General features: G+C 37.9%; 1 protein-coding gene and 2 long non-coding RNA genes across 4 annotated transcripts; all 3 read right to left on the reverse strand.

Moving 5' to 3' along the window:
* Window positions 1-28,902: 28,902 nt before the first annotated feature.
* Window positions 28,903-30,162, reverse strand: LOC122000433. The gene is made up of 2 exons (XR_006117128.1): window positions 29,995-30,162; window positions 28,903-29,118 (listed from the first exon to the last, which is right to left on the reverse strand). It is a non-coding gene; the product is annotated as an uncharacterized LOC122000433 (long non-coding RNA).
* Window positions 30,163-32,006: 1,844 nt separating this feature from the next.
* Window positions 32,007-33,279, reverse strand: LOC122000434. Its single transcript, XR_006117129.1, has 3 exons — window positions 33,194-33,279; window positions 32,595-32,763; window positions 32,007-32,488 (listed from the first exon to the last, which is right to left on the reverse strand). It is a non-coding gene; the product is annotated as an uncharacterized LOC122000434 (long non-coding RNA).
* A 9,793-nt stretch (window positions 33,280-43,072) lies between these two features.
* LOC122002248 (probable linoleate 9S-lipoxygenase 5) lies at window positions 43,073-46,352 on the reverse strand. 2 transcript variants are annotated; one of them, XM_042557353.1, is made up of 6 exons: window positions 46,045-46,352; window positions 45,673-45,965; window positions 44,946-45,534; window positions 44,381-44,879; window positions 44,029-44,292; window positions 43,073-43,958 (listed from the first exon to the last, which is right to left on the reverse strand). In XM_042557353.1, the coding sequence occupies exons 1-6, from the start codon at window positions 46,226-46,228 to the stop codon at window positions 43,211-43,213; spliced, it is 2,577 nt and encodes an 858-aa protein (XP_042413287.1). In that variant the 5' UTR covers window positions 46,229-46,352; the 3' UTR covers window positions 43,073-43,210. The 2 variants fall into 2 exon arrangements, with proteins under 2 accessions (XP_042413287.1, XP_042413288.1); XM_042557354.1 differs by having other exon boundaries at window positions 45,673-45,962; window positions 46,045-46,351.
* Between the last annotated feature and the right edge of the window lie 25,737 nt (window positions 46,353-72,089).

The raw sequence follows: 72,089 nt of genomic DNA on the forward strand, positions 1-72,089 counted from the left end.
GGAAAGAGTGAAAAGGTCGTATCACAGCGACATCTCTAGTGGTGAGTGGCAAGATGCACTTCACCAGGATCCGATAGAGAATGTAATGTTGAACACTAAATGTGACTGATCTAATGGTGATAGTCGGTACCCTCTCACCTCCAAAAAATATGAATAGATCGTATCTAAAGTGATGTGGGAGTAGAGATCATCAAATGATAAATCCTTAGGAGGGTAACAAACAAAGAGAACAACTGAGGGTCGCAGACCTAGGAAGTCTCTTGTAACGACCCACCTTTCTACACTACTACTATTCTCTAAAGGTGACCGTTACTTGACTACTAACTCTACTTAACCGGTACGCTACTTAACTTCGAGAAATCCCTACCAAAAAATTTCGGCAGAGTCTCCCCTGTACCGGTGACCCCAAACTGGGATACAAACACTATATACACAGCCACAGGCGGCTGGAACATATTTTTCACAACCACGCAGAAATAATAACACGACACTAAAAAGAAACTATTCTAGCAATAGAAAACTATATAGCTCCATCAATAGGAAATAACTCAACTAACAATGCGGAATAGACTCAATTAATCAACATAGACAAAGGAAACAACTAATACAATCTCTATCAACTTAATAACTGAAAGAAAACTCAAAAGGAGTCTTGACAGTTTCCTTAGCAAATTCATGATCTCTCCATAGTCCTGGCATCACACACCGTCACAGCATCTCCTTGTCGCCTTCCTTTCATACTTTAGCTTTTCCTTTATCTGCAGTAGAAGGAAATGCAGTCTATAAGCATAAAGCTTAATGAGCGCTATCTACTATATGAATAAAAACATGCTAAAACTGGATGCTAACAGGTAAAGCCACTCATGCTCATAAATAGCAAAGAAATCGACTAACAGAAAAGCCATCACGTATAGCTACTCATGCTAACTGAAATACTAAACATGTATAGCTAATCATAGAACTATCATGTATATCAATAGAAAACTGAACTGATACATTAGCTGATCTAATTAATGCTAAACTGAGTCTAACTTGTATTCACATAACTAATTTGTGAAGTTTTGAAAACTATTTACATAATAGATCAAAATAATAATCATGCTGCTGATGGGCCCGGCAACTGTACTTGCTGTGCGCGCATCCCTAACTAAACCCGGGATTGCAAGTTCCGAGTCTAGTAGGGTTTACTAGGTTATCTAAACCTAGGGACGACTGTGGGAGCCCAACCCAATGGATATCTAATCCAGTACAGTGCCACTGCTGAAAATAAAATACTGATTTCATAGCTAATTTTCTTACCTTGCTTTAACTAGGTTATCTGAACCTAGAACTAGGTTATCTGAACCTAGAGGCGACTGTGGGAGCCCACCCATTGGACCGTAGTCCCATATAAGCTGAAGCAAGACTAAATAAGTTATTTTAAATGCTTCTACTGCATTTACTGAGCTATTAAAATGCCTACTGTAGCATTATATTGAGCTAAGCATTTTATCAAGCACTTGGGATGCACTAGAACACACTCTACGTACTGAAAATCTGTATATAAAGCTTAACATAAATCTGCATGTAAAGCTTAATAAAAATCTGCATACTAAGTTTATCAAAATCTGCATACTAAGCTTATCTAAAATCTGCATGCAATACTTATGAAAATATGCTTATTAAAAATCTGCATACTTTACTTATAAAAAATCTGCATGCTATAAAAATAGAACTGCTCATGTTATTCCAATAGCAAATAGGAAACTAGAACAACTTAAGCATGCTGTGAAAGTAAAACAACTTAAGCATACAAAGAGATCTAACTATACTAAAATTCTGCACTATACTACTAAATTCTGCATACTATAAGCTTAACAGAATTCTGCTCTATAAGCTCTAAGATTGCCTCGGCAATTAAACAGTGAGCTAAAGTGTATAGTAGCTCCAAAGGTTGTTCACACTTAGTAATTTAACACAAAACTAAAGCTAGTTAAGGTCACAAACAACCTAAAAAACTGAAAGTATTTCATACTTTAGGAACCTAAAGATTTAGACTAATTGTTCATAACACATGCACCCAAACTAAATCTGAAACCTAATACATAAAACCGAATCTGATATGAAATTCAGTCTACTAATTTTATAATAGCAGAACCTCAATTCAAATCATCTTTAGTCTCAATTCAAAGGATTCGGTGCATGATTAACATCTAGAACTTGTAATACAAAACCGTATGCTTACAGGATAAGGAATCAATTCACATAACAGTCATCAACAAAAAAAGTAGACAACTCAATTTCCTTGGCAGTTTTCAACTTTCCAAAAACCATCTCAAGCTAAACCTGCTGGGATTTTCATACCTATGTAAAGCTTGGAATTTCTCTTAAACTTCTAACACTTCAATACTAAGGTAAAGATTAACAGAACGTGGCTGATAATATTTATGGAATTCCTTCTAATATGAATAGCAATTCATAAACAGATGCAAGCTAATATAGCATGGCAATTGATACTGAAAGAAATACCATTCTAAGGAACTAAAACTCCATTACCCGAAGCTAACATAACATTGCAGCTTGATATTAAATGAAATCTTCTACTGTAATAAAATCCAACACTAAAATAATCATCAAACTAATCTCATTAACAGTAGCTTGACAGTTCATTCACAATTTCTAACCATACTTGTGCTGTTTTGAATCACATCTCAACTTCAACATAAGCATATCATTCCTCATATTAGGGATTTACCAATCACCTCTAACACCTTTGGCTGTCTTTTCCCATGCAAAACATACAAACCATCCCCTGCCTATTGTAGACACAAAAGAACACTAGAAGCTTTAAGAGAATTTGCACTGTTTCAATTGTTGCTCACGCCTACCACAACACTAAGAAGCTAGAAGATAAATGAGAAATCCAACTATCTGCTTGAAATAAAAAGGCAATTCGGGTTTGTACAGCAGCAAAAGAAAACGAAAGGAAAAATATAAGCATAAATTCTGAATTCTGCTACAACATGCTTCGAAATTCAAAGGAACGAAAATCCGAAAGCCATGAAAACAAATCGAAGCTCGGAACAACTCCTACTGCAGGTGAGAAGCAACTCACCTCGCTGTTCTTGGACTTACAACCGAGAAGAAGGAGGCTTCTAGGCTTCGGATATATGCTTCCTCGACGATCTCTTGGTATCTTCTTGCTCTCCTCGACGAGAGGATCACAAAGGTATGAAGAACTCACGGAGAAGGGTGCTCGCCGGCCGCCGGAGACGAAGCCCTAGCTTCGTCTCTGTTTTCGCCCGAGAGGAGAAGCGCCGTCACGAGAGGAGGAGAGGAGAAGATTTTGTCACCGGGGAAAACCTAAGTTCTCTTCTTATAACTTTAATATTCTGTTAACTAACTATTGCTTAAATACAACTTGATTCGGGTTTTATTAACAAACCCGCGGCTGGTCTATTGGTTGGCTGCATTCTGCTTCGGGCGCGACTCGCGGGTTCGAATCCCAGCTGCAACCATTTTATTTCCTATTATTCTCTGTTTCCTAACTACTGCTTAAATAGAATTTTTCTCCTTCTATAATAACAAATGACTGCTAGCACACTTGGTTAACCCAGTTTTAACCAAATCCCAGGTCGTAGCTTCGATTCCTCATCCGCGCACTTTTATTTTCAATTTATTTAAACATTCCTAAATACTGCTTATATATATTTCGCTCCATATAAGGTTATCAAAAATCGTGTAGCTCAGCTGGTTGGCTGCATCTGATTAGAACCTGGTTCGGGTCCGAGGTCTTGGGTTCAAAACCCGGCTTTAACATATATATTTTTTATTATTTTTTTTTAAACTTCTTTCTCTTGGTAAAAATACCGAACGAACTCCAAAAATTCCATAAAAATACTCTAAAAATTTTTAAAAATCTCTAGAATTTTTCTAAAATATTTCTAAATTTTAATAAGGTCTTTTAGAACTCTAAATCATGAAATTTAGGGTGTTACATCTCTAAGGGTGGTAGGAGATAATGTGACCTCTGTAGTGGCGACCCTAGAGGTATATGTAAAATCATCGACTTTGACTAAGTTATTGAACAATTCGGCACACAAACTGGAGTTAACCGAACTAGAACAATAATCTAGTCTATGTAGCTAATAATACTCAATAACTTCTATACTAGGAATACATGAATGCTGAAAGAAAGTCCTACATAAATATTGACTAGGTAAGAGCACATAAGAAATGAATAAAAATCTAGCCCTATGTTCTTCAGTGGGAAACCTAAGATCATTGCTAGGGGTCCTATAATATCAGTTATTTTCTTCCTACTCAATGATACAATAATAAAAATGAAAAACTAAATAATTATTAAAATATTAAAACAAAAAGTTTAAATTCTGAATATTACCGAGGCATTCTGAATATTTATAAAAGAAATAACGACCCCAGTTAATGCTCAACAATACGGCTTAAGAAATATATATATATACTCTTAGAGGTTCTTCACTGAACTTGGGCAAAGACAAAGAGATTGGGTGAGATAAAGGAGTGCCCCAGGGGTCCCTTATATAAACATCATTGGGCGCCCGAATAGTTTAAATGTTTGTATTGAACTAGATTTTCCATGTTTAAATTGCACATACTATGTTCAATTTGATTAATGCTCACAATGTGTTCGATCAAATTCTTCAACCAATAGTTATGTTTAATTTGACGCATTTTAGTTTGTTTAATTCTTACTTTGTCTTGTACTTTCAATTTCATTAAGTTCTAACTTTGATTTAATGCAATTAGGATAGATTAGTTTAGGCTTTCATTACATGCTTTAGGCTTTATTACATTCTTAGTTTCGTTAATGCTTTACTTCATGTTATGCCCATTGATAGATAATCTTGTATCGTAGTGTGACAATACGATGTAGGAAATCGTCAATGGTTAGTTAGGATAGATATAGTTTTCTTTACTTGTATTTTCTTTCATTATTTAGATTAGATTTCATTTGATGCTTCGCTATTTCATTCCCTAGATTAATCGTGTTGATAATTAACCCATAGCGTAGAGTGGCAATGCGTTGTGGATTAATTGTTGGCACCTAGTTAGATTTTATTCCAGCATTAGATTAGTTTTCTATACTTGTTCTGCTTTTAATTTGTTAAATTTAGAATAAAAAACTCAAACCCCATTTCCATATTAAAACCCCCAAAAATATAAATAATATACGATCCTAGATTACCATCCTATCGTTGTTTCATTGGCTGACAACCCGAGTCATTCATATGCTACATTAGCATAGGAGGGGTTTGGTATTTCATCATTTGATGCCCAATTCGTGACAAAATTGGGTCAAAATAAAATTGGCACCGTTGCCGGGGAAATCAAGAAGAAGAAGTGGGTTGTGGTTGGTCGGCCGGCGGCAGTGAAAGCAAAGGAGAAGTCGCCGGCCGGAGAGAAGAAAGAAGGAGAGGGAGGTGCTGTGTGGGAGGAGCGTGTGCGTGCCCTAACCCGCAAGGAAGAAAACGCGCAGCAGAGTGAGAGGATTTCGGCACTGTGTTGTGCGGGTGAGAAATGGATGTCTTAGTGGGTCGGATCTGGGTTAAGGAGAAAAGAGTCCGAATCCAATGAGGTTTTTAATTGATTTGAAATTAAGTGTGAAGTTAGGCTTGAATCAAATTGGACTCTTCTCTCTTGGAATGAAATGATCGGATGGTTTAAATCACTTTAAATCAAGATGGAAGGTTGGATCACTTGATCTGACTAAAGGGGCAAGATTTCTCCTGATCTGGATCAACGGTTCACACTGATTCAACTTGATCTCTTCCGTTTGACCTCCAAATCAAGCCAAATTTGATCCAACTTGATCCTAATCCATGGCTCTTTGAATTTCCTATGAAACCACATAAAAATATGAAATTAAATTTCACAATTTGTAGGAAACTTACAATTAAGTCAAAAAATAAATTCTCCTCACAAAATGTAATATAAACACAATATTAAGCATGTGATAAGGTAAAAATGCTAAGTCTAAGAGCCAAAATAATGCACAAAAATACATGTTATCAGTGTCCAAGGCGCCTTCAGGTGCTTCGACGGTGCCTCTGTGCCACTTCCACGCGAGCCTTCAGCCAAGCCACCCGAAGCACTCCAACAGCCTCAGAAGTGCCTTGAACACTGTTCATTTGAGCCTTTTGTGTGTTTTTCACTCCCTACAAGATACATTAGTTCAAAATACCAAACATACCCTATAAAATAAAGTTAGTACGATAAAATATGATTAATAAAACTATTTAACAATCTCTAGACTGTCCGATGCTGACTTTCAGATATCCTAAAAATCCTAGGTCAAATCGACACCTATTATTCCCTCAACGGGGAACGCGTCCTTACCTACTCCTCTCAAGAGAAATTACCTTTTGTCAGACTAGTCCTCCAGACTGCCTGGACTTTTTCTTAGCATCCAAGACTTTAGGACTTTATGCTGAATGTCTGATCCATGACCCGTCTAGTCTTCCACCTAGTGTCTGTGCCCCCCAAGATTTTCACCTAGAGTCCTTGACTCTAGGATTTCATCCAAAGTCCTTGATCCGCCAAGACTTTCTCTCAGCCCCCCGGACCAGGACTTCATTGTCTAACTGTAATTAGGACTTTCCACCTACCTAGTCTCAACTAGGACTTTTGCTTAAGACAACTTAGGACTTTCCTACCAGCTCAATCACACTTGTTAGACAACAAGACAACTTAACTTTAAACCTTTGTCATTATCAAAACACAAGTTTGATCGTCTAGTGCTCCCTACACCAATATTTTCATCTCCATATTTGAATTTTCTAAGTCAATCAAAGGCTTGTATCCTTTGTGGATGTTGAATCATTGGTCAAAATCTATCTTCAGATACACCTCCATTTGCTTCTTCCAATACGGTAAGTCATCCCTATTGAAGAGCGGGGGACAAATGGTGCTATATCCTTTAGTTTAGGCCATAGAACCTTGCACACAAAGAAAAGGAAGAAAGAAATCCCAAGACTAGGTCTTGGATTAGTAGTGTGGAATATGTAGGACTCTTGACGACTGGCTAGAGGGGGTGAATAGCCCCACAAAGAAAAATGAACCTTCCTCAAACTTTATAGCTTAATAACAATCAACACTTGCATAAACAAAATAAAAGACTAAAAAAGAAGAGGTACGAAAAGGGTTACTTAATTACAACTGGGGAGGTTATTAATCCAAGGAAGTTAGAGCTCACTAAACAATCTCCTTCGGGCAAAGAAGCCTCTTACAGCAGTTGAAACACTCAATTACAGAGTCAAACTCAGGAAGAATCAATTACAAGTGTTCTTCTTTGCTACTGGGCCCAGGGATGTATTTATAGCCCTGGTCGGGGTGCCTAGAAGGGTTCCAAGTGCCTCTAGGGGATAAAATTTTATCCCCGTCATAACAAATCGCGACGAACGTGATCTAGATGAATTTCATAGTCCAGGCGGTCAGACTTAAGTTAACTTTATATTAACTATTTGGTCTAGGTTCTTGCTCTGGCTTCGGGTCTTCCACTCCGGCTCCTCTCGCTTGGGTGATCTCGGCCATCTGGAATAGGGCTCACCCGAACCCAACTTTCAACCTTCAAGCAATCTTCTACTTCAGCTTCTCGTCCCTTGTAACGTCGCACGCCTCCTTCTCATCGGCCCGCGTACTCTGTTGGATCGAGAAGCGCTAGAGGGGGGTGAATAGCGCTCGCGACTATTTCGTTCGATTCGTAAAATTATCGAAGTTAAAATACGCAGCGGAATAAAGAAACACAAACACAGAGACACAGGGGAATTTACTTCGTTCGGAGCCTTGATCGACTCCTACTCGAATGCCCGCAATCCTTATCACTTTCTGTAAGATATCGCAAAATAAATAATAAATATTACTGGACGAGAAATCTTATTGGATTTTTCCGAAATTTTTAGAAATTTTCTAGGAATTTTTTGGAACTTGTACGACGAGTTTTGAGGGGATCGTTCGGCGGGTGCGGATAAAGCCTGTTTGGGATACCCGTTTAAGTGAGGAAATGTTTAATATATAAATTCCTTTATTTCCTTTTCTCCCAAAACCAAATCGCCGATTCTCCACCCGACTCGAACTCTTTCCCCTCTTCTCCTCTCGCTGTTCTCTCGCGGATGAACCGAAGCCGGCGAAGTTTCAGCGACCGTCGACGTCGACTGAGGAGTACATTGTCGGAGATCGACCGAATCGGCGGAGTCTAGGGTTGTCTTCGGTCGAGGGGTGTCTGTTCCGATGAGTTCTGCGGTCGATTCTCCCCGCCCCTAATCGATCGTGTGTGCCGAACCCTAGTTCCTATTTCGCGCCGCTGGATGGAGCTCAGATTTGGTCGATGCCTTTCGTCTCTGATCTGTAGACACTCACGTTTCCTTGCGCCGATCACTGATGTCACTGGATCGAGCGAGATCCACTCGATCGCCGGCGTGAAGGGGGTAATTAGGGCATCAAGGGTGAGAAATCCGAACCTTATTCCTTCTATTTCTTTGATTTGTGCCCTAGCTTCAAACCTATACCCTTTGATTCTTCCTACTAACATCGCAGGATCAGATCTTGATCCTCTTCTTTGGGGTTGATTTAGGTCACGGATTGGGTGAATTCCTTGAAGACAACCGAATGAGGTAAGGTTAGGTTATTAATTCGGTTGGTGTTTGGATCTGTGATCTTCTTGCTTAATTCATTGCTTGATCCGATCAGGAGGTTTTGTTCTGTTCTTGCTGCGGTGTTCTTGATGCCGGCAGCACTCAAGCCAGCATCAACAGTAGCTTGATTGAGGTATGTGTAGGAGTAATTGAGTACATGATGTATTGATGAATTAAATTCATTGATTGTTTGGCTGCATTGGATGAATTTCATTATAGAATTGGAGGTGTTAATTGTGGGCAGAGTATAGATTTATTATGTGTTTGGAGGTTGGTTTGCCTTTCGGTGATGTAGTGGTTGATTGTTGATGATGATACCGGGTTAAGATGATCATATTATCATATTTCATTTAAGTTGTAATCTGTGTAGTTAGTTGTGCTAAGTCATGGATTGAATGATGGATTATTTTGGGTGGATGAATATTGTAGGATTGATTCATAATGTCTAGTAGATGGTTTAATGGATTGTGGGAATAAATCAAGTTATTTTGGATTGATTAATGGATTGTAGATAATGAGTGGAAAAATTGAAGGATTTATGATAGGCTTGATTGGTGAGAATTGAGGAATTTATTGGTGAATTAAGAATGAACTCATTATCTAGTTGGATCTTTAGGTGGGATTAAACAGGGTTACCTAATCGACGTAGGATTAGGTTTAGAGTTTGGTTAGTTGCTGATTATGTGATTAGCTAAACTATATATATATCATGTGATTTGCAGGGCGGTGATTCGAGGCGAGCGTCTCGATGTGGGGGTTGTATTCTGCACGATCTACGTTTAAGGCGGGTATTTCTTCCTTTGCCTCTATGTAGATTTTCTTTGAGCTTAGTGCATGGTTGTTATTTGACGGATTAGGTTACTTTACCTTATATCGTGTTCGGTTGTTGTTTTTCCTGCTTGTTACTTTTGCTTGAGCTTAGAGATGATCTATTTAATTCATATATAGTCTCAGCTCTTGATATCTACTCCGTTGTGATTACACGTGTAGAGTAGGTCTTGTAGGGATTGTCGGGCTGTTAGTATTAGCATGCTGATTTGGGTACATAATGTGGATTGTATGTAGTTTGGTATGTGTTTTAGGAGTCATCATGTTGACCCTACATTTGCATGTTGTATGTACACACGTGTGTGGTTATGTACTTTTTGAGGAGTTATGTTGATTGTAGGTTTGTGGTTTATACACGTGTCTGATGTGTTTATTATTGGAGGATTCATGTTGATTGTATTTACGATCTGTGCATATGTGTCCAGGGGGATTATTGGAGATTTTTGGTTGACTATACATATGTGGTTATATACATATGTTTGGTGGGATATATGGAGATATCATGATGATTATACTCATGTTGTGGGACACTTAGGTGGATTTAGAGTTGCATGGATGATGACGGTGTCCGTATCATGATTATATATATATATCATCATGTTCATCATTCATGGCATACTGACGACTATCGTCTCCCTTGTAGTTGAGAGGGTTGTCAGTCTTTTATAGCCGTCCATTCGGCCACTGATGGAGAGTGGTAGTTTGGAGTGGAGCTAGTCCTGTCGCGCTTACTCAGCTGCTCAGTGTTCTGTCAGCCTCGACCACTCTGGAGTAGTGAGTCTTGAGGGTACAGTGTCAGAGGGCTAGAGATGTGAGTGGTCAGGGACCCTTAGCTAGGTAGTTATATAACTACTTAGCTGACCGTCCGCTTCGGCCACCTATAGCGGTGTTTGTTCTGGAGGCTAGTACGGTTTGTCACGGACCCAAGCCTCTCGGCCATACAGGGGTCGTGGTGTCTAGAGAGGTGGCGGGGGTGACCATGGAGCATGCATGCACTTTTGCATTTGATGCGCGGTGCATCTTTGGAGATATATTTGCATACATGCCTAGTAGTTACTAGTTGCATGTGTTTGTGGTATGTTGCATTTGTTTGCGATATGATTGTTGCATATGGTTGTCATGTTGCATACATATCATTTATTTTACATGTATATGCAGTCGTATTTATATTGCACAGGTGTCACGGGTATATCTGTTGCAGATCCAGTGAGTTTACTGATCTTTGTACCTTGCGTCGATTCCAGATTGGGTATGTATCTGTTATCGTGTTAGTTGTGGTTTGTACAGTTATATGTCAGGTGATTATGTCAGATATGTTTAGGTGCATTGATTATAATGGTATGATCATGTTCTTTATTCCCTACTGAGACTGTATACTTGTGATCTCCATGTTTATAGACCATGCACTATCTTTTCTATTACCCGCTGAGTACCTATACTCACCACCGCATGTATACATTTATGTTTTCAGGTAGCTTGTAGATGGTTGGTGTAGCTCGGAGTATCCTGTCTGCCGGGTCCTCCGTCACATCCGAAGATTGTGTTGGTTTTCTTTGTATATTCTTTTCTTATTTTTGGCATTGTATTTGTGTATAGCCGTGTGGCTATCTTATGGTTTTGGCATTGTATTTGTGTTTAAGCCGTGCCGGCATGCATTGTATTTATTTGTGTTGTGTGGGCTTTCCTTCGTTTTTCCGCTGTGTTTTGGTACAGCCGTGTGGGCTGTTATATATATAATTGCGTGGTTGTGATTGTTTCATTCCAGCCGTGTGGGCTGTTATTATAACTGCGTGGTTGTGTATATAAATATTCCAGCCGCATGTGGCTGATGTATTTTGCTTGTAGTGATGCTTCAGATTGTCACCGGTACAGGGGAGATGCTGTCGGATTTTTGTCTGGCAGAGACTCTTTAAAATACGCAGCGGAATAAAGAAACACAAACACAGAGACACAGGGGAATTTACTTCGTTCGGAGCCTTGATCGACTCCTACTCGAAGGCCCGCAATCCTTATCACTTTCCGTAGGCAACAACTATAAGCTCGATAAGAATTACAAACTAATTACAATGAAAGTATAATAACAACTTTATGCCGACAACTAAGGAAGAAGAAACAGAGCTTCGGGTCGTCGGGAGGTTGTTGCAGCACTTCTGGATCGTGTCGTTAGCAGCTATATGCAAAAGAATTGCTTGGAGTAAATTGTTTCAAGGTGCTGTTCGAAGTGCTCTTTTATAGTGTGCTGGAGGTGCCTCCAAGGTTGTCCGAGGCGCCTCCAGGCACCGAGTCTGCTGCGATGATAAGTGCAGAACAAGTCACGCTTTATCCTGCTTGAGGTGCCTCCAGGCTGCTCCAAGGCGCCTCCAGCGTCTGGTCTAAGGCGCCTCCAGCCACGTCTGAGGCGCCTCCAGGCCTTCTGCGCAGACATGTGCTGGCTTGCACCCGAGGCCCCTCCAAGCCCCATGTAGGCACCTCAGACACTGTTCATCCGAGGCTAAACTCTGAATTTTGGCCCTGTAAAACATGTTAGTCCATAACTACAAAACACGTCCTACAAAACCAAGTTAGCATAGAGATAATATTAGATATGATAACAGAATATTATGACAGTCTCTGAACTGTCCGGGTCTGACTTTGAATTTCCGACCGGAAATCCTAGGTCGACCCGACGCCTACTGTTCCCTCTGCGGGGAACGCGTCCTCACATACTCCACTCAGGAGATTTACCTGATGCCAGTGTGATCCTCCAGATCGACTGGACTTTTGCTCGGTGCTCGATGCTTCCGGACTTTCTGCTGGACTTCCGCTTCCCGGCTGGTCCAGTCTTTCACCTGGTTCACGACACCAGGACTTTCCACCTAGGGTTACCTCCCCCTAGGACTTTTGCCTAAAGCACTCGACCCACCAAGACTTTCTGCATAGGGTTACCACCCCCTATGACCTAGGGTTACCACCCCCTAGGGTTTTCACCTGCCTAACTACAGTTAGGACTTTCCTGAAACACTTAGTCAAGCACGTTAGATCACAACACACTTTAACTTTGAATCCTTTGCCATTATCAAAACTCAGGTTCGATCGTCTGATGCTTCCCGCACCAACAATCTCCCCCTTTTTGATTATGGCAACCCAAATTCAAAGTTAAGTAAAACAAATGCATAAGTATATTAAAGGATTTTAAGTGAGCAAGCTTAAGTATATAAATTCAAAAAAGCATAACTTAAGCTAACACTTAAACTTTGTGAAGCTCCCCCTTAATACAGGGCTTCCTTTTACTTTTGAATTAGTTAGATTTTTACATTTGAATTTCCTATTCTCCCCCTTTGCCATTTATCAAAAAATAAGTCAATTTTTAATTTTTCTTTTTGACCGAAACTTTTGAAAGCAATGAGTTAAAATTTTGCAAAACTATAATTTTCAATACTTTTGGCGAAGTAATGAATCTGAAGGGTAACTTAGGAAAAATATCTTAGCAAGAATTTTATAAAGTTACTTAGCTAAGCCTTTTGCAAACATTGAATTTTGAAAATATAGCTTAAGTTAAAAAGACACTTAGCTTAATTTGAATAAAACAATACTTATTGTTGAAAATATAGGAGTAAGAACTTTTTAATTTTTAGGACGTAGAGGGAGAAACTAAATATTTAATTAAATTAGTTGGTTCTTAAGTCCAAGCATGAGTCAAAATTTGTTTTGATCAAGTATCAGAGCCCTAAAGTACAAGCATGCTTAATCTTAATAATTCCTTCACCAACTGTCTAACCTTTAGCTACTTGTTGTTTGCCTAGAGGGCAGCAGCTTTCACTTGGTTAGTCAAGTTAAGTCATTTAGTCCAGATAGATTTGACTAGAGCTGGAAGACTTGACTTGATTACTGTTTAATAAAGTATTTAACGCTCAGACCCATATTGATGCACAGAAATAAGCATACTTGAGTCCAGGCTGTACCCTATGCATCTCACACCATTCCATATTTTTCAAACATAATCAAGGTATACCTAGGTGTTTGTGAGATGCTCTGGCTTAAATCTAGGGGAACATGATATCTAGGTTAGAGCCTAAGCTAAGTCCAATTTTTTGAAACTTCTAAGAAAAGGGGGATTATAAAATCATTATTTTTCCTATATTTTTTAAACCAATTTTTGAAAAGAATGAGTTTTGAAGTAAGACAATGAATTTGAAAACTAATATCTATTATACCCAGCACATTTCTATTTGTCTTCTAAGTGCACTGAACTCAAGTTCAGGTAAGGGTTTTGTGAAAATATCAGCTAGATTTGATTTGGACTCAACATAATTGAGTGCAAGTTCACCTTTAGCTACGTGATCCCTTACAAAGTGGTGTTTTACCTCTATGTGTTTAGTCCTAGAGTGGTGAATTGGATTTTTAGTTAGATTAATTGAGCTTATATTGTCAATTAAGATTTTTGTATTTTTGTATTCTAATTCATAGTCTTTTAAGGTATGCATCATCCACAAAAGTTGAGAGGCACACTCTCCTAGGGCTATGTATTCAGCTTCAGTGGTTGACAGAGCAACACAATGTTGCTTTCTGCTTGACCAACTTACTAGGCACTGACCTAGGATTTGGCAACTACCACTTGTACTTTTTCTGTCTAATTTGCACCCGGCATAGTCTGAGTCAGAATAGGCAAACAGGTTAAAGGTGCTAGTTCTAGGGTACCAAAGTCCTATATTGAGGGTGCCTTTTATATATCTAAGTATTCTTTTAACATATGTTAAATGTGATTCTTTTGCACAAGATTGGTATCTTGCGCACATACCAACTACAAATATTATATCTGGTCGACTTGCAGTTAGATAGAGTAGGCTTCCTAATATACTTCTATAGTACTTTGGGTTTACTGATTTTCCTTCTGGGTCTAAGTCAATGCTGATGTTAGTGGCCATTGGGGTATTTATGATTTTTGAGTTTTCCATACCAAATATTTTAATTAGTTCTTTAGCATATTTTGTTTGGTAAATGTAGATTCCATCTTTTGTTTGTTTAATTTGTAAACATAAGAAGAAATTTAGTTCTCCAACCATACTCATTTCAAATTCATCTTCCATTAATTTAACGAATTCTTTTAGAAATTTAGAGTTGGTTGAGCCGAAAATTATATCATCAACATAGATTTGGGCTATGAAGATGTCTTTTTCTATAATTTTTACAAATAGAGTTGGATCTATGTGACCTTGGTTAAAGCCTTTGGATGTTAGGTAATTAGATAGACTTTCATACCATGCTCTAGGAGCTTGCTTAAGTCCATATAAGGCCTTTTTCAATTTAAATACATGATTAGGATAATCTAGGTCCTCAAATCCTGGGGGTTGGTTTACATAGACCTCTTTCTTAATGAATCCATTTAGGAATGCGGATTTTACATCCATTTGGTATAACTTAAACCCTTTATGTGCTGCATAGGCTAGCAGCATCCTAATGGATTCGAGTCTAGCTACTGGTGCATAGGTTTCGTCATAATCTAAACCTTCAACCTGACTGAATCCTTTGGCTACTAGTCTGGCCTTGTTTCTAACTATTTCACCCTGATCATCCAATTTGTTCCTAAATACTCATTTGGTGGCAATTATGGACTTATCTATGGGTTTAGGTACAAGTTCCCAGACTTGGTTTCGTTCAAATTATGCTAGCTCTTCCTGCATAGCAATGATCAAGTCTGGGTCGGGTAGGGCCTCTTCTATAGTCTTAGGCTCAATCTTTGAAATAAGGGCAATCTGACTTAGGTTCCTATATGAGGATCTGGTTCTGACTCCTAGGTTTGGATCACCCAAAATTTGGTCAGGTGGGTGAGAGGTACTTGCTCTAGTTGGTCTTATATTTGGGTCAGAAATCGGTTCCTCTGGTTTATTAGTGTTGGGTTGAATTTCATCATCTTCATCAGTTTTTGGATTAATGTCACTATTTTCATCTATATTTGGTAGATTATTTTCTTCATCAAATATTACATTAGTTGTTTCTTCAACTTTTAGGGTATTTTGATTATAGACTTTATATGCCCTACTTGTTGTAGAGTACCCTAAAAAGATTCCTTGGTTTGATTTGGGTGTAAATTTTCCTAAGTAATCTTTAGTGTTTAAAATGTGAACTTTACATCCGAAAACTTTTAAATAGTTTAAGTTAGGAATTTTATTATAATATATTTCATAAGAGGTTTTATTGTGAAGTTTGTTAATTAGAATTCGGTTTTGGATATAGTTTGCGGTATTTATTGCTTTGGCCCAAAATTGATGATTTAAATTATATTCATTTAACATAGTCCTAGCGGCTTCTTATAGGGTTCGGTTTTTACGTTCTACTAGGTCGTTTTGTTGGGGGGTCCTAGGGCAAGAATATTCATGTTTATACCCATTGATTCTACAGAATTGGGTAAACTTATGATTTTCAAATCCCCCCCCCCCCCCCCGGTGATCACTTCTTATTCTTTTAATTTTAGTATCTTTTTCATTTTCTATTAAATTGCAAAAATTACTAAATACATCAAAGGTTTCATCTTTCGTTTTTATAAATTTTACCCAAGTGAACCTAGAATAGTCATCAATTATAACTAAGCAATACTAGTTCTTGCTTAGTGACTTGGCTCCATGTGAATCAAATAGGTCTAGATGTAGGAGCTTAAGTAAGGAGTTGGTTCTATCTAGATCAGTTGACTTGTGGGTTGACTTGGTTTGTTTTCCTTGTTGACAAGCATTACAGATTGAGTTTTCAATAAATTTTAGTTTGGGTAAACCTCTAACTAGACCATTTTGACTCATTTTTGAAATGAGTCTAGTGTGAGTGTGGCCCAATCTTCTGTGCCACAGATCAGTTTTCTCTTGTTGTGTTAGAAAACACTTTGTTGAGGATGTGGGTAGGTCAATTGTGTAGATGTTATTTTTCCTAAGCCCCTTAAGAGTGATTTCAGGGTTTTCAATATTTATAACTACACACCTAGATTTGTCAAAGGTAGCTAAGTATCCACTATCACACAATTGACTTATACTTAGAAGATTAAAATTGAATTTTTCAACTAGTAGAACTTTTCGAATAATAAAAACGAAACTAAGTTCGATATTATCTTTTCCGATTACCTTAAGTTTACCGTTGTTGCCGAATGCAACTGATCCTAGGTTCTTTAGTTTGAGTTTGGTAAACTTCAATCTATCTCCAGTCATATGTCTGGAGCATCCACTATCCAACATCCGTTGATCCAATTCCTACACATAAAGTAGTTGAATTGGTTTCTTTTTAATGGATTGATAGATAGCTCAATTGAAGAAGGCTCCCTAGTTTTCCACCTCACCCAATCTAAGTTGACAATCAGTTAATCCTATGAGTGATTGTGAGATAGTTGAATAAAAGTTCTTTAGGTTAATTCATCGTGAAAAAAAATTTTAAGTTGATTAAGTTTTAAAAGGATTTTAAGTTAATTTAAAAATAATTTAATTTTAAAAGTAATTTTAATTTAATTAATTTTGAAAAGAATTTTAAGTCGATTTTGAAACACAATTTTAAGTTAATTTTGAAGTTAAGTAATTTTGAAATTATTTTTTTTAAGATTTTTAAAGTAATTTTAAAATATTTTGAAAATATTTTGAAGGAATTTTGAAATTAAGTTTTTAAAAGATTTTTTAAAGTAATTTTGAAATTAAGTTTTTTCAAAAGATTTTTTAAAGTAATTTTGAAATTAAGTTTTTTTAAAAGATTTTTAAAATAATTTTTAAAAGTAATTTTGAAATTAAGTCTTTTAAAAGATTTTTAAAATAATTTTTAAAAGTAATTTTGAAATTAAGTTTTTAAAAGTTTTTTAAAATAATTTTTAATTTTTAAAAGTAATTTTGAAATTAAGTTTTTAAAAGATTTTTAAAATAAAAAGTAATTTTGAAATTAAGTTTTTAAAAGATTTTTAAAATAATTTTGAAGGTAATTTTGAAATTAATTTTTTAAAAGATTTTTAAAATAATTTTGAAGGTAATTTTGAAATTAATTTTTTAAAAGATTTTTAAAATAATTTTGAAGGTAATTTTGAAATTAATTTTTTTAAAAAGATTTTTAAAATAATTTTGAAGAAGTTTTTCAAAGGTATTTTAAAATTTTGAATTTTAAATTCCTTAGTCATCTCACCCGATCTAACTTTTCAATCAGGAAATCCTATAATTTTTGTGAGATGAATTGAGGTTCAATTTAAGGATTTGGTTTAACTTTGTGTTAGATTCAGGTTTAGCTTTGGGTTCAACAAGTAAGTATTCTTTGGATAAACTTCTGGGCTATGGTGAGTCACAAGGAACTCATTAAAGTAACCATGCCTTCGAGGTTTTCCAAATAGTCCTACCCATTGAACTTAATACTAAACCTTAGTCTAACTAGTTATGATCCATTTAAGGGTAACTTTGGTCAGTTCCATTTGGCCAAATGCACCAGGTCGAAGTCATATCTTCCTAAACATGCGATGCCCAAGCTTCCCTAACGTACTATCATCCAAAAACTTCACCAGTACCGTGGGTCAAGTTAAACCTAGCCCATTTTATCTAACCTTAATTACCCTGCCGGGTAGTCTACTCTTGTTTACCCATTTCGGGTAGATTAAGTTGGGTTACCCAGTCGGGTAGTTTAGTTAGGGGTGCCAGCTATTCCGGATCCTCCTTCTAATTTTTTTTTTTTTGATTTAAGTTGAATTTTGAATATATTTTGAATTTTGAGTTTAATTTAATTCCGAATTTTTAATTTAATTTTGAATTTTAATTTAATTTAATTTTAAATTTTTAATTTACTTTTGAATTTTAATTTAATTGTTGAATTTTAATTTAATTGTTAATTTAATTTTGAATTTTTAATTTAATTTAATTTAATTGTTGATTTAATTTTGAATTTTTTATTTAATTTTGAATTTTAATTTAATTGTTATTTTAATTTTGAATTTTTAATTTAATTTTGAATTTTAATTTAATTGTTAATTTAATTTCAAATTTTTAATTTCATTTTATTAAGATCGTTTTCCCTTTTGCTCCCCCTGGATCATAGCCTCGATATGGTCTATCGAGGTAGTGTATTTGATCCTTCGGGATCCAATATTGATCAAGTCCAACTTGATTAATCAATTTGGACTTGGGGACCCATGCTTGGACTGTTTTCCTATTTGTTCTTTCTACAAGAGATAAGTAGGATTTATATTTTCTTTTTGGTTTAAATCCTAGACCAGTTCTATTGTAAACGGCTCTTTGTGTCCCAAGAATTAGATCAAGATTCTTGGAACTTAAAGAAAATCGTTCTAGTGTTTTCTCCAGATCTTTGACTTGAGTTTTCAGGCTGGAATTCTCTTCCTCAAGTTTTTGAACTTGAGTTGAGTTTCCAGTCTGAACTAGTTCAGTCAGAGATTTGGAGTTAGTCGCTTCTTTAAGGACTTCTACTTCCTTTAGAAGGGACTTAACTCTAAGGTTCGACTTAGCTAATTTTCGCAATAAGTAATTAACTAGATTATTAAGGCGAGGGATACTTACAGAGGGACTAGGTCCTTCAGAAACGGATACGAATCCGTGGCTTCGCTCGGACTCGGCCTCTGACTCGGTCTCGCTCTCAGATTCATTGATCTGGTCCCGGACCATCAGTGCGAGTAAACTCGTCTGATCGAGTTCATTGTCGGTATCTTCTTCTGAGGATTCGTCCCACGTCGCCTTTAGGGCCTTCTTCCTTCTTTGCTTTTTCGCATCCTTTTGATTAGGGCAGTTGGCCTTGATGTGCCCCTTCTGGTTGCACCCGTAGTAGATCACTTCGAACTTTACCTTAGAACTTGGTTGGGCCTCCTTGGATTGGACTGCCTTCTTTAGGTCCTTCTTGTTGAAGTCTTTCTTCTTATTGTAGAGCCTCTTCACAAGGTTCATGAGCTCCGTTGTTAGTTCTTCATCTTCATCATCTGAGTCGGGTTCTTCTTCTGAGTCTGGTTCAGTTCTTCGTCGTGATCTCGGTTCGCGCGTTCGACTGGTACCTGCAACCAAAGCAACCCCCTTCTCGGTTGGCTGTGCATTAGTCTGCTCATGTAATTCAAACTCACCGAATAATTCATCTAACTTTATTGAAGATAAATCCTTGGAGACTTTGTAGGCATCTACCATTGATGCCCACAATGTGCTCCTCGGAAACGAATTTAGTGCGTACCTTATGACGTCTCGATTCTCTACCTTTTGCCCTATTCCGTGGAGAGAGTTCAGGATGTCTTGAATTCTTGCATGCAGAGAACTTGTCGTCTCACCTTCCTGCATTTTCAGATTATATAGTTTATTAAGTAAAATATCTCTTTTACTTACCTTGGTGTCGGAGGTGCCCTCGTGGAGTTCTATCAGTTTCTCCCACAGCTCTTTTGTGGTTGAAAATGGGTCGACTCTGTTGAGCTCCTCCTTGGTAAGACCACACTGGAGGGTGCAGGTAGCTTTGGCGTCGGCTTCCACCTTCTTGATTAGGGATGGCTCTCATTTCTCGCAGGGTGTAGGCTTGCCATCATCGTCGGTTGGTAGTTGTATCCCAGTCTTGATTATCATCCAGGTTTCGAATTGGATTTTCAGGTAGGTTTCCATTCGTCCCTTCCAGTACCCGAAATCTTCTCCGGAGAAGAGGGGGGACGAACGGTGTTGAAACCCTCTTGTTGGGCCATTGAGAGAATATGCAAAAGAAACAAGAAAAAAATATGTCCCAAGACTAAGTCTTGGATTAGTAGTGCGGGAGTAAAGAATTGAAAAAGAACTAACTTGAGTGGTGTTCCACCAACCTCGAGCGAGATCGATACAAACGAAAAAAAAACTAGAATATAGTAATAATACTAATTTCAGTTGACTCCGAAAAATTTAAAACACAGCGAAAGAAATTGCGTGATTGGTGGTTGCACCAGATCAATGCGACCCCGCTCTGATACCAATTGTTGGATCGAGAAGCGCTAGAGGGGGTGAATAGCGCTCGCGGCTATTTTTTTCGATTCATAAAACTATAGGAGTTAAAATACGCAGCGGAATAAAGAAACACAAACACAGAGACACAGGGGAAATTACTTCGTTCGGAGCCTTGATCGACTCCTACTCGAAGGCCCGCGATCCTTGATCGCTTTCCGTGGGCAACAACTATAAGCTCGATAAGAATTACAAACTAATTACAATGAAAGTATAATAACAACTTTATACCGACAACTAAGGAAGAAGAAACAGAGCTCCGGGTCATCGGGAGGTTGTTGCAGCACTTCTGGATCGTGTCGTTAGCAGCTATATGAAAAGGAATTGCTTGGAGTGAATTGTTTCAAGATGCTATTCGAAGTGTTCCTTTTAGTGTGCTGGAGGCGCCTCCAAGGCTGTCCGAGGCACCTCCAGGCACCGAGTCTGTTGCGATGATAAGTGCAGAACAAGTCGCGCTTTATCCTGCTTGAGGCGCCTCCAGGCTGCTCCAAGGCGCCTCCAGCCACGTCTGAGGCGCCTCCAGGCCTTCTGCGCAGACATGTGCTGGCTTGCACCCGAGGCGCCTCCAAGCCCCATGGAGGCGCCTCGGACACTGTTCATCTGAGGCTAAACTCTGAATTTTAGCCCTGCAAAACATGTTAGTCCACAACTACAAAACACGTCCTGTAAAACCAAGTTAGCATAGAGATAATATTAGATATGATAACAGAATATTATGACAGTCTCCGGACTGTCCGGGTCTGACTTCGAATTTCCGACCGGAAACCCTAGGTCGACCCGACGCCTATTGTTCCCTCTGCGGGGAACGCATCCTCACCTACTCCACTCAGGAGATTTACCTGATGCCAGTGCGATCCTCCAGATCGACTGGACTTTTGCTCGGTGCTCGATGCTTCCGGACTTTCTGCTGGACTTCCACTTCCCGGCTGGTCCAGTCTTTCACCTGGTTCGCGACACCAGGACTTTTCACCTAGGGTTACCTCCCCCTAGGACTTTTGCCTGAAGAACTCGACCCACCAAGACTTTCCGCATAGGGTTACCACCCCCTATGACCTAGGGTTACCGCCCCCTAGGGTTTTCACCTGCCTAACTACAGTTAGGACTTTCCTGAAACACTTAGTCAAGCATATTAGATCACAACACACCTTAACTTTGAATCCTTTGCCATTATCAAAACTCAGGTTCGATCGTCGGATGCTTCCCGCACCAACATACTCTTTCACAACACCTCGTCCCTTGGATGCACTGAGCCCATCAACTCTCTCCTGTGCGGTTCTTCTTGCTAGCAGTGTCTTTCAATAGATTTCTTGTGCTCTTAAGTTCCTACACACTTAGACACAGGGGTTAAATACCAACAGAACCTAACCTGACTTGGTTGATCACATCAAAACTACCTTGGGGTACTTACAATCTCTCTCTTTTTTATGTGAGTAATCTAAGTTAAGTTAGGGTAAATAAACATAAAAAAAAATAAATAATAAGGTAATAAATTTGTAACTCAATAATGTTTAAAAAAATTAAATTACTCTCCCCCTAGATTTAATCTTCCCTTCTCCCCTTTTGATCACATTAAATAGGGTACTTTAAAATGACTTTGGAAAATCTAAATTTAAAGTCTAAGGGAAAATAAAAAAAATATATGAAAGGTTAAGCTTCAAAAAAACTCTAGTTTTATAAATAAATTTTGGAAAAAAAAATGAAAAAACTCCTTTAATTGTTGAAAATTTTAACAAGGGTTGAATAGGTAAAAAAAAAAATTTACAAAAAGTTGAATTTTAAGCAAATTTGTATTTTGATAACTAATTCATAGAAAATTTTATAATGGAAAAAAATCAAAAAATTGTTTAGATAAAGTTTCACAGAAAAATAAATTTGCTAAAATAACTCTAACAAGTATGATTTTTGTTAAATAGATTTTAACGATCAAAATTTTTCTAACAGAAATTTTGACAAATAATTTAAGGCATTAGTTAAATGCTTCATAGTAAGTCAATTAAATATTTTATTTCAATAATTGACTTCCAGGCTGTGGCAAGCCACTAGGCCTTCTTGATTATTGTAACAGCAACCACTTCTAGACAAAGGCTTTTAAAGAAATTAAATATTTAATTTTCTCTCTAAAAACCCTTAGTCCAAAAATAATCAATCTAAATATGATTTTGGAACCTAAAATAGATTTCTTCCTACATGATTAATCAAGAATTTCTTAGGAATATATTTCTGTGATATTTTCCTAATTTGTCCCTTGTGGTATTTAAAGTATCAATTTAATCCATTGTATTTTCTAACATGTTGACTAGTGAGCATGCATGATTTTTTAATTCCTTTATTTCTGCTTTTAGTTTTTCATTTTCCATTTTTATTTTATTAAAATCTTCTAATCGATAAGAACCAACTAACGTTGATTTTAATTCATTATTTACTTTTTCCAACTTACAGTAATTTTTCGATAATAGTTGTATGAACTGAAATAACTTATCAGGAGGAAGAGACCATACCTGACTTAGTTTGTCCATCCCATAATCTGAAGCTCTCCCTGAAGTACTTCTTTCTTCCGATGTCGCTCCCCTTTCATCGATGCTCTCAATGCTCATTTCGGACTAGCATGCGTTGTCTTCATCTTCTTGGTGACTTGCTATTAATGCAAGTCCAGCGAGGGCTTCTATCTCTGATTCGAATGATGTATCATCCCACGTCGCCTTTAGATTATGCTTGGTCTGGGTTGGCTTCTTGCTATTTTCCTTGTCCTTTTCCTTGCTCTTTATTTTTGAGTAGTTATCTTTCACATGCCCTTCTTCATTGCAGTGGTAGCATCTTACTTTTCTTTGTCTTTTTGTACCTTGTACTTGATTAAATCTTTTAGATTTAAATATTTTTTTAAATCTACATACCATGAATGTTGTTTCATCATCATCGAGAGAAGATTCAGAATCTCGTTCGTCCATCTTTGCCTTTAAGGCAATGTTGTGCTTTGGCTCCTTTTTCAGATCTGCACATCTCATTTCATAGACTTCAAAAGTTGAAAACATTTCTTCTAAAGTACTTGACTCTAGATCCTTAGATATATAATAAGCATCTACTAATGATGCTAATTCAGTAGTCCTAGGAAATGCATTAAGCGAGTACCTTAGCGAATCTCGGCTGCTTACCTTTTCCCCGAGATTCGTGAGTCCGGTGATGAGTTCCTTTATTCTAGTGTGGAGGTGTATGACGGCTTCGTATTCTTCTAATCGGAGGTTGCTGATCTGGTTCCAGAGTAGGTCATGTCTCGCTAGTTTTACCTCCAAGGTCTCTTCATGTAGTTCCAGGAATTTCTCCCAGAGCTCCTTCGTTGATTCGTAGGCTCCGATAAGATTGACTTCTTGAGGTGGTAAAATGCTAAGCAGATGAAACTCTGGTTTGCCGTTTGCTATGAAGTTGACTTGCTCCTTCTTCGTCCACTGATATTCTACTTTGTCTTTTGAGACTACAAAATTATATTTCATAATTATTAATAAAAATACCTCCATCTTTTTCTTCCATCTCGCGAATTCACCCTCGAACTTCGGTGGGTTGATACTTGGTCCGACCATCTCAGGTGCTTCATTCGGTGGTTAGTCCTCCTGAAGTGAACCCACTTTGATACTAATTGTAAGACCCCTAGCGACCAGCTAGAGGGGGTGAATAGCCCTAGAAAGAAAAATGAAACTTCCTCAAACTTTACAGCTTAATAACAATGAACACTTGCATAAACAAAATAAAAGACTGAAAAAGAAGAGGCACGAAAAGGGTTTCTTGGTTACAACCGGGGAGGTTGTTAATCCAAGGAAGTTAGAGCTCACTAAACAATCTCCTTCGGGCGGAGAAGCCTCTTATAGCAATTGAGCACTCAATTACAAAAGCAAACTCAAGAAGAATCAATTACAAGTGTTTTGCTTTGCTACTGGGACCAGGGTTGTATTTATAGCCCTGGTTGGGGCACCTGGAAGGGTTCCAAGTGCCTTTAGGGGGATAAAGCTTTATCTCCATCGCAACGGATCATGACGAACATGATCTAGATGAATTTCATGGTCCGGGCGCCCAGACTTAAGTTAACTTTATGTTAACTGTTTGGTCTAGGTTCTTTCTCGGGCTCCTCTCGCTTGGTGATCTCGACCATCCAGAATAGGGCTCACCCGAACCCAACTTCCGACATTCGAGCAATCTTCCGCTTCGGCTTCTCGTCCATCAAAAATGTTGTGCACCTTCTTCTCATCCGCCCATGTACTCTTCCGCAGCACCTCGTCCCTCGGATGCACCAAGCCCGTTGGCTCTCTCCCGTGATGTTCTTCTTACTAACTGTGTCTTTCGCTCGACTTCCTGTGCTTCTAAGTTCTTACACACTTAGGTACAGTGGTTAAATACCAACAGGACCTCACCTGACTTAGTTGATCATATCAAAACTACCTTGGGGGTACTTACAGGAGATAATAAAAGTATTAAAACTCAATTAGTATTGCATCAATTTAGAGTATTTTGTAATGAAAACCTTGTCCAAAAGAGGTGATTGCACTAATTTAAACTAAGTCAAAAATCTTAAAATTGAATGAGGTAATTCGACCAATCATCGTGCTCCAACTCAGCTTCTGGATGAGTTTTGCTGGTCTGAGTGCCTGAACCAACTCCAGGCGCTCGGACTGCCCGGGTGCCTATCTAGGCACTCGCCTGGTCGAAACTGGTCTGAGCGCCCGAACCAACTTTAGGTGTCTGGAGTCCAGGCACCCAGATCCCTTCTGAGCACCCGGACACCTCTTTTTCACACTTCTCTTTCCTGTAAAAAAAGAGTTAGTCCAGGCAATAAAAATATGTTTATCTTGCAAAATAAAGTTAACACAATAAGGTAGTAGTATTAATTAGATTCTGTCTCCTCAAGACAAGGATCTAGTCACGGTCTTAGCTTAGGTTTCCCAAATAGACCTAAGCTCGACCAATGCCTACTGTTCCCTTAACAGGGAGCACGTCCTCACTAGATTTCTCTTCTAGTTACTTACCAACTGTAATCACTTGACTTGTCTTTGATCCACTAGGCCTTCCTGGCAGTTGTCAGGTCCGCATACCCAACTGGGCTTTGATCGGTTGTCAAGTTCCGCGGACTCAACCGGACTTTCCGCCAGATATCGAGTCATTCTTTGACCTATTTGGACTTCGCATCAGCTATCGAGTCCTGCAGACCCAGCTAGATTTTAGCATGTTGTCAGGTCCTCCAGACTCGTCAACTTTTGCACACTTGGTAAAGCTATTAGATCATAAATACTCTAACTTTAATCCACTTGTCATTCATCAAAATATGAGTTAGATCATTAGTGCAAATTGTACCAATAGTCTGAAGTTGTAAATTATTCATCAATTACCTTAAGTATGTCTTTGACTTTTTCATGCTCCTCAATCGAACCATGAATACCAGTTAAGATTTTGATCTTTATGAACATTACGTAGAGACGATTAGATCATTCTCATTTTTTATAAAGCTCAATTTCATCAGGAATGTTGATTTCATTTATAGCTAGTGGTTCGTCTTTCCTTATAACATATTCAATGTCCAACCATCCTAAATGAAGGAGAACCCTTTCCTTGCAAACTTTATTGTTATCATCCTTGAGTTCAGGAATATCACAATGCATATTAGAGAAATTTGAAGATTGTGCTGCATAAATTAAATACATGATAATTAAAAAAGAGAGGTAAATGTCATGTTTACCAATGTAAATCATATTTAGAGAAAAATCTTGTGACATAAAACTTAACTGTGGACTAAAATTTAATTCAATTAGATTCTATTGTAACTATAAAATAAAATTATCTAATTATATTTTTTTTTAACTCTTATGGGTAAATTAAGAAAATATAATTTGATATTTTATTCTAGTTAATAATATAAATATAACAAAGATCCCTATTGTTGGATCGAGATGCACATGAGAGGGGGGAGTGAATCACATGGTTTTAAAAAAAATTATCTTTTGAAATCAAAAGTACGTAGCAGATTTAAACACAAAAATAAGAAAGCACAAGAACATAAGCGGTTTTACTTGGTTCCGAACCTTCGGCGACTCCTGCTCTAAGACCCAGGTTCCATGGACCTATCGACGGGTAATCCACTAAAGATCTCTTCCAGAACAACCGAAAGATGGGATCGACTACAATAAAAAAGAATAGGAAAAGTGTAACAAGCTACACTTTTCTTTAAGCAGAAATTAAGTACAAAAAAATAACTTTCGTTAGCCAATACCTTAAAAGATGATCGGATTAGGCTTAGTGTGGGAGGGCTTCTCCGTAGTAGTCGAGCACAGTAGTGTTGTAGTAAACCAGCAGCATGAAGCTGGAGAGTTGAAACGACAAATGGATGCGTAGAAACTTATAAATAAGGTGTATATGAGTTACTCCAAAGCCTTGGGCGAGCACCTCTTTTAAAGAGGGTTGAAGGCGCCTTTCATAGGCAATGTTTATCTCACAAAACCAGTGCCTTATCGTCGCTAAGTTATTCGACTGAAGGTGTCTTCCAAGCTCTCAAAGGCGCCCTACTCAAGATGTCTTCCATTGCATGGAAGGGGCATCGAGTACTATTCACCCAAGATAATTTATGCTTCTTACGTCCTACAAAAAGTGTTAATCCAACAAAATAAATAATAACCTACAAGACATAATTAGTACAATAAAAATAAGCAATTTGGTAATTAGATCCTGTCTCCCTGAGATCAGGATCTAGTCAGAGTCTCAATTTAGGTTTCCGAAATAAACCTAAATTGGTTTGACGTCTATTGTCCCCTCAACCAGGATGCGCCCTCGCTAAGTCACTCACTTCTAATGGCTTACCTCCACTTACCAAGTGTCAAGTTACCTCCTTGATGTTCAATCTAACCCACCAAATTTTCTTGCCGAAATCACACATCCGAACTTCACCAATCGAGAATCGAACATCCCGACCTCCTGCAGGAATCGCACATTCAGGCTTCAACCCATCAGGAATCGAACATCTCGACCTCCTACCAAAATTCTACATTTGGACTTCGCCAATCAAGAATCACTCATCCCTACTGGACTTCCTGCCTGGTATCTGGTCCTCTTGACCCATCATGTTAGTCAAGCACACTTGGTAACAAAGTTTGATCAACAACACATCTAACTTTAATTTACTTGTCATTCATCAAAACTCAGATTTGATCATTGGTGTCAATTGCACCAACAATCTCCCCCTTTTTAATACAATGACAACCTGGGTTAAAGTTAGAAAAAAAAATATGCAAAAAGTAAATAGCAATAACATGATTCAAGAGAAAAAATAAGTAATTTCTATTTTATTCTATTTAGGGTTTTAGTTTTTCTTACTTAACTCTTATCCTCTCCCTTTAGCATTCATTAAAAAAATATGCAAATAAGTGTACCAAAATTTGAAAATGTAAATACATGAGTAAGCATATCAAGTAATAAAATTTTCAATGGTAAAAAACTTGCAAGTCTATAGTCTATTTCAGGGAGGAGTTCATGTTTAAGAAAAAATTTTAAAGTAATTTGAAAGGAATTGTCAAAATTTACTAATGGTTTTCAAAATTTTAAAAATTGAATTTTTTTCAAAAACAAAACATTTTGAAAGCTAAATGTTGCAAGAATTTTGTAATCTAATTTCTCAAGACAAATTGTTAAACAGGTTTCAAAAATACTTTTGAAGGTGATGCTACAAAGTAATTTTAAAGCGTAATTTTTCAAAGTACTTTTGAAAAGAGTTTTTCAATTTATTTTTCTAAAATATTTTCAATGTAATTTTCAAACAAAATAACTTTTCAAAATATTTTTAAAATTTCTTTCAAAGTACTTGTCAAAAACAATTTTCAAAAAATATAAAAAAATATTTCAAAATGTTTTTACAATACACACCACAACAAAAAAAGGCATACGACAACGGATATTATCCATTGTCGTAGGGTCAAAAAATCTTTGTAACTGACAGCATTGTAAAATGCATTGCCCTATGACAACGATTTTGAATCCGTTGTCTTTGTAGACATTCGACAATGGTTTTTATCCGTTGTTTATATGCTTAAAAATTATTTACCCTATATGACAACGTTTTAAAACCGTTGTGATAGATAATTTCGACAACAGATATAAACCGTTTTGGTAGACTCTTTTAACCATTGTGGTAGATAATATTTACAACATATTTAAACCGTTGTGGTTTTGAATTTTACAACAATTATAAACCATTGTGGTATATAATTTTAATATGTTTTACAACGGATAAAATCATTGTCTTTTATCACTTTTCACGAAAAAAAATCCATTGTGGTTACGTACTTTTTACAACGTTTCTAACCGTTGTCTTTAATGTTCATGTTGTAACATGATAATTACAAATAACCAATCTGTATTTAATATAAACAAACCACCAATACAAAACTAAATATTTACTACATTCAATCCATGAAAATGTTATCTTCAAATTTCAAAAATTAACTGCACACATCAAAATGAGAAAATAATAGCTGTGCAATCGAAATCCAAAATATGCCAACTAAAATATACAAAAAGAGTTGTACTCATCAAACTTAGTAGTATCAAACCATAAATCACATGTTTTCTATTACGATGTTCGCCATATAGCTTCTTCGCATTAGCAAGGCAATCTAGAAACTAAACAAAGCTCACTCCTTGTATCAAAAATCCCAATCCTCATGAATTGCCCCTGAGTTACATACCTACAAGAGAAAAGTTAATTAATCCATACTTAAAACTCAAATCATTTATTTAATGCAAATAAAGTCAGAAGGAGATGAAAAATTAAACAAAAATTATCAAAGAAAAATATAAAATATAAGAGAAAAGAGAATTGTAGTAACTGCATGAACTGTAACCAAAGAATATTACCGCACATCATTCTAAGGCATAATGTCTCAATCTGGAAGCCAGTCAAATAATTTGTATTATCAATCAAATCTAAAGTCATTATCATTAACACAACTGGAAAGTTGTAGTTAGAACCATCACTATGATAACAATTATTTTACCTTAATTGGGTCAGATTTGCGACAAATACTAAAACTCACCTCTAGATCCAAGGAAATCCTCCACAAAAGACCATTATCAATATCACATATAAGGTCAAGAACCAGGAAAATCCAATTGTCTCCATGTATCATTGCACTATATGCACTAGTGAGACTATCCTCAACTTGCACTCCTTGTCTACTAGAAAATAAATGGTGTCTCAACAGAAGTGGAAGTGGAGCAGATATTGGTGATAGAGAATCAAGAAATATATCATACATTATGACAACTGTTGCATCAACTTGATGAACCAAAAGTACATTGTTAATCACACTAACTGCAACTTTGCTTGAATAAATAGGTAAAGCCCCCTGAAAAAAATATAAAAGGTATGTCCTTAAAGACGTTTAAAGCTAAACGCAATCTCAATGAGTGTTTCTTGTGTTGCACTGTGTGTGGTCCTTATACCAAGTTAACTTTATAGTATTAACATATTAGTAAAATTGTAAATTAGCTAGTTATAAAAGCATCAAAGATCATAGTTGGCTGGAGTTTACAATTTGGTGCATAGGAGAATACCAAAGTACCTTTGTTATTGTCAAAGAATCCTGCAGTGATACTCTGATTAGCAACACTGAGTTTGTGTGATACGGCAGCCCTTACTTGTTCTTCAACAGTATATACCTACACACATCAAGACAAGAACAAGAACAAAAATTATACATTGTAACGACCCGGCCCTTTGACTTCTTGGGCGATCCTTACGACGGTCCACTAGCGGCTCCTTATGTCGTCGGCTCATTTGGCGACCTCTAATGTCGTCGACCGACGTACCTTGGTCATGCCGTTACTCACTAGGACTTTCCACCCCTGGCAATGGATTTTTGCCTTCCCCAAGATTCGAACTCTAGACCTCCAAGCTAAGTAGTAGAGTTTATGAATCCTGGTAGCCAAATGAGTGTCGCTCACTTGGCTACCAGGATTCATAAACTCTAGTACTTAAGCCTGGAGGTCTAGAGTTTGAATCTTGTGGAAGGTAAAAATTCATTGCCAGGGGTGGAAAGTCCTAGTGAGTAACGACACAGCCAAAGGTCGTCGATCGACGACATTAGAGGTCGCCAAATGGGTCGACGACATAAGGGCCGCCAGTTTGGCCGCCACAAGGGCCGCCCAAGAGTCCAAAGGGTCGGGTTGTTACAATAAAAGGCGTCCTTTTATTGTAACGACTCGACCCATTTGGCGACTCATTTGGTGACCCTCGGGTCGTCGACCGTCGCCCTTGTCATTACTCACTAGGTCTTCCCACCCCTGGCCAGTGGATTTTTGTCTTCCCCAGGATTTGAACTCTAGACCTCTAGGCTAAGCCGCTCACTTGGCTACCAGGATTCATAAATTCTAGTACTTAAGCCTGGAGGTCTAGAGTTCAAATCCGCCGCTCACTTGGCTACCAAGATTCATAAACTCTAATACTTAAGCCTGGAGGTCTAGAGTTCGAATCATGAGGAAAGCAAAAATCCACTGCCAGGGGTGGAAAGTCCTAGTGAGTAACGGCACGGCCAAAGGATCGTCGGTCGACGACATTAGAGGTCGCCAAATGGGTCGACGACATCAGGGCTGCCAGTTGGGCCGCCACAAGGACCGCCAAGAGGCCAAAGGGACGGGTCGTTATAATAAAAAGGAGCCTTTTTATTGTAACGACCCGACCCATTTGGCGGCCCATTTGGTGACCCTCGGGTCATCGACCGTCGACCGTGTCGTTACTCACTAGGTCTTCCCACCCCTGGCCAGTGGATTTTTGCCTTCCCCAGGATTCGAACTCTAAACCTCCAGGCTAAGTACTAGAGTTTATGAATCCTGGTAGCCAAGTGAGCGGCGCTCACTTGACTACCAGGATTCATAAACTCTAGTACTTAGCCTGGAGGTCTAGAGTTCGAATCTTAGGGAAGACAAAAATCCACTACCAAGGGTGGAAAGTCCTAGTGAGTAACGGCACGACCAAGGGTCGTCGGTCGACGACATTAGAGGTCGCCAAATGGGCCGACGACATAAGGGGCCACCAGTGGGCCACCGCAAGGGTCGCCCAAGAGGACAAAGGGCAGGGTTGTTACAATAAAAAGGCACCTTTTATTGTAACGACCCGGCCCTTCGGCCAATTTGACGGCCCTTGCAGCGGACCACTGGTGGTCCTTATGTCGTCGGTTCATTTGGCGACTTCTAATGTCGTCGACCGACGACCCTTTAGTCGTGTTGTTACTCACTAAGACTTTCCACCCCTAGCAGTGGATTTTTGCCTTAAGTACTAGAGTTTATGAATCCTGGTAGCCAAGTGAGCGGCTCTCACTTGGCTACCAGAATTCATAAACTCTAGTACTTAAGCCTGAAGGTCTAGAGTTCGAATCCTGGGGAAGGCAAAAATCCACTGCTATGGGTGGAAAGTCTTAGTGAGTAACGGCACGGCCAAAGGGTCATCGGTCGATGACATAAGGGCCACCAGTGAACCATCACAAGGGTCGTCAAATTGATCGAAGGGCCGGGTCGTTACATACATAAACTGGAAAAGACAATTGTTACAAAAATAAGTTCAAAGAAAACATTTTGGGATATCCATTGACAGAAAAATCAAGGGAAAAAAAGATAATTGTAAAAAAAATTGTTTATAAAGTGGCAAGTATGATATCAGCATCCTTTATGTAAGCTTTACTAATGAATATACAACATACTGTCTCCAACCATAGAACAAGTACAACCCTCTTTTGTCCAATTCGGTGGGCCCTTGCTTGAGCTTGCAAATCAACCTACATCCTCAGGGAAAATGTTAGATGACAATCTTAAACTAACAATAATTATAAATATAGGATCCCAAGAAGTGAATATTGCTTGTGGATTCCAGTCAGTGTCAAATAGGATGACAGTATCTAACCTACATCCTCAGGGAAAATGTTAGATGACAATCTTAAACTAACAATAATTATAAATATAGGATCCCAAGAAGTGAATATTGCCTGTGGATTCCAGTCAGTGTCAAATAGGATGACAGTATCTACAGCTTGAAGATTTACACCAACCCCTCCAGCTCGAATGCTAATAAAAGCATCAGTGACACAGTAATATCAGACAACGAATCACAAAGAATATACTGAAGATAGAAAATACTTAGTTTTCCATTTGATGTGAAAAAATAAAAAACCTTAGGAGAAATATGAATGCTTGTGAGTCAGAACGGTTGAATTCATCAACTAAAGCTCCACGGTCAAGGCTAGAGGCGTGTCCGTCCAAACGAAGGTACCTATATCGTTTCCAACAGAGATAATCCTCCAGGACATCCAGCAACCTCGTCATTGTTGAGAAAAAAGAACCTGACACCATTCAGTGAGGAAACGTCTAATATAACAAGCATTGATTTTGGATAAAATAAAAAAAAAATCTCCAACTAAAAAATGAAACGTAACAAAATTAGGCTAAACATCACAAAACTTTCTTCCCATGCAAGTATAGTGTAGAAAAAAAGATGTAATAATTATTGTTCATGATATACATATATATATATATATATATATAGGAACACAAAAATACATACAACCCATAGAAGATAATGAAAGTGATTGAACATAAGAGATGTCAGGCTATGTCAAGACAATATTTACAAACACCAACATTAGAATATGGATCTCTAGGATTTTAAAATATAAATTTTGAACAATAAAATGACCATAAAGATATAGCTAAATACATTGACCAGAAGAAGAAAAAAAAGATGTTGATAAAAAAACTATAAAGTTGACATACTCGATGACCAGTTGCTTTGAGCTTGGGAAGCAATCTGTCCAACATCTCAAGTTTTCCACAAAGTCTAATAATAGGTGGCAGAAAACTGTCAACCTGCATCAACTGAAAGAGGAGAAATGATAAAGTTGACACCTTAACACTTCCTAATGAACCAAGATTCTCCTCAACTCTTTTCATTAAGAGTTTCGGATAAGTAGAAGCCTCACATCTTACAAGTCTTTCAATTTTCTCAGGCAATTCATTCTCAACCTACCAACTAGAAAATCAACGACAAATTTGTTGGTATTTGAAAATAAAAGATACATAGCTTACAAGTAAAGCTTGCATGCAACAAGACAAAAACTCCAATTTCAACATACATTTGAATATACATTATACAAGCAAACACATACACGATTTTTAAAAATCGAAATATAAAATTATAGACAAGTAAAAAAGAGATGACACAAGAATGTTTACCATACTCTTTTTGTTACATAAAAGAAAATTAACCAAAAAGAATTTCCAACCTGACTTAAGCAACACATAAACAAAAATATAAACATTTTTGAACTATAAGTATAACAAACTTTTAGCCTTAACAGACTGCATTTGTGACAATGAAGAGCAAAAAATTGTAAATAGGAAAACCTTGTTATCTTATTATATTTGTAGCCAGGAAAATCTTTCTGTCCTATTGTGCTAATATAGCTGCGGCATAGATTGCTAATAATATAATTCAACCTGACAAGGCGAAGAACATAGGATCGATCAAAATTCCACAAAAGAGAAGCTAACAAAAAAGTAAACTTTATTTCTTATATGCAATTGTCTAAATAATAAGTTGAAATACTTACTAAGGGGTTGGATAATGAAAATTTTCTTCTCTCATTGGCAAGATGATATTAAAGATTACGTCCGAAGCCCTTCCATTTTTAGCATAGCCGTCTATCAAACTCGTCCAAGAAACCACATTTCTCATAGGCATTTCATTGAACAGCTTCCGGGCCTCATCCACGAACCTAGATTTCACAAGTCCCCCGATTATCGCCATCCAAGATACAACATCTTTCATGTTGATCAATCTAAACACTGTCACGGCATCGTCAATGTAGTCAAGTTGTACATACATATACACCAAAGAATTCGCTACAAACATGTCGCAGTCAGGAAAATGCTTGATGAATAGAGCATGCACCATTTTCCCTTCCAAGGTCGAGCCTACAAGGCCGCAGGACTTAAACATAAACTGAAATGTGTAGGCGTCGGGTGTCGTGCTCTTCTGTCGCATTTTATGGAACAAATTGAGGGACTCTCGGGGGAAATGACGAGAAGAACAGGTTCGGATGATGGTGTTCCACTGAAAGGTGGAAGGATTCGGGAGAAGAAGCTGAGAGCATAGGAGTGCGGAGTGGAGGAGACTTCTGTGAGGCATTTCAGCAAACAAGTGGTGGACGGGGAGTGGGAGAGCGATTCGTCGACAAGTAGCTGGGCGTGGAGCTACGCAACGTGCTTCTACCATGAAAGAACAAGAATCTACTCCAGATAAGAACAAGATTTCATAAACCAGAACAAATCTGTTGTAGTCCCTCTAGAATCACCAGCAACAGACACATTGCTACAACCTTCTTGAAGAACTGCCCTTTCCTGATCAAGCGTAATTAAGAATTATTAGGATCAAAAATATCCAATGACATTCTCGATCACGTTCTACTAATTTCAGAGAGAGTGTAATCGCTCACCGACTTGCTATTGAGAGGGGATCATCCGTTAGCAATAGCCTTTGTGTTCTTTACGCCACGAGGGGAAGGGAAATGCTGTGGTGTCAGAGGATTTGCTCTGACGTCCTTCGGAAATGTTGATTTCTCGATCACAATCTTCAGTTTGCTGCAGAATTTTTTATGATGATGAGGAGAAAATGATGAAGAAAAGAAAATTAGAGTTTCAGTGGGATCAGAAGCTTGCTATCTTGTTGAGGGCTTTTAGCTACATTGTTGATCTCCTTCTCAGCCTCTTCTACGACGGGAGTCTTACTTTCGCCCGTCATTCTCTTGAGCTCGTGGTAGAACTCGGAGAACTGGCTCAATAGGTCCTTCCCGCAAAATAAATTCCTGGTTGACATCGTGCTCTTCAGACGAGGCGGTTACTTCTCTGGCTTCGGTTCCTCCCTCTCCTCTTCTACCTTTTTCCCGGTGCTCGACTTGATCATCTCTTTCGCGGCGTTCCGCGTCTTTGTTTGGCAGGGCAAACGAGAGGGCATTGATTAGTTTGGGTCTTGGTTCTCACGATCCTCTTTAAAAGCTTCAAGGCCTTTGGCTTGAGTGGAGACATCGGGAGGAGCGGAGCAGCGATGAGACCTCCTCTTCTCTTCAGCTTGTTCTCGTCTCTAAATCGCCGCAATCAAGAGGGAAAATTACACCATCGTGGAGAGGAGAGCACACCATCGTGGAGGAAGATCCAACAGAGGCGGCACCCCTTCTTGTCGCACGGTTGACAGGATGACGTGAAGAGATTGTATGAGGAGAGGAAAAGAAAAATGGCTTAGGATTCGGGAACGCGAAGGGCAAAACAAGGCACCGAAAAGATTTGCGGAGAGGGGAGAAAGCAAAACTGCGAGAGGGAAAATAACGAAACGAATACAGTCAAAGACAATGGTTTTATGAAAACTGTTGTCGTAGCCCCTAAAAAAGCGCTTAAAGACAATGGTTTTAGATAACCGTTGTAAAATGCGTTGTTGATTTTAAAAAAAAAGTTGCTCAATGACAACGGTTTTGACAAAACTATTATCTTTTGTATTTTATGGGAGCTCAAAGACAACGATTTTATCTAAAACCATTGTCTTTTACCAAATTTACAACAGTTTCATCTAAAACCATTGTTGTTGTAGTGACATTTTTAAGGAAACCATCAAATAAGTTTTTTAAATGTTTTTCAAAGTAATTTTCTTTTTAGTTTTCAAAACAGACTTTTGAAAAAGTATAAGAATATTTTTCAACGCAAGTTTTAAAAGTAAGTTTCAAAAAATTTTCATAAAGATTATGTAAAGGAGTTTTTTGTAGGTCCCCGGGCAGCCGGCAAGAGAGGGGTGAATTACCTAAAATTAAAAAAATAACTTTCACGAACTTTAGACTAAGTTAGCCAAACACTTATTTATGAACAGAAAGTAAATGCATAAAATAAAGATAGAGGCAGGAAATATTTACTTGGTTTGCAATTAAAGATTGTTAATCCAAGACAAATGAAGCTCACTAAAATCTCCTTCTTTCAAAGGTAGAATAGCCTCTTACAACATTGAAAAAGTAGAAAAGTAAAGAACAGAACTAGAAGTTTAAGCACAGAATTCGTTTACAAGTGTTGTGTTTAACTACTGAGACCAAGGTTCTATTTATAGCCTGCTGGTCAAATCTGACCATTTGCTTATGTGGAAGCTCCGAGTGCCTGGAATGGGTCTGGGTGTCTTGGCGTGGATAAAACTTTATCCACAATGCAACAGTTCGGAAAGGATAATTTTGTCCTGGTCCTGGCGCCTCGACCAGGTTCAGGCGCTCGGACGCCTACACTCACACAGGCTCCCAGGGAGGCGCCCTAGGCTGCCCAGGGTGATCCAGGCACCAGGACCAGTCCAGGTGCCCGGACAGTCAACAGCCTATTGACTGTCCGTTTCTCCTCTATTCCGGCTCTGTTTAGTTAAGTTATTTCGATCATCTGGAATAGGGTTCACCCGAACCTATTTTCTAGCCTTCTCATCGAGCAAGCTTCCACTCCAGCTTCTCATCCCTTAGAAACGCTGCGCATTTCCTTATCATCCACCAGCATACTCTTTCGGAGCATCTTGTCCTTCGAACGCACCGAGCTCGTTGACTCTCTCCCGTGTCATCCTTCTCACTAGCTGTGTCTTTCGCTGGCCTTCTTGTGCTCCTAAGTTTCTACACACTTAGACATAAGGTATCAAATATTTATAGGACCTAACTTGACTTGGTTGATCACATCAAAACCACAACGGAGTACTTACATTTTTAAAGTTTGATTTTCAGTGCAACTTTTAAAAGTTAATTTTTTAAATCAAATTTCAAAACACTTTTTAAAAGTAATTTTCAAAATATTGTGAAATGAGGTTTCATAAAACTTAATTTTTGAAAGGATTTTCATGAAGTAATTTCCAAAGAATTTTTATTTTTTGAAGATTTTTCAAAGTAATTTTTGAAACAATTTTCAAAGTTATAAAATGACTTTCAAAATATTTTTCAAAAATATTAAACAAAATAGTTTTGAAAATATTTTTAAAATATTTTTCAAGAGTTTGAAAAAGTTTTTCTAAGTTTTTTTTAATCCTTTCTCCCCTTAAGTTGGCACTCCCCTTGACCTGACACCTATGGTTATTAAGGAGCTCTGATTTTGTGTTGTAATACTAATTTTCAGAAAATATGTAACTTTGAAAAACTATATAAATTAAGTTTGATTAATTTGAGATTGTTTAAATTAATCGTTAATTAATTATTCTTGAAAGATTAATCTAGGATTAAGTTAATTAATTTTTAGACTAATTAATCAATTGGTTACTAATGTTTTATTAAGTTAAAGATAAGTTAAGTTTGAATTAAGTGTATTTAATATGTTTATGTTTGGATTGATAATTTAGTTGAATCTAGGATTGGTAATTTGATTGATTTGAATTAAGTTAGTTTAAAGTTTTAATTAGGTTAAATTAAATTAAGGTATTAATTAAATTGAGTTTTCAATTGAGGTTATTCTAAATTATCAATTAAGGTTAGATAAATATTTTGAGTTTAATTAAATTTATTTTAATTATTTACTTATTAATTATTTAATTCAATTTTAAGTTTAAGTTAAAAAGTAAAGTGAAAGAAAAACAACATACATTAAACCCCCTACTTGATTAGTGGTTGCACCAATTCAGAGCTAATAGGGCTCTGATACCACTTGTTGGGTCGAGACGCACGTGAGAAGAGGGGGGAGTGAATCATGTGGTTTAAAAAAACTTATCTTTTGAAATCAAAAGTACGTAGCAAAATTAAACACAAAAGTAAGAAAGCATAAGAACGCAAACGGTTTTACTTGGTCCGGAGCCTTCGGTAACTTCTACTCCAAGACCCAGCTCCCGCGGATCTATCAACGGGTATTCCACTAAAGACCTCTTCTAGGACCGCTGGAAGAGGGGATCGAGTATAATAAAAAGAATATGAAAAGTGTAACAAGCTACACTTTCCTTTAAGCAGAAATTAAGTACAAAAAATTAACTTTCGTTACCCAACACTTTCGAAGATGATCAAATCAGGCTCAGTGTTGGATGGCTTCTCCGTAGTAGTTGGGCACAATAGTATCATAGCAAAGCAACAGCACGAAGCTAGAGCAACCCAAACATTAAACAAATGCGTAGAAGCTTGTAAATGAGGTGTATATGAGTTTCTCTAAAGCCTTGGGCAGATACCTCTTTTAAAGAGGGTTGAAGGCGTCTTCTATAGCACTGAAAGTGCCTTCCATAGAAAAAGTTTATCTCACAAAACCATTTCCTTATTGTCGTCGAAGTCTTCTGAGTTATCTGACTAAAGGCGCCTTCCAAGCTCTCGAAAGCGCCTTCTATAGCCTTGCTCAAGGCGAATTCTGTTGCATGGAAGGCGCCTTGAGTATTGTTCATTCGAGATAATTTGTGCTCCTTTCGTCCTACAAAACATGTTAGTCCAACAAAATAAATAATAACCTTCAAGACAGAATTAACACAATTAAAATAAGCAGTTTAGTAATTAGATCCTGTCTCTCCGAGACCAACATCTAGTCAAGGTCTCAATTTAGATTTTTGAAATGAACCTAAATTGTACTGATGCCTATTGTCCCCTCAACTGGGATGTGCCCTCACTGAGTCACTTTCCTCCAGTAACTTACCTTTACTTACCAAGTGTCAAGTTATCTCCTTGACGTTCAATATAATCCACCAGTTCTTCCTGCCATAATCATACATTGGGACTTCGTCAATCGGGAATCGAGCATCCCGACCTCCTACAAGAATCGCACATCCAAATATCAACCCATCGGGAATCAAACATCTCGACTGTTAGGATCGTTGGTCAGCTAGAAGGGGTTGAATAGCCCTGCAATAATTCAAAACAAACAAACCCTTCTCGAACTTAAAAGAACACTTGCATAAATAATTAAATGAACAGGAAAAAGAACGAGGCTCAGAGTTTTTACTTGGTTACAACCGAAGAGGTTGTTAATCCAAGGAAATAAATCGCACTACTTTCTCCTTCAGGCGAAGAAGCCTCTTTACAGCAATTTACGCACAAAAATTAAGAAGAAACAAAGAGGAAAGCGTGTACAAGTGTTGCTCAATAATTCTTGTTCTATCCTAGCTTCTAGACCAAGGTTGTATTTATAACCTTGGTCGGGGTACCTGGAAGCATTTCAGACACCTGGAGTGGGATAGAATTCTATCCCTGATGCAACAGTCAACATCCACATCGAAGTGGATAAAAAGAGGTTTCGGGCGCCCGGACCCGTTCTGGGCGCCCGGAATGGGTCCGAACGCCCGGACCCGTTCCGGGCGCCCAGAATGGGTCCGGACGCCCTGACCCTAAAAGTCAACAAGGTTGACTTTTTTCAGTCCGGGCCTTCTGCTCCGATGCTGCTCACCTCAGTCCGGGTCTTTCACTCCGGCTCCGCTTTCTTGGGTGATTTCGGCCATCCAGAATAGGGCTCACCCGAACCCAACTTCCGGCCTTCTCGAGCAACCTTCCGCTCCGGCTTCTCATACATCGAAATCGTCACATGCTTCCTTCTCGTCTGCCAGCGTATTCTTCTGCAACTTCATCCCTCGGACGCACTGAGCTCGTCGGCTCTCTCCTGTGTCGACCTTCTCGCTAACTGAGTCTTTTGCTCCCTGAGCAATCTTCCGCTTCAGCTTCTCGTCTCTCGAAAACATCGCACGTTCTCTTCTCGTCCTCTGGTGTACTCTTCCGCAACACCTCATCCCTCAGACGCACCGAGCCCGTCAGCTCTCTCCCATGTCGTCCTTCTCGCTAGTTGCGTCTTTTGCTCGACTTCCTGTGCTCCTAAGTTCCTACACAATTAGACACAAGGTTAAACACAACATGACCTAACTTAACTTGTTTGATCACATCAGAACTACCTTGGGGTACCAACAATGACCTCCTTCCAGAATCCCACATCTTGACTTCTTCAATCAGGAATCGTATATCCCGACTAGACTTCTTGCCTGGTGTCTGGTCTTCATGACCCGTCATGTTAGCCAACCCTGCACACTCGGTAACAAGGTTAGATCAACAATACATCTAACTTTAACCCATTTATCATTCATTAAAACTCAAGTTTAATCATTCATGCCAATTGAACCAACACATATGGGGTAAAATTTGTCATGTTTATATAATTCATTATAATTTATGTCTGTTATGTGATCCTAATCCACTTAATGTATAATTTTATATAATTAAGGGTGTTGTTGTTAGACCTAATTATTTAAAATTATATAGTTCATCTGACAATATTTTTTTGGCTTTTCTTAATATTTATATAGTAATTAATTAGTAACATAATCAATACCTTCCAAGAGTGCTTCCAAGAAAGATTAATAGGGCAATACCTCTTTAAAACTAGGGATGGTAATGGGCAGGTTTAGGCCGGGTTTGACCAATCCCAGAACTTGTCCTATTATAAAAAAATAGGTCCGAACCCAAACCCGCTCCGCTTACTTTTTCAACCCACCCCGACCCTGCTCAAAACCCAGGAGGTTCGGGCAGGTTGAACCAACCAAACTGCTAAGCTTTATATATAGATATATATAAGATAAATAATAATAATAATAATAATAATAATATACAGGGTGGGTTCATTGAAACTCGTAACCCGCCTTGAACCCACTTCTAAACCCAGTCAACGGGTTTAGACCCAACTCGTAACTCATTTGATCGAGTTTAAATCCACCCCGAACAGGACAGGTGAGACCGGATTTAAACATGACCTATTGTCATCCCTATTTAAAACCAATCTCCTTAGATAGAGCAATATTACTAGACAAACTAATGGCCCAAACATTAGGTCATGGTAGGAGCATTAACAAAATTAGTCTATGAATAACTCCCTCGGATGATGTATTCTTATGTCACCTTATAATTATTATTAAACTTTATTATTTAAATAATGAATCTTCATACGCCAAAATCTTCAACTTAATGTATATGTAAAATTTACTAGCTTAACTTCCAATCAAATGTATAAGAAAAAATTTAGCATATTTGACAGATCACATATAAATTTATTCTAATAAAACAAATATTCATAATATATATATATATATATATATATATATCATACTTTTAGTAGGATAATTTTTTCCCCAAATTCTAAATTAATTTTTTTTTTAATTTCAAATATTTTAAGATTAAAAATTATATCTAGTAAAAGTGACTCTAATGCCAACTATTATGTATTTAAATCATACTAAATAAATATGATAACTGAATATAAAAAAATAAATCATTGTTACTTTTAATAATTGACATTTGAAGAATTCTTAAACATCACTTTTATTCCTTAATACTTTAGAACCTTGTAAACACTCCAAATTTCTTCTAAGATGGTGTTATTATTCTCGAAATGTGTGTGTTTAAAGGTTCTAAAGGTCACTATTTATAAGAGTTTATTACCATCATTCAGTTAATTCTTAATATTATCATACTATATAAAGAGATATGATATACATTCAATGTTTAATATTGTCATACAATATTGTCATACTATATAAAAAGATATGATATACATATTAAAGTAATATTTTAATTAATTATATATATTTAATTAAATGTTACACCTCTTAATTAAATCAAAATATTATAGATAAATAAAATCTCGACAAATATACATACTTAATAAGGAACAAATTATAATCGACATCAAATATTTCCAACACCTTGTTACTTACAAAATCCGTCCCATTTCATTGCCCCGGGGCAATAAAAATGCTGCTGGCTTTAAGGAGGGTGATGCTACTTAATTATTTATTTCTCAAAAGCATTTAATTGTTATTTTATTAAAATAATAGGATATATGCTAATCGTACATTTACTCAGTAAGTAAATTAGGCGAAAATAAAATTCAAAATCTATATATTTTTTTTTAAAAAAAATCACACCGTTTATAGATAACATTTTGATTTTTGAGGCAAATGCTCTTTTTAAAATGAAAATAAATGACTAATAAAAAGAAAACTACCGAGAGTTTTGAGATGTTGAATTCCTCAACTTGGATCTAGACTTTTAGACTTCTTTAAGAACTTTAAGAGTTTTAGAGTATTTTTTCTATGAGCTTTTATGGCACTAAAAACTCTTGAACAACTTGCATATATATATTCTACTGACCAAATACGTTTTGGGTTAGTCGATCAAACAAACAAACTTGTTTGATTGATTAAAATAGAGTTCAACAAAGTTCAAGGGTAGAATGAAATTCTAACTTAATTCTTATGACCCTTTAATATTTGATGGTCAATCCCAAACCTCATGACAAGCTTGCAAACTTCCTTCAAATATCTATAATCCTCTAAATCCAAAACCCTAAATCTGCCATCAATCATTCGTGCCTTTTAACATTATTGATGAGTGATGAGCTTGACTGACTCAGTCTTCCAGCAACCTCATTTTATATTTTATTTTTAATAATTTATTGATTTGTATATGTTATCCATATCACGTCCCATTTCCATGCAATAAACGTGGTCCTGCCTGCCATTAAATAAAAATTTAGGTAAGGAAGGCATCCACAACCATTTCAACAATATGTATCGAACAAAATTAATATTTATTTTTTTATTAAAAATAATAAAAAAGTAAAAGGATGATCAAGATCTCGTTTAATTTTGACTGGGCATTTTGACGAATGACGAACAAATAATCGAATTTAATATTTAGTTTTAACACAAATAGTTTTTATTTATTTACGACACGATGGTCGACTATGCAATAGCAACATCAGCAAACAGAAAACAGCAAACAGCAAACAGCAATATCAAATGGAAACACTGTTCGGGATGCCCTTCCCGGTGATCCCCACTCCGCTGGTGGGGTACAGCAGCGTGTAGGGGACCTTGACCGGGCCGTTCCGGTTCTTGAACCTCCCTTCGCCGTTTCTCTCCACGATCTCCGCCTCGATCCCCCTCAGCGCCGCCCCGAACCTCTTGAAAGCGTCCAGCGCCGTCCGATCTGCCGTCCACTCCGCCGTGTCCCGCTGTCCCAGGTACACCTCGTCGGCCGAATGCGTCGACAGGATCTCGATCAGCGACACGCCGAGGATGGTCTGCAGTTGGCTGGTGATCGTCTTCAGGAACACCTTGTCCGGATCCCTCTCCAGCTCTGCGAACTCCTCCGTGCCGCGCTCCGGCATGAACCGACGGCTGATGGTCGGCCGGTTGGGGAGGTAGCCGGCGTAGGGGTACTGTCCGAAGTTGACTGCTGCGTGGAGGGCAGAGGCCACCCAGATAATGGTGGTGCAGGTCTCCGTCAGCTCCGCGACGGTCTCCATCTTGGGCCACCACGGCTCGTGCTTCTTGTCGCCGTGCCCCTCTTCGCGCACCTCCTTCCACCACGCTTGCAGCTCGGCGTCGGCACGCACCGCCGCGTCGTTGGGGTAGTAGATGGCGCAGTAGTCTCTCACCCACGTCTCGATCGCCGACCATATCGCGAGGCCGTCCACGGCGTAAGGGTAATCCTTGATCAACAGTTCGATCTCGTCATTTGAATCCCTAACCGCGATTCCCCTGAATCAAGAAAATTTAACTTTTAATCTCTACAACAAAAAAGTGTCCAACAACTGAGGAGCAAATTTACCTCTTTATGAGATCGGCAGGAAGACCCTGCTCGACGAAATTCCAGCTCTGATAAACCACCGACGACATCTCCATCGCGTACTTCGCCGGGAAGACCGTCAGCTCGAGGATGCCGCCGGCGTTGATGAGTATCTGCCGGGCGAAGGCGTTTATGTTCATGGTGTCGCGGTAATGGGGCGCGAGCAACTTGTTAATGGGGTGGAGCACGCTCAGGTGGCGATTGGTGGCGATCACGAATGGCTCCATCGTCGCGTGTGTGTTCAACCTTGAAAACACGAAATAAAAAAACTGGAGATCAGCATCTACACATACGTTTGCTTCTGATTTGAGAGAGAATTAGCATAAGCACGCACCAGTGGCTGATGAGTTGATGGACGCCGGAGTCGTCGACAGTGACATAAGCTTTGGCGAGCTGCCAAATGGATGCTTCGACGCCGGAGTCCGCCGGTGTGTACACTTTGCTCACGGCGCCGTGTTGCTCTCCGTCGGGGTGCGGCAGGCTCAGCTCGATCGCCAACGGCTTCAGCGTGGAGTCGTCTCTCAGGAACAGCAGAGTTCTCGTGGCGTAGACCTTGTTGGCGGTGGAGTTGATCCTATTCAGATACGGCATCAACGAGTCATGGTGGTCCAAGATGAACAGCCGGTTGCGGTCCAGCGCTTCTTCAATCGTCAATCCTTCGAGGTTGTGCTCGATTTGAGCTGCCGTAATGGTGCTCCTGTGGTCGCCGTACTCTCTCTCGTCCAGCTTGCTCACAGGTGGGAACTCCTCGAGCCGTCTAATGCTCACCGGATTCACTCCGGCCAACATTTCCCGAGTAAACTCTTCGTCTGTTCTCCAAGCATACTTGTCCTCTGCACAGCACCAGATGATCATGGTCAAAAACCAAAAATCTTAGCGGTAGATTACATGATACTGACCTTGGATGACTTGTGGCAGGGGAAGCTTAAGCAACCTCTGGTTGCCTTCCGTGCGGAACAACTCTCTGATCATCTCCAAGGGAATGCGTTCCCTTAGTTCGTCGATGAGCGTCTTGTTCACCACCGGCAGACCTCCCTCGTACAGCTTCAAAACGTCTTCAAAGGAGTCAAACTCGTTGGGCGTCTCGTCGCAGATGGCCTTGAGGACGGGGAGCACCGCTTGGCCCAAGGCTTTGATGGCGTAGGTGAGGAAGTCCGCCATTTTCAAGTGCCCGAACCGCTCGTCCCTGGGCACGTAGATGTCCAAGCTCATCGTCGCCGGCAGTCTACTCTCTGTCTCCGGATCTGTCTTGGAGGGCTTCCGGCCCGTCTTCCCACGGCGAGGGTAAGGGTAACGGGCGGAGCCGCCCAAGACCGGCCGAGCGAGAGATGTATTGCTGTCGGGATCGCCGAGGTCGTTGTAGTAAGCGTAGTCGTAAACTCGATCCCATTCTTGAAGTTGGCCGGTTACATCTTCGCCTCTCAAGTTCTTGAGCTCATCTTCTCTGTACGGTTTCAGTGGCAATGGCGTCTCCGCCGCAAAGTATGTCTGCAATAATAACAGTCGCCAAACTTCTTAAACGGCAAAAGACTTCTGATCAAATTAAATCTAAGTGATTAATGATTGCATGTGAAGACAAACGCACAATTAAACTGCTAATCAATTGATTAATGATTAATTTCTCACCTTATTAGCGAAGAAGATGCGCTTGTAGTTGTACTTGTCTCGAGGGTAAACCCACGAGTTGCAGACGAAGTCAATCCGGCGCTCGCCGGGGAACTCCTTCAGGGTTATGCTCTTCAGGTAGAACTGCGTAGAGTGCCGGTTGACGACGATGACCGCACCGGGGATGCCCTGCTTCCCCTCCCATTTGAACGTCACACGGAAGGTGGACTCGCCGGCGGCTATGGCCGGAAGTTTGCTCACGTAGTATTCCAAGTAGGCCTTCTCTCCGACGACTCCTCTGTTTCCGTTCTCTACTTGCAGACATCAAAGCCGACTCAGTCGCATGCTTTAATCATTACAGTCCCGTGACAAAATGGAAATGAACAGACTTACTTGGGTCGCCGACGGTGGCGCTCACAAGCTGGAAGGAGATGCTTTGGCCAAGGAGCTCCTGCACGTTGTCGATGAGCGTGGCGGTGAAGTCGTTGAAGTCAAGCACGTTCTTCCTCATCAGCACCACCGTGGCCTCGACGGCCACGGCGTCGCCTTTGAACGCGTGTTCAAGCACACTGTGCATCGTCTCGATCGATAACTGATCAGAAACAGCAGGGGATGGAAACAAACAAACAATGGATCATGAATGGAAACAGAGGCACACATTTATAGAGGGAGGTGGAAGACGAAGAACGTGTCAATGAGAACTTCTCTTCATAATTTGGAATTGAACAAACAAACTCTCCCTTCTTTAGTACGCGATGGTTGACTGACTCCCTCCTCAGTCAGTCACAGCTTCACCGCGTGCGTTTACATCGCCGCCATGAATGAAAAACCATTGGAAGGATTGATTAATCTACGCTGCTTATCCTTGAACAATACAAGGGTTAGGATTGGTAAACAACTGCGTATGGCAAGGACCCACCAAACGTGTACGCCATGCATAAGTTGAACATGACCAAGCTTTTGAAACTTCCATAAGGGTATCCTGTAAGGTCACCCATAATCGTTGGATCTCTCGGAAAACTCCTTAGTTATCGTATCTGTATTACATCAAAAGTAAAAAAATCTCACATATCTTTTCACTATCAAAAAAACTTTTCAACAACTCTTTTAAGGATCCCATACTTTTTAAATTAAACCTCCACACCATATATATATCTTTTCCTAAATAAAAAAACATCTCTAATATTATATTTAAATTAAAAAACTTATTTTAATTAAAAAAAAAAAAAGGTGAAAAGCGAGTTCCATATGCATGAAGAATATATATATATACAATCTTGACTTGTGAAGGCACATTTGTTGATCTAGTGTTTTTTAAGTATAAAACGAAGGAATAGAACAAATAAGTCAATGTTAATTGGAGTAAATTGATATATGAGGAGCTGATGAGATAGGCTTTGGGTGTAGAAAAAACAAGTTGTCTCCATTCATATAGGCTGGTCTAACTTGTGAAATTGGTATAGAATAACAAAATGATTGTTTAGATGAGCAAGAAAGAGTCTATTTATGACCGAGGAACCTTCCTCCTCCTCCTCCTATGCTAGTCGTTGCCTTGCATCGACCTCCTTTGAAATCTCATTATCAATCAAACTTCAAATTGGACGATTCCTCCTCTTAGACTAATCTCCAGCTATATTAGTCATTCGATGAGCTAAGTATGTAATTAAACATTTACTATGAATTAACTTGGCAAACAAGAGAGGGTGCAATGAATTTAAAATAAAAAGCAATCATGATTTATTCATTGTAATCTTAGATTAATCCAACAAAGAAATGTAACCAATTCAATCATAATTCGACAACCAAACAGCATAGCCTATCAATATTTCATCATAATCAAGTCAAAAGTACTGGTGCAATTTAGAATTTGGACTTCTTATAAACGTTTTGGAGTCAAATTTTTAATGGCATGCAATGCTTGCGCCACGTTTCCAGTAGCTCAACAAAAGTTTCTCGTGCTCATTTGTCTCAGAATTTAATATTTGTTTCATCTGTCTAATCAGCAAAATCTATCAAATTGATTATTGAGGTGTCTCCTGTGTTGGTGCGGGAAGCATCCGACGATCGAACTCGTATTTTGATAATGGTAAAGAATTTAAAGTTAAGATATTTTTTAGTCTAACAAGTCTACTTGAGGATCTCAGGAAAGTCCTAGCTGCAGTTAGGCAAAGGGAAAACCCTTGGGGGCGGTAACCCTAGGTCATAGGGGGTGATAACCCTATGCGGAAAGTCTTGGCAGGTCGATGGCTTCAGGCAAAAGTCCTAGGGGGTGGTAACCCTAGGTGAAAAGTCCTGGTGTCGCGAACCAGGTGAAAGATTGGACTAGCCGGGGAAGCGGATGTCCAGCAGAAAGTCCGGAAGCATCGAGTGCTGAGCAAAAGTCCAGTCAATCTGGAGGATCGACTGGCAACAGGTAAATCTCCTGAGTGGAGTAGGTGAGGACGCGTTCCCCGCAGAGGGAATAGTAGGCGTCGGGTCGACCTAGGGCTTCCGGTGGGAAATCCAAACTCGGACAGTCCGAAGACTGTCAATTATTATTTACTATGTTTTATCAGATTCTAACACTGTCTTGCAGGGTATTTTGCTCGGACTAACCTTTGTTTGCAGGTGAGGAGCCTGCTGGAAAAAGGCTGTCCGGGCGCCCGGGATGGATCCGGGCGCCCGGGACCAAACTTTATCCCTGCCGCGACTTCGCCACGTGGAGCATCCTGGTTGGTTGGCCACGTCACACTCAAGGCGCCCGGAAGGGATCCAGGCGCCCGGAACCGCATATAAAAGGAGGGTTGAGGTGCAGCTTCAAACACACAACGATTATCTAAGCAATCTCCTTGCGACAAGCTGCTAACGACTCAATCCAGAAGTGTTGCAACGACACCCCGATAACCCGGAGCTTCGGATCTAATCTTTTTGTTGTCGGTATAATCTTTTTACAGCTTTGAATTGTAATTAGTTTGTAATACTCTTAACGAACTTATAGTTGTTGCCCACCGAAAGCGATCAAGGATCGCGGGCCTTCGAGTAGGAGTCGTCACAGGCTCCGAACGAAGTAAATCCACTGTGTTCATCTGCTTGTATTTCTTTCATTTCCGCTGCGTTTTTACTCGAGTGTTTTACGATTTCGATAATCGAACGAAATAGCCACGAGCGCTATTCACCCCCCCTCTAGCGCTTCTCGATCCAACAATTGGTATCAGAGCGGGGTAGTCTTGAATCAGTGCAACGACTATTCGAGACAAGTTTTTCGTGGTTTTGTTCGGAATCGATTAGAATTTAGCCTCATAGCTATATTCTAATCTCTTTTTACGAATCAATTTTCTGCTCAAAGCTGGTCAATACCACTTTAGCCTGTTATTTTTTTTCCTTCCTCCCGCACTACTAATCCAAGACTTAGTCTTGGAATAGATCTTGTTGTTTCTGTTTTTTTTAGATCTAAATGGCCCAACAAGAAGGATTTAGCACCGTTCGTCCCCCATTATTTTCCAGAGAAGACTTCGGATATTGGAAGGTGCGAATGGAAATTTATCTAAAGATCCAGTTCGACACCTGGATGATCGTGAAAACAGGATTGCAACCACCAACTGGTACAGACGGTAAGCCTACATCCTGTGAAAACTGGGAGCCAGCATTTATCAAAAAGGTGGAAGCCGACGCCAAAGCCACCTGCACAATCCAGTGCGGCCTTACCAAAGAAGAGCTCAACAGAGTCGGTCCATTCTCCTCCGCAAAGGAACTATGGGAGAAACTGATCGAACTACACGAGGGCACCTCAGAAACCAAGGTGAGTAAACGTGATTTGTTACTAAATAAACTATATAATTTGAAAATGCAGGAAGGCGAGACGGCTGCCCGAATTCAAGATATCCTGAATTCTCTACATGGAATCGGACAGAAGGTAGAAAACAGAGATATAATAAGGTATGCCCTTAACTCATTCCCTAGGAGTACACTATGGGCATCAATGGTAGATGCCTATAAAGTCTCTAAGGATTTGTCCTCCTTGAAATTAGACGAATTATTTAGCGAATTCGAACTACATGAACAAACTAATGCACAGCCATCCGAGAAAGGAATTGCTTTGGTTGCAGGAACGAATCGAACACGGGAATCAAGAGGACGGCGAAAAATTGAATCAGAATCAGAAGATGAACCTGACTCAGAAGATTCAGAAGATGAACTGACCAGCGAACTTGTGAATCTTGTAAAGAAGCTCTACAAGAAGAAGAAGGGCTTCAACAAGAAAGATCTAAAGAAGGCAGTCCAATCCAGGGAGGCCCAACAAAACTCCAAGGTGAAGTTCAAAGTCACATGTTACGGGTGTAACCAGAAAGGGCGTATCAAGGCCAACTGTCCCAACCAAAAGGAGGCCAAAAAGCAAAGAAGAAAGAAGGCCCTAAAGGCAACCTGGGACGAATCTTCTTCGGAGGACGAAGACGACGAACTCGACCAAACGAGTTTACTCGCATTGATGGCCCGGGACCAGATCATCGAATCCGAAAGCGAGTCAGAAGCCGACTCCGAGCAAAGTCACGGATCCGCATCCGTTTCCGAAGGGCCAGACTCCGCTGTAAGTATTCCTAGGCTTAATAATTTAGTCAATTATTTACTTCGCAAATTAGCCAAGTCAAATTTGAAAATTAAGTCACTTTTAAAAGAAGTAACCATTCTTAAAGGAGTAACTAACTCAAAATCTTTAACTGAAGACTCAACTCAAGTACAATAACTTGAGAAAGAAAATTCAAATCTGAAAAATCAGTTAAATGATTTAAAAATTACTTTAGAAAAGTTCTCTCTGAGCTCCAAGAATTTGGATCTAATTCTTGGGACACAAAGAGTCGTCTACAATAAAACTGGGCTAGGATATAAAAATAAAAAGAAATATAAATCGTATTTATCCTTAATAAACAAACAAAGTAGTAAATCAGTCCAAGCATGGGTCCCCAAATCCAAATTGATAAATCAAAGTGGACTTGGCCAATACTGGGTTCCGAAAGATCAAATATACTTCCTCGACAGACCATATCGAGGCCGTGATCCAGGGAAAGCTAAAATGAAAACGATCAAAATTCAAAATTCGAAATTAAATTAAAAATCTAAGATCAAAATTCAAAATTCGAAATTAAAAATCAAAATTATAAATGAAAAATAGAAGGAGGGTCCAAACTAGCTGGCACCTCCAACTGAACTACCCGACAGGGTAACTGAACCTAATTTACCCGGAATGGGTAAGACAAGAATGGATTACCCGGCAGGGTATTTAATGTTAGATTAAAACGGGATAAGTTTAACTTGAACTACAGTACTGGTGAAGTTTTTGGATGATAGTACGTTAGGGAAACTTGGGCATCGCATGTCTAGGAAGATATGGCTTCGACCTGGTGCATTTGGCCAAGTGGAACTGACCGAAGCTACCCTTAAATGGATCCTAACTAGTTAGACCAAGTTTTAGTATTAAATTCAATGGGTAGGACTATTTGGAAAACCTCAAAGGCATGGTTACTTTAATGAGCTCCTTGTGACTCACCATAGCCCAGAAGTTTATCCAAAGAATGCTTACTTGTTGAATCCAAAGCTAAACATGAATCTAACACAAGACTAAACAAAACCCTTAAATTGAACCTCAATTCATCTCACAAAAATTATAGGATTCCCTGATTGAGAAATTAGATCGGGTGAGATGACTAAGTTTTTTCAAACTTAAACTTCAAAATTATTTTTAAAACTTAAATTTCAAAATTATTTTAAAATCTTAAATTTCAAAACTATTTAAAAACTTAAATTTCAAAACTATTTTAAAAACTTAAATTTCAAAACTATTTTAAAATCTTAAATTTCAAAACTATTTTAAAAACTTAAATTTCAAAACTATTTTAAAAACTTAAATTTCAAAATTATTTTAAAAACTTAAACTTCAAAATTATTTTAAAAACTGAAATTTCAAAACTATTTTAAAATCTTAAATTTCAAAACTATTTTAAAATCTTAAATTTCAAAACTATTTTAAAAAACTTAAATTTCAAAACTATTTTAAAAACTTAAATTTCAAAATTATTTTTTAAACTTAAATTTCAAAATTATTTTAAAAACTTAAACTTCAAAATTATTTTAAAAACTTAAATTTCAAAATTATTTTAAAATCTTAAATTTCAAAACTATTTTAAAATCTTAAATTTCAAAACTATTTTAAAAACTTAAATTTCAAAACTATTTTAAAAACTTAAATTTCAAAATTATTTTTTAAACTTAAATTTCAAAACTATTTTAAAAACATAAATTTCAAAACTATTTTAAAATCTTAAATTTCAAAACTATTTTAAAATCTTAAATTTCAAAACTATTTTAAAAACTTAAATTTCAAAACTATTTTAAAAACTTAAATTTCAAAATTATTTTAAAACTTAAATTTCAAAATTATTTTTTAAACTTAAATTTCAAAACTATTTTAAAATCTTAAATTTCAAAATTATTTTAAAAAACTTAAATTTCAAAACTATTTTAAAAACTTAAATTTCAAAATTATTTTTTAAACTTAAATTTCAAAATTATTTTAAAAACTTAAATTTCAAAATTATTTTTTAAACTTAAATTTCAAAACTATTTTAAAAACTTAAATTTCAAAATTATTTTTTAAACTTAAATTTCAAAATTATTTTAAAAACTTAAATTTCAAAACTATTTTAAAAACTTAAATTTCAAAATTATTTTAAAAACTTAAATTTCAAAACTATTTTAAAAACTTAAATTTCAAAATTATTTTAAAAACTTAAATTTCAAAATTATTTTTTAAACTTAAATTTCAAAATTATTTTAAAAACTTAAATTTCAAAACAATTTTAAAAACTTAAATTTCAAAATTATTTTTTTAACTTAAATTTCAAAATTATTTTTTAAACTTAAATTTCAAAATTATTTTTTAAACTTAAATTTCAAAATTATTTTAAAAACTTAAATTTCAAAATTATTTTAAAAACTTAAATTTCAAAATTATTTGAAAAAACTTAAATTTCAAAATTATTTTTTAAACTTAAATTTCAAAATTATTTTAAAAACTTAAATTTCAAAATTATTTTAAAAACTTAAATTTCAAAATTATTTTAAAAACTTAAATTTCAAAATTATTTTAAAAACTTAAATTTCAAAACTATTTTAAAAAACTTAAATTTCAAAATTATTTTAAAAACTTAAATTTCAAAATTATTTTAAACTTAAATTTCAAAATTATTTTAAAAACTTAAATTTCAAAACTATTTTAAAAACTTAAATTTCAAAATTATTTTAAACAACCTAAATTTCAAAATTATTTTAAAAACTTAAATTTCAAAATTATTTTAAAAAAAAACTTAAATTTCAAAATTATTTTAAAAAACTTAAATTTCAAAATTATTTCAAAATTTAAAATTCGAAATTAACATAAAAATTGAAAATTAAAACATTAATAAAAATAATAATATATATATACCAAGGTCAAAAACCAGGGGCAGGCGCCCCCGGTATTCAGACCCCGGGCGCCCGCAGTGATCCCGGGCGCCCCGCCTCACACGACCCCGGGCGCCCGGACTCCCTTATATATAGGGGGCAGGAGGCGCCCCCTACACTTGCACCTAAGTCTTCCTTAAGCTTCTTCTTAGCTTCTCTGCGAAGACTGTCAAAATTAAAAATTTTCTTCCGTGGTTGATACGAAGTCGTGACTCAACCGAGGTCGTCAGTTCTAAAATTTCTAACAATGGCTCCTCGGTAAAATTTCTATCCCCTCCTAAAATTCATTTTTTTCTTCCTCCTTAGTATAATATTAGTTTCAAATTTAGGAAGCGTACTAAATCTGGTGCTGGGCCCTCTACCCCTAGCATTGACCCTAGGTTTCCCACCGACGAACTTAGGATTAAGTTTATGTCAACAAATTACATGGCCATTAGAACCAAATGTATAGACAGATCGTTCTTTTTACGCTCTTGTATTCCAGTCTCCGAGACTATAAACCACTATAGGTTGCGAAACCTAGTTGAGTGCACCAGCGCAGTAAACATAAGTTTATGTGCCGAATTTTACAAGAACCTAGTGAAAGTAGACGACTACTCCTACACCACTAGGGCAGCTGGCACGGATATCACATTATCTCCCACCACCATTCGTGAATTTCTAGGATTACGAGAATCACCGTGCACCTTTCTATGCTATCCTCCTAGGGAGCTACCTTTTGGAGATCCCTACTCACATATTACCCTCGATACGATCTATTCGTTCTTCTTTGAGAACCAGCGTGATCCCACTGAGACCCAGTTTAGGTCACTTAACCTTAGAATTCAGGACTACGCCCTTTATAGGGTTCTAGTACTTTGTATTCTACCGCTAACCACTCATGACATTGCGGTGATGCGTCCATTCCACTCGTTCCTGCTCTATGCCTTGTGTCAGAGGTTAGATATAGATATCAGTCTTCACATCTTTTCCACTATTATTTATGCAGCTGGATACGTGACCAGCAGACGAGTACATATGCCTTATTGTCATATTCTGACAGCGTACATGTCCTCATTACACATTGATGTCATCAGAGGTGACATCCGCTACATGATCGAGTTTGACATCATAGGAGCTAGGAACTTTTCCCTAGCAAATATCCATATAGACGATGAGGGCACCATGTCCTGGCGTAGGGGGGCACAGCACCAGCAGGCAGAGGAGGCAGAGCATGATGAGTTCATGTTGGCACTATTTCCTGAGGAGGCTGCTCCCGCCCCACCACCACCTCGAGCACCACATCCAGCTCCCCGCACTCTCGCTGATCGAGTTTCCAGACTAGAGAGGGCTATGTCGAGTCTCCAGCACGAGAACTCCGAGTTTCATCAGTCCATGCGACGAGAGGTCTCCGATCTTCGACGAGAGGTTCGACAGGAGGTCTCCGACTTACGACGAGACGTACGACAGGAGCTCTCCGACTTGCGCCGAGATCTACGAGAGGACGATCGGGCTCGTCACACTGAGATCCTGACACTACTCCGGTCGCTGGGTTCCGGACCTCCTCCCTCATCATCTCAGTAGCTCCTACTGTTGCTCTATCATGACTCTAGTACAGCTTGTAGCAGCTCTATTATGACTCTTTTATCTATGTAGACTTTTTAGTCTAATGGACAGTTTCACTTCAGGCTTGATTGACTATACCTTAATCTAATTAATCTTTTGGTCACATTTTTTTAAACTGCTAGGCAAAACAGTTTTTCAAAACTCCAATTTTACTAGACTTTCAAAAGTTGGGTTTAGTCTAGGATTTCCCCCTAGATATCATGTTCCCCTAGAATTAAGCCAGAGCATCTCACAAAACACCTAGGTTTACCTTGATTATGGTTGAAAAACATAGAATGGCGTGAGATGCATAGGGTATAGCCTGGACTCAAGAATGCTTATATCTGTGCATCAATATGAGTCTGGGCGTTAAATATGCAATAAACATTAATCAAGTTAAAGTTCTACAGCTCTAGTCAAGTCTATCTGGACCTAAATAACTTAACTTGACTAACCTGGTAAAAGCTATTGTCCTATAGACAATCAGCAAGTAGCTAAAGGTTAGACAGTTGGCAAAGGATACTCAATTTCTTCTTTTAAAAGAACGTTTTGTTCTCTATGGCTCTGATACCTAATAAATAAACATGACTTGTGCTTGGACTTAAGGACCAACTGAACTTAAAAGAATAATCTTGTTCTAAAAACTTAAATTCCAATTAACCTTGAACTTCCAAACTCTGTTGAATATTGCTAACTTTAATCATGTACAAATCTTTACTCATTGCCCATTTTTTAATTATGGCAAAGGGGGAGAGTAGCAAAAAGTAAACATACATAAAAATTTCAAATTAAGGGGGAGCAAAAAATTAAGGGGGAGCCAAAGTTAAGGGGGAGTATATAGGGCAAAATTTACTTTAGTTACCTTGTTCATAGGGCAAAATTTACTTTAGTTACCCTGTTCATCTATACTTAGCAAATTTTGCCTATGTTTAAAATGACTATCTATTCGCTTGTTTACTTAACTTCGAATTCGTGTTGCCATAATCAAAAAGGGGGAGATTGTTGGTGCGGGAAGCATCCGACGATCGAACTCGTGTTTTGATAACGGCAAAGAATTCAAAGTTAAAATGTTTTTTAGTCTAACAAGTCTACTTGAGGATCTCAGAAAAGTCCTAGCTGCAGTTAGGCAAAGGAAAAATCCTAGGGGGCGGTAACCCTAGGTCATAGGGGGTGGTAACCCTATGCGGAAAGTCTTGGCAGGTCGATAGCTTCAGGCAAAAGTCCTAGGGGGTGGTAACCCTAGGTGAAAAGTCCTGGTGTCGCGAACCAGGTGAAAGACTGGACTAGCCGGGGAAGCGGATGTCCAGCAGAAAGTCCGGAAGCATCGAGTGCTGAGCAAAAGTCCAGTCGATCTGGAGGATCGACTGGCAACAGGTAAATCTCCTAAGTGGAGTAGGTGAGGACGCGTTCCCCGTAGAGGGAACAGTAGGCGTCGGGTCGACCTAGGGCTTCCGGTGGGAAATCCAAAGTCAGACTCGGACAGTCCGAAGACTGTCAATTATTATTTACTATGTTTTATCATATTCTAACGCTGTCTTGCAGGGTATTTTGCTCGGACTAACCTTTGTTTGCAGGTGAGGAGCCTGCTGGAAAAAGGCTGTCCGGGCGCCCGGGATGGATCCGGGCGCCCGGAACTTTACTTCGCCACGTGGAGCATCCTGGTTGGTTGGCCACGTCACACTCCAGGCGCCCGGAAGGGATCCAGGCGCCCGGAACCACATATAAAAGGAGGGTTGAGTTGCAGCTTCAAAACACAACGATTATCTAAGCAATCTCCTTGCGACAAGCTGCTAACGACTCAATCCAGAAGTGCTGCAACGACACCCCGACAACCCGGAGCTTCGGATCTAATCATTTTGTTGTCGGTATAATCTTTTTACAGCTTTGAATTGTAATTAGTTTGTAATACTCTTAACGAACTTATAGTTGTTGCCCACCGAAAGCGATCAAGGATCGCGGGCCTTCGAGTAGGAGTCGTCACAGGCTCCGAACGAAGTAAATCCACTGTGTTCATCTGCTTGTATTTCTTTCATTTCCGCTGCGTTTTTACTCGAGTGTTTTACGATTTCGATAATCGAACGAAATAGCCACGAGCGCTATTCCCCCCCCCCCCCCCCCTCTAGCGCTTCTCGATCCAACATCCTGAACACCAATAAATGACTTTACTTAAAAAAAAAAGGAAAAAGCTCAAAAGTTTTTAAGAAATGAATGCCTTTCGATCATATCACATGCACATTATAGATTTTCTTAGGGGTACAATCGAGTCGAATCGAATCAAATTTTTAAATATTTGAATTTAGTTTGTTTATAATCAAGTCAAACTCGAGATTTATTTAATAAATATATTCATATCTCATGAGCTTATTCAAACATTTACCAAGCCTAAATGAGTTTAATAAATATAAATTATAAATTTAAATATTAATTAAAATTTAAAATATATATTTAGATAAAATTATAATATTTTTATTAAAATTTATAATTTTATTCTAATAAATAAATTTAGGGGGTGTTTGGTTCTTTCCTAGGAATAGGAATCGTAATAGGAATCATAGTATTGTGGAATGAGAATGGGTATACGCATGAATATCTTAAAAGTAATGTTGGTTAGTTGAATATTTTCTATCGGAATAAATTAAAATTTTCTTTTTTACCCTTAAAGGAAAATAAGAGAAAAAATTAGATGTGAGAGAAAGTTTAATGTGAAAGAAAAATATGATTAGAGAGAAAGTGTGATGAGAAAGAATGAAAAGAGAGAAAGTGTGATGAGAGAAAATAAGGAAAGAGAGTGTGATGGGAGAGAGCATGATGATAGAAGATGAGAGAGAAAATATGATGAGAGAAGATGAAGAGAGAGAAAGTGTAATGAGAAAAAATAAGGAGAGAGAGTGTGATGGAAGATACTGAGGAGAGAAAAAGTATGATGAGAGAGAAAGTGTGATGAGAGAAGAAGTGTGATGAGAAAAAATAGGAAGCGAATGTGATGGGAGAGATTGAGGAGAGAGAAAGTATGATGAGAGAGAAAGTGTGATGAGAGAAGAAGTGTGATAAGAAAAAATAGGAAAGCTAATGTGATGGGAGAGATTGAGGAGAGAGAAAGTATGATGAGAGAGAAAGTGTGATGAGAGAAGAAGTGTGATGAGAAAAAATAGGAAAGCAAATGTGATGGGAGAGATTGAGGAGAGAGAAAGTATGATGAGAGAGAAAGTGTGTTAAGAAAAAAAAGGAGAGAGTGTGATGGAAAAGATTAAGGAGAGAAAAAGTGTGATGAGATAGAAAGCATGATGAGAGAGAAAGTGTGATAAAAAGAAAGAGAAAAGAGAGTGTGATGTGAGAGTAGAGCTGTCAAACGAACCAACCCGTGGCGAGCCAACTATTTGGCAAGGCGGGGCGGGCCGACCCGTCAACTTGACGGGTTGGGAAATCTTTAACCCAATGCAATCGAAAATGAGTTGCGAATTTGACGGGCCAACCCGCGGGCCCATAATTTTTTTTAAAAAAATTCAACTTCTCTAATTTCCTCCAATAGGAAGATTTTCTTTCCATGTATCATCCTTAAATTGCATCTACCAACATGAGTAAATAAGAAAAGGAAAGAAAAAGAAGCACAAAAGATGATTCGGGCATGGTACAGCCTAGAAAGCATGCATTCAAGCAATGGTTTCAAACTGCATCATTAAACAATATTTTAAACCTTGGGTATATTAAATGGTGCAAGTAGCATATATAATAACTTAATATCATGATAATCTACTCCACTCCCAGAATTATATCATCAAGGAAAGTCAATATATTGTTTTGATTGTTTGAAAGGTATTCTAGAGAAAAGATAGAAAAGGTTGCAATTAAGATATATACATGCAACAAGTTACCAAAAGAAATTTACCAAACTTAAAAGTGGAGGCAATTACCATAAGAAGGCAACTATGCAATTAATCTCACCTGGATATTAATCCCCAATAGAACAAAAAAAAAATCAACTGTGTTATTAGTACCAGGAAAAAGTTATGAAACCGGGCTAGTTGTTAAAACAGGCTGTCCTTCAAGCCTCTTCAATTTGTATTTGAAAATTGTAAAGCCCCGGACCCCTTTCTCAACCCAATATTTCACCACCTATAAAAAATACAATCAATAGATTTTTGTTTGCAACAATTCCAATTTATTGTCCAGCACGAGCTAAAATAAGCCAGCACTAAAATTCTTTAAAAATTAAAAAAACATTCATCGACAAGCTTCTACATCTCGATATGCAATCATTAAAAAGAGAATGAAAAATTACAGCTTGAGATAAATTCACATAAAACGTTATTTGAAGAAGAGATTGATGATTTGCGAAAGATAATTAGGAAGATCAAAGCAGCGAAGGGTGAGATAGATGGATTATGGGCTATGCAAGAGTTGATAGTTGTTGATCAACAGAAGCAAATTTCAATATTTCAAGTAAAAAAAATTCAACCATCTATGACCTCAATCTCATGATCAATAAAGTCGACAGCCAGCTAAAAAAATTTTCATATCTTAAACCATATCGTGTCCTTTTCCATGTCTATGAACATGTGTTTCTTAATTCGTGAGACAATCCAAGCCCGTCGTGGCCCGACCTACGTGGGTCACGGGCCTAGACGGGTTGGCCCGCGGCGGGCTTGGGTTGATAAAATTTCAACCCAACCCACTTAGTTAGTTTGGCGGGACGGGCCAACCCGACGGGCCCAACCCAAATTGACGGCTCTATGTGAGAGATTTAGGAGAGAGGAAGTATGATGGAAAAAAAAGAAGAGAGTGTGATAGAAAATATTAATGAGAGAGAAAGTGTGATGAGAAAAAAAAATATGATGAGAGAGATTAAGGAGAGAGAAAATGGGTGATAAAATGAAGAGAGCTAAAATATTTGAGCAAAAGGTGGAACCGCCACCCTAGCGGCCCCCTGAGCCTGACCCCCCAGGATTTCAGAGGGAGTAAATCACGGTGAGTGCTGGGCTGGAAAGTTGACTGGGGTCTTAGGAGTTTTTGACCAGCAGACCAGGAATATTATTCCCGTGTGCAACTAGCGACCCTCGACCTTTGGCCATTTGAGCGAACAACCAGGCAACTTACCAGCTGATCCAGCCCCGTGGGGGCGAAGAAAGCTAAAATATAATAAGAGAAAACAAGGAGAGAGAAAGTGATACGAAAGAAAATTAAATAAATATATTTTGATATTTGATATTTGATATTTGATATTAAGGGGGAAAATTTTAGTTTTAGGTCAAGGGTATTTTTGGAATAAGTAAATATTTTGATTGTTGAAAATAGAGTAATGACTTATTGAACGGGGGAGACATGTGAATGAGTCATTACCCAATTATAAGAATTCATTCCCTTATTTGTATTTTCATTCCTATAATTCAAACATCAACAATGGTAATCAATGATTGTTATTCTCATTCTCTACTCTTATTTTCCTAAACCAAACGCCTCCTTAATACATTTATCTATATGTTTCATAAGTAGAATATAAATTTTTTAAATTAACATCAAAATTATTATTATTTTTATTTAAAAGTTGATTCATTAGCTTAACGAACATATTCACGAGTTGACGAATCGAATATTAGAAAGTTTGAATTTGATTTATTTATCTTAATGAATATTATTAAACGAGCTTAAATAAATTTTATCGAATCGAGTTTTAAATAATTTATGAACCATTTGATTTATTTATATCTTTAGATTGTCTGATGCATGCACGTCTCTCTCCGTATCAAACAATTTTAAATTTTATATCAATAAGATATATGTAATAATTCTATATCCGGTATACTGATATGCCATTGGACCATATCACAAGCACATTGTACTTCGGATCAGGCGATCATGTACGTCTCTGTCCGTATTAAAAAGAACATCTTTATAAGTTTTATATTATTTATATTATAATTTTAGTTTTAAAAAAATATATACTATATATTGACACTAAATTTTATATTGTATTGAAAAAATAATTTTTTAGTGAATCAGCAGATAAATTTTTAAAATTTTTAAATTATATATCATAATTTTAAAATTACTAAATTATATATCTATTTTATATTTTACTTTCATCCTTAAATTAATTCAACTAGTAAAAAAAATCTATCGACTATTTTATATTTTACTTTCGTCCTTAAATTAATTCAACTAGTAAAAAAATCTATCGACTGATTTTTTTCGGTCGAATCGATTTATTACTATATTTGAAAAATTCAACAATCAATTTCAACTAAAATAGATTGATAGATCTAGATATCTCAGAATAATATGAAATTAGTTTCTATATGTTTATCCAATTCTCCTGATTGTAAAAATACTATCAAATATCAATTTGACTTAATATATTGAATACGATAATTTTTTTAACATGAATATATTTGAAATCGGCTGATGGACCTATAAAAATCTACCCAATATCAATTTGGCTCAATATATTGAAAGTAGTGATTTTTTAATACAAATTAATTTTTTTGAATATAAATTAATTTTTTGAATATATTCATGTTTAACAAATAATTACTCTCAATATATTAAGTTAAATTTATGTTTAATAGTATTAATATAATCATAAGAACTAAAAGAACTCATAGGATCTGATTTTACTTTATTCCGAACTCTCTGGGGCCATCAATTGATTTTGACTAAATGAACCTAAATTGATTTTTTTTAGGTTCATTAGACCATTGTTTCAAAAAAAATTATTGCTCTCAATATATTACGTCAAATTGATATTTGATAATATTTTTATAAGCAGGAGAATTAGACGAATGCATAAGAATTGTTTCATGTCATTTCGAGATCTTTAGGTCTATCAACCAATTTTGACAGAAACTGGTTGATGGACATAGAAACCTCAAAATGACATGAAACCAGTTTCTATGTGTCGTTTAGTTCTTCTAATTGTAAAAATGCTATCAAATATAAATTAATCTAATATACTCATAGCAATGATTTTTTTAACACGAATATATCTTAGAAACTAATTCATGATAAAAAATCAATGCTCTTAATATATTTGATTAAATTGATATTTAATGGTATTTTTGTAATTAAAAATCGGTTGATTGATTTTTTTTTCCCAATAGAATTGATTCGCGGACTATGATAAAATGAAAAGTGAGGTGATTTGATAATTTTAAAATTATTATAATAAACTTATCCATACTGGTCCAGTAAAAAAATTATATATATTAAATTTTTTATTTTTTTCGGCACCTAATCTATCATCATGTTCTTCCGTTTTGTCCTGTTGATCATTTTGTTTACCTGAGTAGAATATCTACGAGCTTGTGTGACCTTGGGAGTCTCTTCGGATGGATCTAGTTGTTAGCATATGATGTATTGTCACAATGAGGTCTGGGGTTCGAGTCTCGGTAAAGTTGAGGTAAATACCTCTCTTATGTGCTAGTCACTATTCCAAAAGTTAATAGCCGTCCATGATTTACCTCCTCCGTGTTAACCTTGGGACAAATTGACGGCGGTATTGAAGACGAGCGTATTTAGGGATATAACGTTCGGCTCGTTTAAGTTATATTCGGGTTCGAGTTTGACTCGGGCTCGAATCGAACTTTTATCACAAGGCTCAAGCTCGGCTCGTTTTGGAATTATCAAGCTCGCGAACCGTTCAAGCTCGGCTCGTTATTAGCTCGATTATCAAAGTTAACGAGCTTAACTCGTTAAACGAATTTGGACTTGTTTTCGGGCTTGTTGTTGGCTCGTTTTAGAGCTTATTTTTAGGCTCATTTTAAAGCTCATTTTAAGGCTCGCGTTTTAGAGTTCGTTTTAGAACTTATTTTTTGGCTCGGTTTAAGGCTCGTTTTAAGGTTCATTTTTTTTTGGCTTGCGAGCCTATAAACGAATATGTTCGCGAGTTCATGAGTCGATATCCTTAATCTCAAACTCGGCTCGATAAGATAAACGAACGAACTCGAACGAACATTTTATCAAATCGAATTTCGAATAACTCACGAACCGTTTGATTCATTTACATCCCTAAACGTATTTGTCTTTGTTTTTTTACCACAATTGTACGTGTGGCCTTGGAGAGAAGAAGCTGGTGCCCGTCAGACACTTGAAGTGATCCATTCCTTGATAATTTTATATCGTCGTGACAAATAGTTGACTGCAAATGCCAAATTTGAAAGCTGATGTGGGAAGAAAGATATATAGGGCTACATGGCATGAGTCTTGATCAGCATATAGACTCCACGTCGGATATCCTTGACTTTAGTTAATATAGACTTAACTTGGCATGCTCTGGACTCGGTCAGCGCAAGTCGAGTCCTATAGAGTTCCAACTGCGTCTGGATTGAGATGGGATGACTTCGGAAGAGCTCGGCAGAACCTTTGGGGAGTTTGACAATGCAGTACAACAACACTCACAGAGTTTGTGGATATCATCTTGTCCATGAACGTCGACGAGTAAACCTCTGTCACCAACTTTGCCAATCACTTAATAACAACGAAGATGATGATATTGTTAGGAATCTTGGACGAAAGTAAATAAGAAGAGGAGAGTTAGAATGATAATCAGGGATTCTCCAGTATAGTCGTTTCGATGTTCAAGTTAAAAAATGAAGAAGATAAATATTAAGTTTTTGATATACGTAGATGTTTTTATATACCAGAATACCAGAAAGGATTATCCTTTTTCCATATTGTCATTATTTAATTCCATAAATAATGTGAGATTTGTTCACATCGTTATTTTTTTCTTGAAATAATTCCAGATTTGTATGATGATTAGCCTTTTCATAAAATAATCTAAGATTTATGTGATGATTTATCCTTTTTCTAAAAATGGTCTTGTGCCCTGTGTCACCACGAGACTGGGAAGCCAAGGAGGTAGTGACCCGAGACTCGAGAGCTGAAAGGCCCGAGAGTCGAGAGCTGGAAGATCCGAGAGTCAAGAGCCAGGAGGATAAGGAGTCAGGAGACCGAGAGTCGGGAGGCCGAGGAGCTGGGAGGCCTGAGAGGTCTAGAGGCTAAGGAGTCGGGAGGTCTGAGAGGCCGGGAGGCTAAAGAGCCGGGAGTCAGAAGGTTGAGAGCCAGGAGGCCTGAGAGGCTGGGAGGCTGAGGAGCAAGGAGGTCCGAGAGGCAGGGAAGCTAAGGAGTCGGGAGGCCCGAGACTTTCCTCTTGGAACCGCCTCAGCATGTTTCACTAATCTTCTCTTATCCATGTGACACCTATTGATCATTCCCTGAATCACAAGTTTCTCCTTAGTCCAGTCGAAGAAGACGAGAGTCTGACTGATTGGACTATTGTGTAATTTGAAGGATCCCAGCTGCCTTGACTACTTAAGCTATGTGATAGATTCATTACATATTTATGAAAAGATTATACATTAAATGTCAGCATGATTAGATTATCATATCCTTAAATGTAATCATTCTTTTTAAGCACATCGCTTACATCATCCATCTCGATTCTTATGCCCAAAAATGTACCAGAGAGTCTCCGAGGTTGCATCACATAAATGTGATGTGACTCACAATAGGGAAAATTAGACATCTTTTAACAGGTAATGATTACTCTTGAGTTTTTATTTGTCCCATGTATTTGATCCCATGGTGGAAAATCTATCCCACCCTTATAATAGTAGAGATCCAATGATCCCTATTAAATAAGTCAGGTTATATTAGGCCAAACAAGAACGTTTCTGTACACACTTGTTGTTTCGTCATTTCTTCGTCTTTTTCGTCTTCGAATTTCCTCTCCCCCTAGTAAGTTGTTTTAGTCTATCTTTACGATTCTTTTTTTCATCAATCTCTTGGTAGCACATTCCATGGTTAGAGAATCTTCTTCCGATCTCTAGCATAAATCTACCACTTCGAGTTTTACTGATGAATCCCTGGATCAGTTGAGGGTGGCTTATGAAGTTCCGAATGATCATTTGTTAAGGATTCCAAATGGCAATGATCGACCAGACTGTCCTTCTCTAAACTTTGTAACCTTTTTTCGAAGTCACATGATGAATCGATTACGCTTTCCTGTCCTTATTTTCATTTTTTGAAGTGTTACGATACATTCACATACCATTATCACAACTTGACTCCAATTCTTTTAGTATTTTGACTGGGGTAGTGATTTTTGTACGCTTGTATCATATGTTAGTACCCCAAGATAGTTTTGATATGATCAACTAAGTCATGTTAGGTCCTGTTGGTATTTAACCCTTGTGTCTAAGTGTGTAGGAATTTAGGAGAACAGGAAGTTGAGCGAAAGACATAGCTAGCTAGAAGGATGACACAAAAGAGAGCCGACGGGCTCGGTGCGTCTGAGGGGCGAGGTGCTGCGGAAGACTACGAGGGTGGAAGAGAAGGAAGTGCGCGGTGTTTCCGAGGGGCGAGAAGTCGGAGCGGAAGATTTCTCGAAGGCTGAAAGTTGGGTTCAGATGAGCCATATTCCGAATGGCCGAGATCACCCAAGCGAGTGGAGACGGAGTGAAACACCTAGACCCAAGCAAGCGAAACTGGACCAAAAGACCCGGATCAAAAAGTCAATAAAGGCTGATTTTTTGATTACGGGCGCCCCTCCGGGCATCCAGAGTTGAAAACTTAGCCAAACTCTATGTGGGGCGAGCCATCGCGATGGGGATAAAATCTTATCCCCCTCTAGGCGCCTGGAACCCTTCCAGATGTCCCGAACAGGGTTATAAATATAGCCTTGATCTCAGTAATCTAAAACAACTTGTATACGAGTTTCTTTAAGTATTCTATGACTTTGTGTGCTTCCAACACTTGTAAGAGGCCTCTTCGCCTACGACGAAAAGAGAATTTGAGTAGTGCTTCAGAGTCTTCGATTAACAACCTTTCCGGTTGTAACTAAAGACAAAAATTGGTAGCCTATTTCTTTTTAGTTTATCAATTATTTTTATATAGCCTCGACGCAACGGTAAAGTTGTTGCCATGTGACCAAAAGGTCACGAGTTCGAATCCTAGAAATAGCCTCTTGCAAAAAGTAGGGTAACGCTGCGTACAATGGATCCTTCCCCGGACCCCGCATGGCGGGAGCTTCGTGCACCGGGCTGCCCTTTTTTTAATTAATTTTATACAAGTATCTTATTATTTCCAAAGATCAAGAAAGTTTTTGTTCATTATTATTCTACAGGAAATTCACCCCCTCTTACTCGCGGCACAGATCATAACAATTGGTATCAGAGTAAGGCCCACTTCAGAAGGATTAATCGCCATCCGAAGCAAAAGAAATGGTCGGATCCAACTTCTACCCGCCAAAATTTGAGAGAGACTTCACAACTTGGAAGAAGCATATGGAGGTATTCTTCAAAATCGACTTCAAAATTCTCTTAAGTATAAAATACGGTTTTGTAGCACTTACATATCAGTACGGAGTCGAGAAAGAAGAATACACATGGACTAATAAGGAGCAAGCCGACTTCGTGGATAATGGAAAAGCAGAGTTGTAAAATACCGAAAAATGATGAAACACCATAAGGGAATTTTCCGAAATTTTTAGAAATTTTCTGAAAATTTTTCGGAGACCGTATGACTTAGGTTACAAGGATAAAAATTGGGCCCCGAGAAAGCCTGGTTATGGTACCCCATTTAAAAGAGGAAAAGTTTGGTTTTAATTTTTCTTTTGATTTCCTTTTCCTTTTCTCCCCGCCGAATAGTCCCGTGTGCCCTAACCTCCTCTGCGCCGAAACCGCCATCTCCTCTTCCTCTTTTTCTTCCGCGAACGTCGAAGCCCTCTCTGCCGTCTCTCTCACGCGACGACAAGCCAAGGAAAAGCTCTGTCGCCGGCCACACACTCGAGCCCTATATCTTCCTTTCTCAGCGTCGACACCCCGATTTCCTCTTACTCCTGGTTCTTCTCGGCACCGATCAACGGTCGAGCGCCAGCCGCCGGCATCCGAGACCCCGCAGCCGATCTCTCACTGTGCCCTAGGTTCTCCACCGGCACGTCTCTGCTCGAGCTGTTTCCGGACAGGAGCAAGGAGGATTCAAATCCTAGTTTCTTCCTCTGCCCTATCCCCGACCGACTCCCTCTCCTCCCTGTGCTCACGACCCGCCGCACCTCTGCACATTTTGAGCCCTAGCTGACTATCCACCGTCGACTTTGTCTTCGTTGGTCCACTTTGAGATGGTATCCCTTAGATATATACTCGGGTATGTGACAAATCTTCGCTCTGTACTGATCTGAGGTATTTTAGGTTGGAGAACAATAATATCAGGTTGTTCGGCCACAATATCCGGCAGTGGGATTGAAGGTGAGGGTTTAGGGTTTAGTTTTTCGATTTTGTGCTCTGATTCTTGTCTTGTTGTGAGCAACACTTGTGTTGGGTGGAAGATCATGATAACTAAGAATAGTGGTCTCTAATTGTAGATTCATTGCGATGGTAGTATATCAGGTTTTCCGGCAGCCACGTTCTAGCAGCGAACAACCCTATTGGGCAGCAACTCTTTGATTCCAGCAGTGAGAACGACTGTGAATTGAGGTAAGAAGTATGATATCAGATTGGTAGTGATGCAAGTTTAATTTATAATTGGAGGTTGTGGTTGTTTGTCTACCAGCCTTTGTAGCTTAGCCAGCGTTGTTCACTGGCGATCCATAGCACCAGTCATTCTGTTTTGGGCAGGGAAACCCTTTTGACCGTGAGCCATCAGCGACCATCCTGGATTTTTAGTGAGTTCTTATGAATTGGTTTAGATTAGGTTGTTGTGATGGATTATGCTTATTGTAAGTTCTAATTCGTATGGATTAGTTTAAGTCGATTGAGGAGTTAGATGATCCAATTAGAGTTTATAATTGGATCTGGATTTATGTTAGCTTCTCGAGAATTTGATTTAGCTAATTAATTTATATGTAATTAGCTAAATCTGTATATCATGTATTATAGGACTCTGATTCGAGATGAGCATCTTGACGTTGGATTTGATTGGATTGGACCTGCTATTTGAGGCGGGTACCTTGACTTATCTTTGATAATGCCATGTTGATATGTTTAGTAGGTTATAGCCTTTAGTAATAATTATGTTCATTCTTGTTTCGATATGTCACTACCGGATATCTGTTACATGCTTGTTTGCTCATCTGTTATGCATTTTATGTTAGTACCCACATGATTATATATATGCTCATAGAGGTAGTGGCATACCATGCCTTATTATGTTCAGGACCTAGGTTTTTATTTATACCATATCTGTCTTGTTTACTTTAGATCTTCGGATGTGACTTATTGATACTAGGGTACACATTTTATATATATGTGGATTGGTTCAGGATATTGTCATGCTTAGTGTCATGCATCATTTGCATGATTACATGTTGCGCGATAGTCTGCTCCATTATTGTTAAGCACATCGCCAGTTTCATCACTGTCGGTGCTCCGTTGGTCCGCTCATGGGTAGCGTGACGCAGCGTGGTAGCACATCAGTTTGCTCGGTGGTGCTCCGCTGGGACGCTCATGGGTAGTGTACTGCAGCGTGGTAGCACGCCGGGATCCCTCCCCGTCATCGTGTACCGGGAGATGAGAGCATTGTGCTCCCCCACTTATGATTTGGGGTAGGAGGATAAGCTCCACCAAGAAGATAGGTTTCGTCCAACAAGAGGAGAAGAGAGAAAGGGAAGGGCCGACCATCACACCAAGGAAAAGAGGGAGAAAAATAATAGAGGTTGTTTTCCATGAAGGCACCCCTACCCCTTCTTTTATATTCCTTGGCTTTGGCAAATAAGGAAATTTATTTATAATAAAATTTCCTTAACTTTCCTTGACAACAATTAATTAAGAAAAAATTAAATAAATTTTCCTAATTAATTGTATGTAGCCGGCCACCTCATGTAGAGCAAATAGGATAATTGTAATCAACAATTAAAACTTCCTTTTTTGTCTTTGGAAATTTTTAAAAAATAAAATTTCCTTTTAGATAAAAAGAAATTTCTATAATTTTAATTTTCAACATGTGAATAATTTTTTAGAGAGAAAAAAATAAAATATCTTTCCAATCTACAAATAAGGAAAGATATCTAATCTCTTTCTTTTAATCTTTTTGTAGATCTTTTTAAAGAGAGATATTTTAATTTTAATTCTCTGTAATAAATTATATCTTCCACATAATAAAAATTAAAATTAAAATTCTTTTTAATTTAATGGGGGCCGGCCACCTAAGCTTGGGCCACCCATGAACCAAGGCTTGGCCGGCCCTAGCTTGAACCACAAGCTAGCTTGGCCGACCCCTTTCTCATGGGTATGAAGGTGGGTATAGGTGGGTATAGTACTCTATAAATAAGAGGCTACGATAGGGACCGAGAGGAGGAATTGGTTTTGGTCTCCCGATAAAATTAAGCATCCCGTGTTCGAACACACAACTTAATTTTATCAATAATAATTCATTCCACTAGAGAACTATTATTGAACTACCGCACCAATCCCAAATTACATTTTTGGGCTCCTTCTTATTATGAGTGTGTTAGTCTCCCTGTGTTTAAGATATCGAATGTCCACTAATTAAGTGAGTTACTGACAATTCATTTAATTAATATCTTAGTCCAAGAGTAGTACCACTCAACCTTATTATCATGTCGGACTAAGTCCACCTGCAGGGTTTAACATGATAATCCTTATGAGCTCCTCTTGAGGACATTATCAACCTAGTATCTCTAGGACACAGTTTCCTTTTATAATCAACAACACACACTATAAGTGATATCATTTCCCAACTTATCGGGCTTATTGATTTATCGAACTAAATCTCACCCATTGATAAATTAAAGAAATAAATATCAAATATATGTGCTTGTTATTATATTAGGATTAAGAGCACACACTTCCATAATAACCGAGATCTTTGTTTCTTTATAAAGTCAGTATAAAAGAAACGACCTCAAATGGTCCTACTCAATACACTCTGAGTGTACTAGTGTAATTATACAGTCAAGATAAACTGATACCTAATTACATTACGACCTTCCAATGGTTTGTTCCTTTCCATTATGGTCGTGAGCTACTGTTTATAATTTATAAGATACTGATAACATGATCCTCTGTGTGTGACACCACACACCATGTTACCTACAATATAAATTAATTGAACAACTACATTTATCATAAATGTAGACATTTGACCAATGTGATTCTTATTTCTAGATAAATGTTTATACCAAAAGCTAGGCTTTTAGTATACACTCTAACAATCTCCCACTTATACTAAAAGACTAAGCTGCTATATCTGTTGCCATACATCTGATTCCTAACCATTCACCATGTCCATCAAAAGCTCTTGCCTTAAGGACCTCGGTGGAAGGATCTATAGGTCATCACCTGATGCAATCTAGGCAGCAACAACTTCTCCTCGTTTATACGATTTCTCGTATTGGGTGGTACTTGCACTCTATTGTGTTTACTTGCCTTTATAGACTTATGATTTCTTCGAGTTTGCTACTGCACCAATATTATTACAATAAATCGTAATAATCTTTGGACAAACCAGAAATCATATCTAAGTCTATCTTGAGATTATTGAGTCATTCATCTTTTATAGCTACCTCAGAGGCTTGCCATATACTAAGCTTCTATGGTGGAGTCCAGAAAAATACCTATGCTTATCACTCTTCCATAGTTATGACTTTACCTCCTAAAGTAAACACAAAACCCCGAAGTTGACTTATTATTGTCCCTATCCGATTGGAAGTCAAAATCCATGCAACCCACAAGGACCAAATTAACTGCCTTGTAAGCTAGCATATAATCTCTAGTGCCTCTAAGGTACTTCAATATATGCTTTACTACAGTTCACTGTCCTTGTCCAGAGTTATTTTGATATCTGCCAACTATGCCCTTGGCAAAACAGATTTCTTATCTCGTGCATAGCATTCATTAGGCTTCCGAAGCATAAAGAACTGCCTTTATTTCCTTTATCTCCTTTGATGTCTATAGAGACATATCTTTAGATAAAGTTACTCCATCCTGAAAAGGTAAGAAACCTTTCTTGGAGTTTTGCATGCTTTAAAACGAGCAAGGATTTTTCCGATGTATGAAGCTTGGGATAAGTAAAATATTCTTTTCTTGCGATCCCTTTTGATCTCAAGAATATATTCATTCTCCCAAGTCCTTTATATCGAATTGTTTGGACAACCATACCCTTACTTCTGACAACATTTTGATATTATTTCCAACTACCAAAAATGTTATCTACGTATAGTACAAGAAATACCACCACGCTTCCATCACACTTTTTGTATACACAAGACTTACCCGGTTACTAAAATAAATCCATAGGTCTGAATTACTTTGATAAACCGGATGTTCCAAGACCTTGAAGCTTTGCCTCGGTCCATAGACTGATTGAGCTTTACACAAGATGCTCTTAGCCCTTTGCAATGAACCCTTCTGGTTGCTTTATATGGATGCTTTCTTCAAAACTTCCATTAAGGAATGCTGTCTTGACATCCACTTGCCAAATAGATAAAAGAATCCGGATAGACTTAAGCATGGCTACCAGTGAAAAAAGTTTCCTTTTTCATCAAGCCTTGCTTTGAAGGTTTCTACCTCCCTGTCTATCCCTCTTTTTTCCTATTATAGACCTTTTACACCCAAAGGCTTTTTCACCACTTGGTGGTTCTACAAGCTTCCAGATTTTATTAGAATACATATATTCTAATTCTATTATTCATTACTCTTTGCCAAGATGCTGCATATTTATCTTGGAGTGCTTCGTCATATGTCCGGAAATCAGGTTCATGTCCTTCAGGGATCGAGTTCAAAAACTCTCCCAAAACATGAATCTTTTAAGGTTGCTTAACAACCCTCCCACTACGACAAGGCATTTTCTACAATTGTGTATCATTTGTGATACGTGTTGCAGTTTTCTTGTGGTATCTCATCTTGTACAGTTGGTACTAGATTAGACATGTCTTTTATTATTTCCTTAAGAATAAATTTACTTATGAGCACGTGGTTCATTATATAGTCCTTTTAAAATCAGTCATTGATGCTAACAATGACCTTCTGATTTTTAAGACTATAAACCTACTTTTGTTTATCTAGGATAACTTACAAACAAGTGAACTCCTATGCAACTTATTATTATCTCTCTTTAACATATGTGCTGGATTACCCGAATCCGAATATGCTTCAAAATAGGCTTACGCCTATTCAGCAATTCTATATGAGTAGAGAGTTCTAACTTGGAAGGTACTATGTTCACTTTCGTTTTCAGAGTTTTATCCTTAAAACAAATTTGGTAATTTTCTGAATAACTCATCATCTATCTAATTATTCCATAAGAGTCCTTTACCTTCTTTCTACTACACCATTCTGTTGGGGTGTACCAGATGCAGTTAGTTGGGATTGAAATCCAACTACTGATAAGTGACTCCTAAAATCTCTCAAGAGGTACTTGCCACTACGATC

This window comes from Zingiber officinale, chromosome 7A (genome assembly GCF_018446385.1).
Source record: "Zingiber officinale cultivar Zhangliang chromosome 7A, Zo_v1.1, whole genome shotgun sequence".
NCBI lineage: Eukaryota > Viridiplantae > Streptophyta > Magnoliopsida > Zingiberales > Zingiberaceae > Zingiber > Zingiber officinale.

Coding starts and splice junctions, on each gene's coding strand:
- LOC122002248 (XM_042557353.1), bottom strand. CDS start 46,228: ATGCACAGTGTGCTTGAACACGCGTTCAAAGGCGACGCCGTGGCCGTC. Junction 45,966..46,044: donor CGCCACCGTCGGCGACCCAA/GTAAGTCTGTTC, acceptor GATGTCTGCAAG/TAGAGAACGGAAACAGAGGA. Junction 45,535..45,672: donor GCATCTTCTTCGCTAATAAG/GTGAGAAATTAA, acceptor TTATTATTGCAG/ACATACTTTGCGGCGGAGAC.